Below are 72,089 nucleotides of genomic sequence, written 5' to 3' on the forward strand. Positions count from 1 at the left end.
ACTGACCCGACATTTGTTTTGCTAGTTGTTTTACGTCGCACCGACACAGATAGGTCTTACGGCGACGATAGGACAGGAAAGGGCTAGGAGTGGGAAGGAAGCGGCCGTGGCCTTAATTAAGGTACAGCCCCAGCATTTGCCTGGTGTGAAAATGGGAAACCACGGAAAAGCATTTTCAGGGCTGCCGACAGTGGGGTTCGAACCCGACATTTTCTTGGAGGAAAATAAGGAAACCATTCTCAGTACTGCAGTAAGTAAGATTTGAACGCACCATCTCCCGAATCTACTGCTACCTTTCCAATACCTTCTCAAATAAATACGCACATAAATGCATATAATCCGTTAGTCGTTGACTTTTTGTACCCATGATAACGGATTCGATCCCGGGTGATGATACTGAAAGAGGTTCAGATGCTGAAAATCTGATCGGATTGCTTCCAGCATGTTGAAGAACTTCTGCGTGACTTCATTCCGGCGTTCTGGGCGTTAAACAGATTACATTATTGAAAATGAAAATTCACAGTCTGTTTCCAGTCATTCGACCGGGTCAGGAATGGAATGAATGAAGCCCGCATCCAGCGGCAAGGATAGGGATTGTGCCGGCTGCCGAAGCTTGTCGGACTCCTCTGGGGCAATGATTAATGAATGACAGATGAAATGAAATTGTATTGGAGAGTGTTGTTGGAATGAATTATGACAGGAAAAACCGGAGTACCCGGAGAAAAACCTGTCCCGCCTCCGGTTTGTTCAGCACAAATTTCAGATGGAGTAACCGGGATTTGAACCATGGAACCCAGTGGTGAGAGGCCGGGGCGCGCTGCCTGAGCCACGGAGGTTCTAGATTACATTATTATTATTATTATTATTATTATTATTATTATTATTATTATTATTATTATTATGTCCGCCTCTGTGGTGTAGTGGTTAGCGTGATTAGCTGCCACCCTCGGAGGCCCGGGTTCGATTCCTGGCTCTGCCACGAAATTTGAAAAGTGGTACGAGGACTGGAACGGGGTCCACTCAGCCTCGGGAGGTCAACTGAGTAGAGGTGGGTTCGATTCCCACCTCAGCCATCCTGGAAGTGGTTTTCCGTGGTTTCCCACTTCTCCTCCAGGCGAATGCCGGGATGGTACCTAACTTAAGGCCACGGCCGCTTCCTTCCCTCTTCCTTGCCTATCCCTTCCAATCTTCCCATCCCTCCACAAGGCCCCTGTTCAGCATAGCAGGTGAGGCCGCCTGGGCGAGGTACTGCTCATTCTCCCCAGTTGTATCCCCCGACCAAGAGTCTGAAGCTCCAGGGCACTGCCCTTGAGGCGGTAGAGGTGGGATCCCTCGCTGAGTCCGAGGGAAAAGCCGAACCTGGAGGGTAAACAGATTATTATTATTATTATTATTATTATTATTATTATTATTATTATTATTATTATTATTATTAGAGTGTGATTCTCGAGCAGGACGGTGATATCAGCTGCGACTAACTAATTCCTGTGGCTCGTGGATTGATGCTTATGTCAGTCTTTACAGAACAACCACACTACAAACCACCATAGAAGCATTCAGCAGTGAATAAATCCCTCCACTTGGGGTAGGCTTCGTCCGAATAAAATACCAAACCAAAGTACTTAGGAAACGTTAGAAAACGTACACGGGGCTGTCAACCATGATGCCCTAGTCATGAAGTTCAATAACTCATCGTTAACATTGGACGGTGAAAAGTACAGTGGTGAGACAATCGTAAAGTAAGAGAATCGAACCCGGATATCAGCACAAGGACACACTCTGGAGAGCGTGAAGCAGTTTCCTCTGCTGTACTGTACATTCCATATGGCTGAGAACCTGCCACCTGTACGTGTTGCTCGTCGCAGCTGACAGGTGCTGTTAAATCTGACATTCTGCTTTTTAGAGAGCAAGTTTAAGAAAGACAGTTCTGGAGGCGTGGCCCGCGATATCACACGAACTTCCCGAACATGTCATTATGTTGTCACAGCACTTGTGTCCCCAGCGGTGAACTTGGCTTCTCGTGCTGTCGGTTTACTCAAGATATATCCCTGGAGGCGTAGGCGTTTAACGTTATTTATTGTATTTATATGTATTTATCTGCCTTTGCTGGCGGGACCTAGTGTTTACAGTGCACTATGTCTTCTGGTATGGGCTAGAGCAATTTTGTTACTTTCATTGATCTATCTCTGTCTTACCCTTGACTTTGACAATATGAAAGTGACTGAGGTATCAGCGACGCTAATAATGCCAATCCTTATGCAGCCAGTCCCTGCTGTGAATGGTGTAAAAATGTTGCTCATGGGGTCGGTTGGTGCATGCATTTCAGTGGGCTCGGCAGACTGATATGTAATAGCAAATTCTGGCTCAGTGAGGAAAGCAACGGGAAACTATCTCACTCCACATTTCCCTAGTACGCCTCTTCAGTGATGCCTAGGCCATCTATGACAGCTGATGGCAGAGCTGTTGAGGAGCCAACCAGCCTTAGGGCTGTGGACTGAACATACATATGTATTTATTTGGCCAAACCCGTGGTTTTGCGTTAGCGTTCCTTTATTTATTTATTTTTTTGCCAGTGGCTTTACGTCACACCGACACAGGTCTCATGGCGACGATGCGATAGGAAAGGTCTAGGAGTTGGAAGGAAGCGGCCGTGGCCTTAATTAAGGTAGCGCCCCAGCACTTGCTTGGTGTGAAACTGAAAAACCACGGAAAACCATCTTCAGGGCTGCCGACAGTGGAATTCGAACCACTATCTCCCGGATCCAAGCTACAGCGGTAGCGTTCCTGCCTCGTACCCGGAGGACCTAGTTTCGATTCCCAGCCAGTCCAACGATTTTAATATTGGACTGAGAACTGGAACATGTCCGTCTCCTTGACTGAATAGTCAGCGTCGAGGTCTTTGATTCAGAAGGTCCCACATTTTGTTCCCTGTCGGATCGGGGATTTTAACCACATCTGATTAATTACTCTGACTCGGAGTCCTGGTGTCCGGTTGGCCATTTTTGTTCTGTACTTTACATCTCTTCGACATGTTTTATCTGTACTGAACACAGGTTTATTTAGAGTGCAATGCGCTCGTGGAAATGAAATATTTATTTATTTATTTATTTATTTATTTATTTATTTATTTACAAACTCGGGCCCTTTGTGGTTCATATCGTTAGACGGAGGCCTTTAAATGCTGCGTCCTGTATTTAAATAGCATTGCCTCCATGTGAAATTTATGCTGGTTAAGGCAGAGGTGGACAAAATTCCCCCCGGTTATCCCTTCAGTTCTATTCCAGTAACACAGCCTTAGTCATCCATTTGTTTACCCCTAGAGGTGTATAATAAACCTCGCCAACTGACATGTTCGTGCACGTTTACTGGACACAGCAATAAACCGAAAGAATATTTAGAAAATCATTTGATTGCCAAGAAAATAATGACCTCTTTTGACTGCCCATTCTAACTGCTAATAGTCTTTAACAGACTCGAAAAGTAGTTATTAAACGTTCCAGAAGATGGAGAATTTCAGAGACTCTTGATATGTGTACCAATTGAAAGAGCTTTCACCTGAAATTTGCTTTACGTCGCACCGATACAGAGAGGTCTTATCTCAACGATTTAAAAGGAAAGGACTAGGAGTAGGGAGGAAGTGGCTGCAGCCTTAATTAAGGTACTGCCCCGCACTTGCCTGGTGTGAAAATGGGAAACCACAGAAAACCATCTCCAGGGCTGCCGACAGTGGGGCTCGAACTCACTACCTTCCGAATGCAAGCTCACAGTTGCATGGCCGTAACCGCACGGCTAACTCGCCGGTAGAGCATTAATCACATAGTAATAATTATAATGATAATAATAATAATAATAGTAATAATGATAATAATAATACCACCGTAATGAGCCAGGATATAATATGCCAAGTTGTGCTTAGAAGACCAGCGCTTTACCGTCTGAGCAACTCAGACCGACCTCTTCCTAGTCCTCCTCTGATTAGAGTGAATGTGGGATGGTCATCAAGTTCTACTTCCTCTTAGTAAAATAATAAACGCTACGTTTCCACATGACAGGCTGTGTAGCATAGGTGCATGAGACACTCATTTTCTTTGCTCAAGGTTACGGGTTAGAACCCCAACGGAACCCTTGTGCACATAAGTTTTAAATGTGAGGGGCTTTCGGCTGTAACGAAGGTAATATTCCGGCACACAGGAGAGAGAGCCGTAGAAAGGGCGTTAAGCACATATCATTTAAGATTCCACATATTAATAGATAACTTGAAGTTCTCTAGTGTAGTACTAAGGAGAGGAAAACTAGACAACCATCCATTCTTATACATGACTCCCTCCCATTTATTTCAATTCTTGAAGACAAACTTCTACATACCTAACATAGCAAACTTCGTAGTTCGATTAGAGACGTAAATTCGCTTACAGCTATGTACAGATTAAAACTGCCAGGAATTACAAAATCTCGAAGAGTGGTGACTAGCTGTTCTTCTCAGCTGTTTTCTTCAGCCTGAGTGTACTTCATTCCAAACCCTCAAAACAGTAAAAATTCTGGCAGGACCAGGAATCGAACCAGGTCCAACCAGAAGTCGGAGCGAAGGTTGATTAGATCTTGCGGATAAGATATTACATTTTTCTTCATCATCGTCTGAACATGAACGTGGAAGTCGCTGTGAAAATTACAGGAGAGCTACCTGAGATTACCATGTTAGTAGCAGAGGTATTTGTCGGGTTCCTTCATCAAAGGCCACAACCACCATTTTCCTTTTTCTGTTTCCCACAGGCGCACTTGGAAGCGTCCTGAAATCACTTTGAAATGTATCTCACGTCCTGTCCCTGTGTATTTGTCACTGAGCGACTTCCTATTTGTTTATAGTTCGCTGGCAGCCATCATTGGCTGCACGCACGGCCCACCTACTGGAACCAGTCTTTACGCCCAAATAATGGCTGTCAAGTCACTAAAAACAAGCTTCGATTCGGTTATATATTTTAGATAGGTCGGCTTGGCGATGACTCAATACTAATCTAAATAAAACAACCATTTATAATCTACACGTATGAATACCATCACATAAACACCGTAACAGTGGTGGTCCGCGTCACGGGAGCTCCTCGCTGTCATACGCCAGATCGGCAGCAGCGGTCGTAAAATAAGACACTACAGCCACCGGCTTCTTCTTCAACTAACATGTTCTCTGGTAAGTGATGCCCTTTCTGAATTCTAGAATTACATGTACATCGCTCAGATATCAGACCGACCCTTCTGTGTGAATAAGATGCATGAATGAGAGTGAAAAATTGTTGTTTATTGTCATAATTATGGTATAGAACGTAGTCGCGGTAACTTATAGCCTACTTCAGGTTCTTAGACGTTTAACCATTGACATATGAGGTGATTTTCTGTGACTTGTATGGTGTAGGCCTACTGGTCTTAATGGGAAAACTCGTCCTAATTCCTCTAACCGCCAAGTCTATCCACATAATTCGCACCGGGCGAGTTGGCTGTGCTTGTCAGGGGCACGCGGCTGTGACATTGCATCCGGAAGATAGTCGGTTCGAATCCCGCTGGCGGCAGCCTTGAAGATGGTTTCCGTGGTTTCCCATTTTCACACCAGGCAAATGCTGGGGCTGTACCTTAATTAAGGACACGGCCACTTTCTTCCAACTCCTAGGCCTTTCCTATCCCATCGTCGCCATAAGACCTATCTGTTTCGGTGCGACGTAAATCAACTAGCAACAAACACATCATTCGCTCATTTACGTGCCTAGCAGAAACTATGTTGAGTGCTATGGTGTTTGTGCTGAACAGTCCTGCCCCACACCCTGTTCCGCTTATAATATATTATAAGGTCACCTTATAACCTCCTATCTATTCCTCGTTACATCCCCTTACCCGAACACCATTAACTTCCAACACATCCAGATGCATCCTCTTTGCTGGCTCATCCAGTTCTACTTCCATAAGTCCCATTAATATTAACAGCAGCACTCGAATGCTATTTTGATCGCCAAGTTGTTTTCAAGGAGTCCATGGCCTGGCAAATGGAAATGGGACTCCGCCGCTCCCACAGGTCCGGCGCCCTTAATTGCACGGCCAACTCGCCCGGTCATTCCATAATTTGGTCCACTGCATTAGGTATAATACTCCATCTAATGGTCGGCTTTTTTCGCACGAAATTTCCATTCCTCAATTCAAACTTCGGTTGTGCGCCAGAATAGTACAAGTAACTACTAATTATTCACATTTAACGTCAATACCCTCAAAAGAGTCATGGAACAGCATCTCATGAGTTGTTCCAAGGTAGTTTTCAACCCCCAATCCTGATACTTCCAATAATAATAATAATAATAATAATAATAATAATAATAATAATAATAATAATAATAATAATAATAATAATAATAATAATAATGAAAGTAAATAAATAATAGCGAGCGAGTGCCTATACGGTTTGGGTCACCGTCGTAGCTGTCAGCTTACATTGGGTCCGAGCTGGGGTTTAGTGAACCCCAGATGCACAGCAAATGAAATTAATATCACATCCACTCACCTAGGTAACTGCCAATAGACTGACTAGAAGCCACCTGGGCTATCATAGCCGCCACCACATTACTCATCAAATATTGAGAGCTTGCATTTTGGGGTGGGTGGGCCCAACAAACTCCCCTCACCAGTTAAGGCTTAAATGAGTTTAGTTCAGCTTGGCTTAGTTTCACATTCATAGTGTTAGTGCATTTCATATTTTACCGAGTGGAGCGTGTCAACGCGCTGTGGCTATGCAGACAAACGTGAGTTCGAACCCCACTGTCGGTTGTCCTGAGAATAGTTTCCAATTTTAACCCCACCCTCCCCCTCCCCATGGCACTATAGCCCTTGAAGGGCGTTAGTCTACCAAGCGACTGCTACTCAGCCCGAAGGCCTGCAGATTATGAGGTGTCGTGTGGTCAGCACAACGAAACTCTCGGCCGTTATTCTTGGCTTTCTAGACCGGGGCCGCTATCTCGCCGTCAGGTAGCTCCTCAATTCTAATCACTTAGGCTGAGTGGACCTCGAACCAGTCCTCAGGTCCAGGTAAAAATCCCTGACCTGGTCGGGAATCGAGCCCGGGGCCTCCGGGTAAGAGGCAACCACGCTACCCCTACAGTATACCACGGGGCCGGATTTCCCATTTTCACTTCCATCCAAATTACAGGAAACTTCCTATTCATAGGCCACAGCTGATTCCTTTAATCTCCTTACCCAATCTCATTCAACATCATTACATCTCCATTATCTCCTCAACTGAGATTGGCGACAGGAGGGGCAACCGGCCGTAAAACATGCCTTATAATTTCATATCGTCCCATCCCGAACTCGTATCAGGAAGGGCGACCGAGAGAGTGAACGTAGTGTAATTCATATTTTACTTTTTCAGCACTGAGATCTTTATTTAGGTCTTTTTGCATACAGGTTAGTGCATCTGTGAAGGATGCTACTCATAGGGAAAGTCGTGCTGCAATCACACTTTATGGCTCAGTGAGGAAAGCAATGGCAAACTACCTCGCTCCTCATCATGTCCAGTACTTCTTATTATTCAGGTGTGCTTTACTCCGGCGCGCGGTGTTCTACTCGTTTGCCGCATGCCGGCTGAGGTCAGTAACGAAAATGTCAACCATACAACAGTAACACAGACGAATTTAACAAGTTCATTATTTACAAAATTACGAAAGGAGAAGCCTCCGTGGCTCAGACGGCAGCGCGTCGTCATCTCACCGCTGGATACCGTGGTTCAAATCCCGTTCACTCCATATGAGATTTGTGCTGGACAAAGCGGAGGCGGGACAGGTTTTTCTCTGGGTACTCCGGTTTTCCCTGTCATCTTTCATTCCATCAACACTCTCTATTCTCATTTCATAGCATCTACCCTTTTTTTTTTTACAATTGGCTCCACGTCGCGCCGACACAGAGAGGTCTTATGGCGACGATGGGATATGAAAGGCCTAGGAGTGGGAAGGTAGCGACCGTGGCGTTAATTAAGGTACATCCCCAGCATTTTCCTGGTGTGAAAATGGGGAAACTACGGAAAACCATCTTCAGGGCTGCCGACAGTGGGGTTCGAACCCTCTATCTCCCGGATGCAAGCACACAGCTGCGCGGCCCTAACCGCACGGCCGACTCGTCCGGTCATAGCATCTATCAGTCACTGACTGGAAAACAGGCAGTAGGTTTTCTTATGAAAGGAGACGTTAAAACTGTCCGCCTTCATTCTCCACACACATTTTTGTCACTTCCTTAGGAAATTATTCATCATTTGCTGTAGTTCATGTTGATGGATTCTATCAATTCACTCACAAATGTTATGTTTCAGTTCTTGTATGGTGTTCGGATTCGCCTTGTACACGCAAGTTTTTAATTTACTTCAGACATTGAAGACCTCCCCGGAATAAGGATGTAACCAACAAATGTTTGAAAAGTGAGATTTCGTGGAAATGGGGTGTATTATCGCGCCTCTATGCTGTGGTGTCATCTTGTCTTACCTTCGACTTTCAAAGTAGATTATTATATATACATTGTATGGAATGAGTTCTGAAATAGTTTTAATTTATACATATTTTTTGCAAGTTGTTTTACGTCGCACCGACACAGATAGGTCTTACGGCGAGGATGGGATAGGAAAAGGCTAGGAGTGGGAAGGAAGCGAGCGTGGCCTTTATTAAGGTACAGCCTAGTGTGAAATTAGGAAACTACGGAAAACCATCTTCAGTGCTGCCAACAGTAGGGATCGAGCTGATTATCCCCCGAATGCAAGTTGATAGCTACGTGATCCAAACCACTTACTCGGTTTATTTTTTACAAAACTTGAAAATTGAATTTACTCTAACGACGCCATAATTCTTTAACCGGTCAAGTATGCAATCTGCATGACACAAACTCTGTGCATATTGCCTACAGCACACAGCGTATATAGGGGTTGGCAATTACTAGAACTTTCTCAAACGATTAGGTCAGAACTCTTATTACCGATATCTGCAACTGGGAAGATGCGGTGTCCAATTTGCCGATATTGCGACGTATTCTCAATGAGAGACAACATTAAGAATGTAGACACGAGTCAATAAAAGAGGTCGTACAAATGAAAGAGAAAATTATTGTTTAAATAATCTCCATTTTTTCCTAGAATACAAATATGCTGCGTGCTGGTGATATCAGAGGTCCGAAATCAGTCACGAAGTGTATTTTAAGCGAACACTGAATTATAAAGGTTAAGAGTGCTTATAGTTGCATATATTATATGCGGGTTCGTTTCCAATTGTCACTTGCCACCTGTCACCTTGTAATGTGTACCGTATTTAAACAGGCTATCTGAAAATACGTTGAAAAAAATTACTTTAGCGATTAGATGTTATCGAAATTGTAGTACACTGAACTGATGGAGTACAGTAACTCCATCAGCCTTTCAAGGAAAAAGTAATGCTGGAATACAGCACGTAGCACTTTAGAGAATGCGTTAATTAGTGATTTTCTAGGAGGTCTCGCAGTTAATCATCAACTGAGTAACTCTTGAAGCAACTGTGGAATTTTATGGTGGAAATAGAATAAGAACCTTTCTTAAGTTTCTTAGAATCTTCTATGTGTTAAAACAAGAAATATATCAAACGCCTTATTACATTTCAAAAATCAGATTAAAAGCTGTATGTTTAGGCCTATACATACCAACGAACTAAAGTAGAAGATAATTTTGAATAAACGTAAGCTCACAAGTAGCGTTACATAGTCTATTAGTAGCCTATTATAGAAGTCGCCGCTTAAGTGCGGCCAGCATCCAGTATTCGGGAAATAGTGGGTTCGAACCCCACTGTCGGCCGCCCTGAAGATGGTTTTCCGTGATTTCCCATTTTCACATCAGGCAAATGCTGGTGCTGTACCTTCATTAAGGCCACGGCAGCTTCCTTTCCAGTCCTAGCCCTTTCCTGTCCCATCGTCGCCATAAGACCTATCCGCGTCGGTGCGACGTAAAGCCAAAAAAAGTATTGTAGAAATAACATTTTTACAGTGAGTAAATTACAAGTTCACTAAGATACTTTCGGGCTACCGGTTTAACGTCACACTGATATAAGTATGCGAAAAGGCTACGATTGGGAAGGTGTGAAAATGTGAAACTACAGAAAACTTTCGTCAGGGCTGACAACGCTGTGGCTGGAAGCCAACACCCCTCGAATACAATCTATGTGTAAATATTGATATCGTGATCATAGCTACAGAGCCTCTAGATTTTCGTCGATACGGAATCAGAGTGAGGGAGTATCCATTTCAAAAATTTCACATGCATTGCCAGGGATTCAATTCGTGACCACCTTTATCTGAAGAAATAACGCAACTCGGTACTCACGCCCCCAACAGTGTTGTTATGATGTTGTTGGGTCCACGAGAATCAATAATATATTTGTAATTATTGTATTTTAAAATAATAATAATGTTATTGTCTTTACGTCCATTAACTACTTTTACGGTTTTTGGAGACGACAACGTGCCGGAATTTAGTCCCTCAGGAGTTCTTTTACGTACCAGTAAATCTACCTACACGAGGCTGACGTCCTTGAGTACCTTCAAATAACACCGAACTGAACCAGGATCGAACCTGCCAAATTGGGGTCAGAAGGCTAGCACCTCGACCGTCTGAGCCACTCAGCCCGGCCTTAAATTAAGACAAATTAAAAATAGTCCTCAGCTGAGTGGGGAATAAAACCATTAAAAATATTTTTAAACAGTTTTCTTGAAAAAATTAAGCGTTTATTGAGATCTACTGCGGTTTCTGAAAAGAATGCAACGACATAAACATAGGAATGAAATTGTTTACTATCCGACCACACTCACTCCTTTATAGATGAATTTTCACTTATTCCAAGTATCAGTTACCAAGGGACGTTATTATTTTATTAGGATTGTTAGCTATTTACAGTGTTATTAGTAGACTTCGGATTTTTAGGCGGTAATAGGTTAGAATGCAAACTGATTTGGTTAATAGGAAGTGTCGCACAACCCGCTCTTCCATACTGTACCAAGAGTAACATAAATTCTAGGAGTTCTATAGGCCGTACTCCTAATGTCTATGCAAGCCTTATAGCATAACTGTTGTACACGGTAGGGTACACTTCTTAAAAAAAACCTACAACCTGTTTTCCAGTCATTGACCGGGTTAGGTATGGAATGAATGAAGCAGATATAGGCTATTAGTACGATGGGGTCGCCACTCCCAAAGTGATTTAGTAATGACTGATAGATGCTATGAAATGAGAATGGAGGGTGTTGCTGGAATGAAAGATGACAGGGAAAATCGGAGTACCCGGAGAAAAACCTGTCCCACCTCCGCTTTGTCCAGCACAAATCTCACATGGAGTGACCGGGATTTGAACCACGGTATTCAGCGGTGAGAGGCCGACGCGCTGCCGTCTGAGCCACGGAGGCTCTTATTCGCTTATTCGCTTAAATAAGTTTGCAGTCTAACCTATCAGCACCTAAAAATCCGGGCTCTTAGTGTACTGTATATTATACTATTATAACTCCATTTCAATATTCAATTATTATTTACCCTAACAGCCTAATTTGCAGATGGATAAATGAAACATGTAATATATAAATAAGCTTATATTTCACATTCTGAAGTTCTGCTTGACAATGGTTCATAGTAACTTTGATCACGGCAGAATACGCGGCATGCGCTGTACGCCTGTCTGTGTGTCACTTTTGACCAAGTATGTCTTCCGAGAAAACCATTCTAAATTTAAAACTTCTCTAACAAGTTGTTTTATTTCCCTCTGACTCAGGTAAGATTTCGGAGACGCTGATAAAAGAAACTGCTAGGGCTAGGAAAGTATCAATAATGGCCTTGTTTAAGATAATGCCCTACCATTTACCTATAAGTTTACCACTTATCAAACTCTCTCGATCTATTGTAAATCTCTGCTTTTCCAGCTTGGATCTTTGAAGAATACTAATTCCCAGGTCTACTGCCGAGTGTTACTCCAATGAAGGAGAGTTGTGAGGTCTCTATTTATCACAAGTTGTGTAGTAATCTTACTGTCTTTCAATGTGTTGAGGAGTAGAAATGTCGGCCGGCTCATTAAGGTTCTTCATGTTGACGATGCGTACGCTACATTGAGCACGCAACACGCACATTAGCAGTAAACTAGTTCGCTTTATGTTAATTATTAACGAAGGAACAAGGAGTGTGATCTAGTGGCCAGTCAGTTTCATACCGGTTCCAGTCACGTAAAGAGGTTTTGTTTGTCCTGGGCGTGTGTCCTATGACATGTTAACATAATTAAACCAAGTTCTTGAGTGGTTTACTTGCGGCAGCACGCATCTAGTGTCAACTCGTGCCCATGACATGCAACTGTGTCAACTTGAACAGCACGCGAATACCTAAGTCAGTGTTCAATTACTGTAGATTGCAAGAAGACTCACGGAGCCCTCAGGCAAATAGTGAAAAAAGTAACCTCTGGTACGCTGTTTAAAATAGAGTACCTGGTAACTTATCCTGTATTGGAGGTAATTGGAGGAACCGCTGGAGCTCTCAAATTGGCGAGCGACAAGGTGACCGAGGGGAATCCAGCTGAGTGTGGCATTGCTTCCACTATCAGGACCATTACGTTCGTCTTTTCTTTCTTGGTCACTTCTTCCGCACAGTATGAGGTTTGATAGGTCTAGAAGGTCTTCCATTTTCACACCTTCCCCTCCGTTCGTTGATACCTTCATATCTGGATGGTTTCAACCTCTTTCTCTTATGATTAGAGTCAATAGGGGATGGTTATCGCGGTGCCCTTCCCCTTAAGACAACAATAGCCCGGCTCAGATGATTTAAAAACGTATTTATTTTACTTTAGGCCCTGTTAGCAATACAGTCAACAACATATCGAGCATTGTGCAAAATAAATATGGTACATAAACGTATACATGTAACGTATACCTAAAAGGAAAGTTTGAGTACAGTAATTGTTGAAGAAATTAGTAAATAAACGGGATAGGGGGGCAATTGTAGAAATATTTTAAAACTAAATTATTTCACTAGATCTGATTTTCACAGTTCTTAATTTTTACTTGTATTTTTTCGTATCAGAAAATCATGGCTGAATTTCGGAACGAGTAACGTAATATTATCAATCAGTGGGTGTTGCGTACAATAGACTAGTTTATTTCATACTATGGTGAACGTACTCATTTTAAATTAAATGCATTTAATTATGAATATTTTGACTAGTCGTGTTGCAAATCGTCCACTTTTTGATCCATGCTCTGACTTCTCTTGTTAGAAGTGTATATTGTAATAAAATATAAAGCATATTATTTGAAGCAGTGAACAGTCCCCTAAGCTATCAGAGTCGTAAACATAATCCTCTGGTCCTGGATTAATGAAGATAATACGAGATTTATGATATACTGTGATATATGTGATATTTTATCTTTTGGAAATAGAATAACCTATTATATTAGTCAACATGATGATGGCAGCAGCTTACTTGAGCTGGGAATGCCAAGACGCCATTTTTAGTGTAGATGAGTAGGAAATCACAGTGCTGCAATTAGGCGGAGAAACTACTCAACAATATTAATTTTGGGGTTCTTTGATTCATGGTCTCTCTTAATATCCGTATTTACATTACTGTGAAGCGGAATTCAGCCAATCAGAGACGATTTCTGACGAAACAATGCGGAAACTAATGACGGTATGGTAAAGTGAGATTTTCCTCACTTCTTTGAGTACGGGAAGACAATTACGTCATAATCCTCCTCCCATGGCACCACAGCCCTGAAGGGCCTTGGCCTACCAAGCGACCGCTGCTCAGCCCGAAGACCTGTAGTTACGAGGTGTCTTGTGGTCAGCACAACGAATCCTTTTGGCCATTATTCTTGGCTTTCTAGACCGGAGCCACTATCTCACCGTCAGATAGCTTCTCAATTTTATTCACATAGGCTGAGTTGACCTCGAACCAGCTCTCAGATCTAGGTAAAAATCTCTGAGTCGGCCGGGAATTGATCCCGGGGCCTCCGCGTATGAGGCAGGCACGCTACCCCTACACCAAGAGGCCGGCACACAGTTACGTTATAGTATGGAATAAATTACATTTCTTATCACTGTTACTGACAATTCAGCTAAAATGTTATATAGGCATAGGCTAGAAAATAAAAACAGGCAGGCTTTTAGGAAGTGGAGTTCCGATTTGCATCAGTTTTGTGAACAACGCTGATCGTGGTACGAATCCCGCTGCATCGGGGATTATAACCTTAAATGATGTCCGGTTCCATGGCTAAATGGTTAGTGTACTAGCTTTTGGTCACAGGGGTCCCGGGTTCGATTCCCGGCAAGGTTGGGAATTTTAACCATCATTGGTTAATTTCGCTAGCACGGGGACTGGGTGTATGTGTCGTCTTCATCATCATTTGATCCTCATCATGACGCGCAGGTCCCCTACAGGTGTCAAATCAAAAGATCTGTGCCTGGCGCGCCGAACTTATCCTCGGACACTACCGCCACTAAAAGCCATACGCCATTTCATTTCATTTTTACCTGAAATGATTAATTCCCCTGACTCGGGGCTGGGTTTACGTGTTGTCCTTAACATTATAATTGTGTCTATTTATATATGTTTCATTTCATCATGTTGTTTCACATATGTACCTACAAAAACAAATAATGACTCATCAAATATATGCTGGATAAATGGTGAAAGCCATTAAAAATCAACAAAGAGAAGTGGCTTTCTGAGCTCAAGTCCACAAGTTCGATCCCTACTCACTCCAATGGTATTTTAGGTACACAAATACACCAGTCTTGTGTCGGTACATTTACCAACATATAGAAGTATTTCTCCTGGATAAAATATCCAAAATATTCCACTGCATCTACAAAAATCATTAGCGTTTGTCGATGGGACGAAAACCAGTAACATTATTATTATTATTATTATTATTATTATTATTATTATTATTATTATTATTATTATTATTATTATTATTATTATTATTATTATTATTATTATTATTATATCTTCATCGTCTTGAAATACGTGGTGAGACTCCGGTTACGAGCATCGTATGCTTGATTATGGCTCTATAAGAGATTTAAAATCTTCTGTGAGAGCTTCTACTGCATGAACTAAGCCGCCTGAGAACGATTTGAATGGAGAAACGTTGGAATCCTAATCCTAATCCTTGATCGCCTTGAGAAGTATTTTCTGTGCTTTTCTATTTCAACTTCAGGCAAATTCCTGGCACGTAACTAAAGACAACGGGAGCACACTTTTTAAATCGCAGCCTAACCTTTCCTGAATCCTGCACCTGAACTCCTCCCCTCTTCTATCAATCTAGCGGACGCTGCCGTCTGGGGTAAGAGCCAGTACCTCTCCCCTGTCGTAGCCGAAATGAGTGTCTTCGGCTTCGGGACGGTAGTGTTGAAAGATCCCCCACTAACTCCAAGAGGGTCAGCCAAATACGAGGGATAATAATAATAATAATAATAATAATAATAATAATAATAATAATAATAATAATAATAATAATAATAATAATAATAATAATAATACCGAGCTCAATAGCTGCAGTCACTTAAGTGCGGCCAGTATCCAGTATTCGGGAGATAGTAGGTTCGAACCCCACTGTCGGCAGCCCTGAAAATGGTTTTCCGTGGTTTCCCATTTTCATACCAGGCAAATGCTGGGGCTGTACCTTAATTAAGGCCACGGCCGCTTCCTTCCCACTCCTAGCCCTTCCCTGCCCCATCGTCGCCATAAGACGTATCTGTGTCGGTGCGACGTAAAGCAACTATCAAAATAATAATAATAATAATAATAATAATAATAATAATAATAATAATAATAACCAGGGCTAGGATTTTGATGACATGGCATCTTTTAATTGGTTCACAAAAGACAGTGCTCACTTGTACAGAAATCCTGTTCATAGTTCCCACATTGTAGAAATACTAATTTGTTGGGTCATGTATATATATATATATATATATTGTAATTTTTTGCCATTTTGTATTTTTAGGTCATTTTTTAAAATTGTACGTCATATTTGGACATTGTATGGAATTTACATTTATACTTTTGACTCATTTTCGTGTATGTTTGAGGATTCTGAAGCACTTACGCGTGTGGTATTGGATATTATCGCAAGTTTAAGTGAGGGTGAATACGGCGACTTGAGCATATTCACAATGTTTTGTCAATCTGAGGACTAAGGAAACTTTGTTCACCACTTATTTCTTGGAAATGACCACATTCCAGGAGAGACACTTCCAATTGGAGAAGTCTTCCTTGTGAACACTCAAGATTTCCTTCTGGAGACTCGGAACAAAGTTATCTGCGAATGGTAAAGAATTTTACCGTTTTCTTGATATGGCAAAAGCCCAAACGCTTATTAAAATGTCTATAACATAAATATAGGCTATACCAACTCGAATAGTAAACTGATTGTAACATTTCATTTAAAAATTATGGCATTTTTTTTAAGTTTTCGGATCATTTTATTGGATTGTTGCCGTCATTTTATAGATCATTTTTAAACATTCTTAGGTCGTCAAAATCCTGGCCCTAATATAAATAATAATAATAATAATAATAATAATAATAATAATAATAATAATAATAATAATAACATTACAACACAGTAGTGAGGCCAGAATACCTATATGCAAGCGAATGTCTGGCATTAAACTATAATTTAGATAAACTAGAAATACTGGAAAGGCGAATCATGAGGAAAATATTAGGCCCACAAAACACAGCAGAAGGTTGGAAATTACGAAGTAATGCTGAAATATATCAAAAAATAGAAAATATATCATATGTAATGAGGAAAAGGAGACTTATGTTTTTTGGACATTTATATCGAATGCAAGATAGTAGATTAACCAGTAAGATTTTCAGATATTTGTGGGGTAAGAAATCAACGACAAGCTGGGTCAATGAAGTAAGAAAGGATTTAGAAAAACCAATATAACAACAAAAGAAATAAATAATAGAGAAGGCTTTCGGGAAAAAGTATTGAAAATAGAAGGATTCCAAGGTAGGAAAGTAAAAAAAGACTGGTTCAAAGTGGTCTGAAGACAGAAAGAAGAAACATAGTGAACATATGAAAGCGTACTGGAAGAAAAGGAAAGAACAAAGAAGAAGAAACTGAAATTGGCACGTGGTCCTCTGGTGGCCCATTCGAAAGAATAATAATAATAATAATAATAATAATAATAATAATAATAATAATAATAATAATAATAATAATAATGCATGTTGTCTTACATAGTAGTATTTTATATTAAATTATTCTAAAATATAGCACACGGTATCGTAAGACGAAAACGCTCCCTACACCTTAGGAGTTGCCACTGTTTGTAACGTTGTAATTGCCATCACGTACTCCATGTCAAACCCGTCTTAAGGTAAAGACAAGCCGTTCATTCTGAAGTACCGTCCACGTCTTCATTACCCTGTGCTTCCTTCTGCTCAATATACAGTGTAGTCATCTGATAATAAACTAATCGATATGATTGAATAACTTTCTAAGGGTCTCGACACAATCCAGTTTGAAGGATATTAATATCTTTTTATGAATTTTTAAATTAGGGCTGACTAGACCAGCTCACTTGTAAGGAAGTAGGTTCGATTGTCAATCCGCGAGTCGAAACATGTAGAAAACAGATTTCCACTTATGGGAACAAAGGTAAAAGCTTAGAGAGCTGCGCACTCTATCCTACTTAGTGCCGAGATTACGATAATGAAAACCGTCACTCTAAACTCCTCTATGGGCTTTGATGGACTGTGCGGAAATGGCTTTGTTTTGGCTTTTAGACTAAATTATCTCATGCATAGTCCTAATTTTGGAAGCTCTGTAACATCAAATACGCTCGATAGCTGCAGTCGCTTAAGTGCGGCCAGTATCCAGTAATCGGGAGATAGTGGGTTCGAGCCCCACTGTTGGCAGCCGTGAAGATGGTTTTCCGTGGTTTCGCATTTTCAGACCAGGCAAGAAAGGCTGTACCTTAATTGAGGCCACGGCCGCTTCCTTCAACTTCCTAGCCATTTCCTTTCCCATTGTCGCCATAAGACCTATCTGTGTCAGTGCGACGTAAAGCAAATAGCAAAAAAAAAAAAAATCAAATACAGTTGAACCTGCCCTAACGGGCATCCTTCTTCAGCGGACACCTCCCTATACGGACAATTTCTTTACATAAGACAAGTGTTAAATTGGCCTCATTTAAGCGGCCACCTCGAACTCCGGACAGCGGACATCGCCATTTGTCCCGTCCACTTGACTTAAGCGGACACTTTACACGTTGCAGGACAATTTATTACGCCGGACCACATGTCATCCTTTCTTTTAAAACCAGTCTTCAGACATAAGCAAATCCCTTTTGAATATTTGTACTATTTCGAGTGCAAAGGGAGAGAAGGTACATCGGAATGCAGTTCTACCTATACTGAGAGTCAACTCAAGACCTTAGCGGATCCTTTGATGTTAGTCAGACTTCTGGTAGGTGAAAAGGCTTCCGCAGCGCCAAATAGTTCCCTAGGTTTGTTGCTTGTTCCTGAAGTCAGGAGCTTCCTTCAGTTTGGTTAGATATTCTGGTGAACTGACTTGACGAATTAAACATTTTTGCCCTGTATAAATATGGAAAATATATCACAGATTGTATGTCATTCGGGCTCGTTACCAACTCTTATATTTCATACATAGATAGCTATGAATAGTTACTGTTCTAAGTGGTGTATGTAGCAAAATAATAATTATTTAACATGAGATTGATATCTTATTGCACTGTGCACTTAGTAAGCTTTGTTCGAGTTCATTTCATTGCTGATAAGTTCGCATACTATTTGCGACGTTGAAGATGGATCCAAGAAAACAGTTGACAATACTGGCTGCAATGCAACAGTATGTTCAGTATTCATAATGGCTGCCAGCTGTGAGCAAGACGTGTGTGATGCAGTGACGCTTGAGTCCCCTGTGAAATACTTTAAGGCAAATAAAAGTGGAGAAAAATTAAGCAGGAAATCTAAACAAATTGTTTTAAATGTATACAGTAGCCTACGAGATGAGAATCCGCTCTGGACTGTGGAAGACATGGTGAAAAAGACCGCGCAGCTGACTGGTGTTTCTGTGTACAGTGTTTACGCCGCTCGCGCGGAATTTAAACTCCACGGAAAATCCAAGTCTCCAGCGAAAGATCGACCGGCGTCCAAAGGGAAGAAAGTTCGTGTCACAATATTCTGATTTTGTTTTAAGTGGCGTTCGGAGAAAAGTGCACAGTTTTTTTTTTTTTTTTTTTTTTTTAAGAACGAAATTCCGACCGTTAAGAAAGTGACAACTGCAGTAAATAGGGATGCCGAGTTACCTAATTTCAGTGAGAGTACAATTCTGAGGTTGATGACGGATTTAAGATTTGTCTTTAAGAGGCGGAATAGAGCTTCAGCTTTACTGGAACGAGCGGATTTAATTCAGTGGCGTCACAAGTACCTAAGGTCAATAAAGGATTATCGTAAACAGAAGCGCATGGTTTATTACCTTGACGAAACTTGGTGTAACGCTGGACATACACCATCTAAGGTATGGCAGGACAGTACTATTAAAAGCAAACGCCAGGCTTTCATTAGTGGTGTAAGTACCGGGTTGAAAGCCCCAAGTGGAAAAGGGGGTCGTGTGATCATAGTACATTGTGGGAACGAAAACGGTTTCGTTGATGGTGCGGGACTTGTATTTAGAGCCAGAAAGTCCACTGGCGATTATCACCAGGAAATGGACGGTCCCAGGTTCGAAGCTTGGTTTAAGGAACTACTGCCGAAACTTCAGCCGAATAGTGTGATTGTGATGGACAATGCCAGTTATCACTGCCAAGCGTGAAAGGATCCCTACATTGTCTTCCAAGAAAATTGACATGCAGAAGTTCCTAAGGGAGAAGGGAGTGTACTTCGAGGATAGCTGGATAAAAGCAGAACTCATGGGTTTAATTCAAACTGTGAAACATAAGTATGAAGGTCACCGTATTGACAGCATTGCTGAACTGGCTTACCTCGTTTACCTCCATATCACTGTGAACTGAACCCGATAGAGCTAACATGGAGGCAGGTCAAGGGTTACGTTGCTCTGAACAACACCACTTTTAAACCTGATGATGTCGAAAGGTTACTACAGGAAGGAATCGCCGAAGTTACACCCGAAAAGTGGGCGAACTGCGTCCGTCACATTATGGGAGAAGATACGAAATTGTGGAACCTGGACTTCCTAATGGATGCAGAGGAAGATAGGTTTGTGATCAGCGTTGATAGTGACAATGAATCGTCGAGCGGTAGTATCAGCGGAATAGAAGAAATGGATGGAGATTAGCTACGTCACTCGTAAGTTATACTGTTTTCAATACAAATCATATATTGTCTTAAGGGAATTCTTGTTTTCTTGTGGTGCTATATCGTATGCTCTCCTGTGGCTGTTTATATATGTCGTGAGTGTTTCTGATGACACGTTTCCCTAAAGTCGCTGAATTTTAGTTTTAAGAAAGTGTCTCAGTATGTAAACAAGCAATCAAGGTGAAGGAAAAAAAAATGTCACTCAAATAAGCTGCATGCCACATGTGTTTGGCTGCTCGTCAGTAGGCTCAGTTCGAACTATGCACTCACCGTAAATAAAACAGAAAGGGCCTTAACACGGTATAATAATAATAATAATAATAATAATAATAATAATAATAATAATAATAATAATAATAATAATAATAATAATAATAATAATAATAATAATAATAATTTTTACTTTACTTTATATTCGTAACCGCCTTCTACCTGCAGAAATGTTGTCATGAGGGGATCGTGAGTTCGTTTTTACCTTCCGAATGACGAGACTGCAATATTTACAACATTCCTGGAAACATTGTATTTTGCAAGCCCACTCACAGGTGGGTTTTTCAGCTTGTTGAACTGTGAGAAACTGCCACTGACAGTCGTTTCACGAGAGTGGAATCGTATACTTACAGTATGTTGTAAGTCCCCATGTGCCTCACACAAATTGCATTATGAAATAAATATAAACCTTGCTTCTCTTGCCTCGGTATTCGTCAGTAATCTGTAGGTTTTACATGGTCAATAAAGGAATAAATTGGTATGGTACGTTATCAAAATACAGCTTTGTGAAAGGAAGTGATTTCTTTTGATGCTTTTCTATTTGAGAATGAAGTACTTGTGAGATAGACGCACGACGTTAATAATAAGCTGATGTGGCGGTGACGGCGACGGGAAGGGAAGGGGGAAGGGACGTGCTCACGTGCGGAAGGATACTTTTCCTAAGCTCTTAACCTGAATTATAGTATAGTGGTGTATAGGCCTATTCCGAGAATTCTAATTGCCCAGAAATTCTGCTAGAGACTGTTGACTCACAACTTACCTGGGGATTTTCTTACCTTCTTACATCATTCTATTCATAACTCGGATTTGTGTGTCACGCCGGACCACAAGTACGGCGAGAACACTGTGGAACCATTTAACAGACTTTATTCCGTTTTCGAGAACATCGCAGTTAAGAAAACGTGTGCTAAATTTACACAGACGAAGCTTCACGATTACTTCACGAAGCTGTAATGTTTGTAAACGATGTAAGATCACTTATAATAACTCTATGAAATACTAACACATAAATGACTTAGAATAATGAAAATAAAGATATGTAACTTATATTTAAGGTGGATGTTCTTCGCCATTAAAATTTTCGCTTAGTTTTACAAACTTGTTTTAGTGGACACCTCTCATAATGGACATTTTTCCTCGGAACCGACGGTGCCCACAGAAGGGAGGTTCGACTGTATTTCAGTAAGAAGCTCTTATTATTATTATTATTATTATTATTATTATTATTATTATTATTATTATTATTATTATTATTATTATCGGCTCCATGGCTAAATTGTTAGCGTGCTGGCCTTTGGACCAGAGCGTCCCGTGTACGAATCCCGGCCAGGTCGGTGATTTTAACCTTAATAGCTTAATTTCAATGGCTGGGAGCTGTGTGCGTGTGCCATCTTAAACATCAGAATTCATCATAGGTAGAGCCGCATCCTCATAGACGCGCAAGTCACCCATACGGCGTCAACTCGTAAGACCTGCACCAGACCTCTCCGGAGGCCACACGTCATTATTATTATTATTACGATTATTATCCTACCTTCCCTATACCCTGGTGAGATCGCGGGTGTGGAGTGTTAAGGAAAGAAATACGAAAGTGAGTTGACAACACGAACGTCAATTATTCTAAACGCCAACTATCCGAACAAGCTACTCTTTCACTTTTTATCCAGGCTGAGTGTTGGCTTTCTAAGTAAAAGATAGCGAGTTATGTATAAGTCCGATGGTATTTGAAGCAATTCGCATGGGCCTAGACCAAATTCGTGCCGATAGATTTATCGACACAAAAAATAACTCCTTTGCCACAACAATCAGGGCACCTCGGCGTCTCCAAAAATTGTAAAAAAATACTTACTGGAACATAAAAGATTATTATTATTATTATTATTATTATTATTATTATTATTATTATTATTATTATTATTCATAAGTTCACGTCTCTGCAACCATGTTTCTCTTCTTTCTGCTTTTTTACTTCAGTTCCTGATAGTTATTAGAGCTTATTATGCTTCCACTCCTGGAGGCACTCTGATCCCCCCCCCCCCAATCAAGATTTTGCCTTCCAATAACTTTGTGATAAATGATTTTACTTCGGAACAAGTGGCTGCGCGGTTTGGGTCACGTAGCTATCAGCTCGCCATCGGGAGATAGTGGGTTCGAACCGTACTGTCGGCAGCCCTGAAGATGGGTTTTCCATAGTTTTCCATTTTCGCATCTGCCAAATGCTTGGACTGTATGCCTATTTTTATTAAAGTCACGGTCGCTTAGGCCTACTTCCCACATCTAGCCTTTTCCTCTCTCATCTTCGCTATAATACCTACCTGTGGCGGTGCGACGTAAAACAAATTGAAAAAGAAAAGGCTTTTACTAACGACGAAAACGTTATATATCTTCCTGAAAAAGTGACTACGTTTAGGATGTGTTCATTAGTTTTCCTACCTGTCCAACAAGATAAGGTCCTTTTTAACTTTATCATTATTATTATTTTTATTATTTTTAAATAATCATTTAATATTTATTTGTATACTTTACAGCTACGACTGTTCATTTGCAAGCTACTTGTTGAGAAACATATTTTGTTGGGAAGATTTAATAATCTTTAAAATATAAAAAGTGCGAACTAGAGTTGAGCTCTTCTGTTTCCATTTGTATCATATGCATCGTATTACATTTATTATTCCTTTCTTATTCAAATGTTTATTCAGACGAAATTCCTACTTAATAGGATAACGCTTATAGCGTTAGGAGGTCTGCATGCGTATTGGTCTCGAGTGAAGTTGGAAGTCAGCGAGCGAGGCTTCTATTATACCTCGGAATGATTCTCTTGCTGCTTATACCACAGATGTGTTAATAGCCATGCTTTAAGTGGAACTAAAAGGATACAGCATGTTCCGAAATTGCATGACTAAACCACAGCTTCTACATAACTCTGATGCTTGAGCACGAAATCTTCTACAGGCATACAAATGATGAAAGTAGGACGACACGTGAATGAAAACACTAAATAGAGTATAAATACAGCCATTCTAGGGTTTTGATTGCAGTTTTAAGATTTTAATTGTTCAGATCAAAGTTTAACAGCACAAATTCTATGGCAGATTCTTTTTTTGCCTGCGAGTTCATAATAAACGAGTAATTTATCCTTTAGTATTGTAAAGAAGTGTTTCTTTTTGTACTTAAAAAGTTTATCTGCAATTGGATTAATAAAATTAATCTATAATTGTCTTTTTTAAAATTTGGTCCGGAGCTGCCAACAGTGCGACTCGAACCCACTATTTTCCGAATGCAAACTGACAGCTACGTGGCCCCAACAACGCAGCCAGTCGCGCGGTAATAAAGACCAATACAGTTTTACGTTAGAATCATGTGATCACCATCATTTCTCTCTGTGAATACCATATAATAATAATAATAATAATAATAATAATAATAATAATAATAATAATAATAATAATAATGGCGTGTAGCCTCCGGAGAGGCCTGGTGCAGGTCTTTCGAGTTGACACCCTATATGAGAATACTATGAAGAGCAATGGATATCCACCTTGTGTCGATTTGAGGTAATGGAGAACCGGGTGGACATCAGGCTCCTCGGGAAGCCTTAATTGTCTTACTTAAAAAAAAATAGAAAAACTAAATATATTTTCAAAGCTCTACATAAGCATATTAAAATATTACACGACTATCATTTTCTAAAACGAAATTACTAAACATGAATTAAAAAACAGTATAGTACAGTCAACAATTAAACCACTTAAGTTTACTGAGCGCTGAATGTGAGATTATATAAATATTAACTCTTATCACCTACTATATGCTTTTACAGCGTCCAAATACAGAAATGTTATCAGTTTTGCTAGGGGAAAATTTATGGATGGGAAGGAGTGAATTGTTGTGTTACTTCTGTTTTGTTTTGAACATCACCCTGTAATTCATCATCATCATCTGTTTACCCTCCAGGTTCGGTTTTTCCCTCGGACTTAGCGAGGGATCCCACCTCTACCGCCTCAAGGGCAGTGTCCTGGAGCTTCAGACTCTTGGTCGGGGATACAACTGGGGAGTATGACCAGTACCTCGCCCAGGCGGCCTCACCTGCTATGCTGAACAGGGGCCTTGTGGAGGGATGGGAAGATTGGATGGGACAGGCAAGGAAGAACGAAGGAAGCGGCCGTGGCCTTAAGTTAGGTACCATCCCGGCATTCGCCTGGAGGAGAAGTGGGAAACCACGGAAAACCACTTCCAGGATGGCTGAGGTGGGAATCGAACCCACCTCTACTCAGTTGACCTCCCGAGGCTGAGTGGACCCCGTTCTAGCCCTCGTACCACTTTTCAAATTTCGTGGCAGAGCCGGGAATCGAACCCGGACCTCCGGGGGTGGCAGCTAATCACGCTAACCACTACACCACAGAGGCGGTCATCACCCTGTAATTAATAAACAAAATTACTGGGAGATCAAAATCAGTAATTATTATTATTATTATTATTATTATTATTATTATTATTATTATTATTATTATTATTATCATTTAAATCGTTCAAAGGCCCACTTTTACTTCAGATTAACAACAAATCAAAAAATAAGTAAGAATTACAGAAAGTACAGACTTTTCTGGACGGCATCTCGCTGCAAGGTAATTTTGCCGGCGCCAATGGCCGCAGATTTCTTATTTAAAAATACTGTCATTACTGCGTGACATCGGCCGACTGGTTTTGAGAAAGTTAAGTGAAATACTGTACCTAAATTTAAGGCCTGCAGGAAGTCTGTAGTATGAGTCGTTCGAAAGGAATCACTGCAATGAGATAGTGAAGTCCTTTTCAAACTGCACGGCGTGATACGTTGTAACAAACATATAGATTTTCTACTTCTGTGTGCCTACTCCCAGATATAAGCAAAGTACGGGACCAATATAACGTTAACCATCAAAATATTTCGGGATTTTGATGGTGAAGATTATTTATACAGCTCATTTTACCTCATGTCATATGTAGTGAGTGAGTACGCGGAGAATGCAGTTGTCGATATACAGTAATTAGACCGAACGAGTTGGCCGCGCGGTTAGGGGCGCGCAGTTATGAGCTTGCATTCGGGAGATAGTGGGTTCGAACCCCCAATGTCGGCAGCCCTGAAGATGGTTTTCCGTGTTTTCCCATGTTCACACGAGGCAAATGCTCGGGTTGTTCCTTAATTAAGGCCATGACCGCTTTATCCCACTCCTAGCTCTTTCCTATCCCATCGTCACCATACGATCTGTCTGTGTCAGTGCGACGTATAGCCAAATGTACAGTACTTGGTTTTGTTATAAGGAAAATAGAATTTCATTGTGACACATGTAAAGAAGCACTGAATGTAAACCATTGGTGGTTAAAAATAATGAGAGCAGTGCCGTTTTTGAGAATTCAGTAGAACTGTTGTTAAGACAATTACTGTATCAAACAAGAAAATGGCACTTCAACAACTTAACTCAGAAATTATATTATCTAAATCGGATGGCCATGTCCTAGAAAATTAATTCCCAGAAAATCACACGCTAAGGATTGTGCATTAGCTGTTGAATTGTACATAAAGATCAGGTGCCATCACACCAACAAATTCTACAGTATAGCCTTGAATAAGAAGATGATAAGGTAACATTTGAGCAGGTATGGCATCTTTATGAATCAGTAGATTAGTCACTATTTCTGCAATATACGTTGCTTTACTACCGTGTACAATGTGTGCGATTTGTGAAGTTATATTTCAGCATGTTGTAATTAGTTTTTCTCCTTGTTTTGCGTTAAACACACACAGGTCTTATAGCGACGGTGGGACAGGACAGAACTTGGACTGGGAAATAAGCGACTGTGACCTTAAATTAAGTACAGCTCCAATATTTGCCTGGTATGAAAGTGAGAAATCACGGAGAACCACAGTGGAGTTCGAACCCACTATCTCCCGAATGCCAGTTCACAGCTGTGTGACCTAAACCGCGTAGCCCACTCATTCGTTGTGTTGTAAATTCAACACCATGCATGCAGCCGCATGTACTAGATTTTAAAATATATTTACTTAGGAACTTTAGTAAGCCGTATATTTTACTATATCTTCAATATATATGACGCAGTTGTATAGTATTTCAGGATGTCTTAAAGAAATACTACCTTTCTTTTTCAGTCAATTTTCAATTTTGCGTTCTTCAGCGATTTAGCGTTGCTATCGGGAGCCCACAATATGACGGCGCGCGCGTGTTTCAATTTGTGACACTTCTCACTTCTGCGTAGCCAGTAGTGTAGGAGACTGATCGCTCCTACGTGCACTTGTTTTTACACACATTCATTATAATAGCGCACTCAAGCATCGTTATAGCTTCCTTGCTCTAATATCACGCTTCAGTTGTCCTCACTAACACAATTTCGTAATTGGTTTATTCTGATGAAGCCGAAAAAAGGACATACGGTAGTTGTATACTGAGATCCGAAGAGTTTAAATTTAAAATATAAACCATCGGACGAGTTGGCTGTGCGATTAGGGGCACACGGCTGTGAGCTTGCATCTGGGAGATAGTTAGTTCGAATCCCACTGTCGGCAGCCCTGAAGATGGTTTTCTGTGGTTTCCCATTTTCATACCAGGCAAATGCTGGGGCTGTATCTTAATTAAGGCCACGGCCGCTTCCCTCCAACTCCTAGGCCTTTCCTATCCCATCGTCGCCATAAAACCTATCTGTGTTGGTGCGACGTAAAAATACTAGCAAAATATATACTGTATATAAACAGCATTTCCGTGCTGAAAATCTTTTTCTGTGTATGTGCTGTACTTCTTAGCTCTGGCCTTCGGTTCAGAGGGCACCGGGTTCGATTCCTAGCCGAGTCAGAGATGTTAACCTTGAATTGCTAATTCCCTTGGTGGACACTGGTTGTTAGTGCTGTCCCCAACATCTTTGCAACTCACACACCACGCACAACACTACCCTCCACCACAATAACATACAGTTTCCTATACACAGCAGATATCACCCACCCTCGTCGGAGTGTCTGCCGTAAAATGACTACACCAGACTAACAATAGCCACAGGAAATTGATATTAGTCTACTACAGAGCATGTCTCCCTACAAAAGGACTCTTCGTCGCCATAAGACCTATCTGTGTCGATGCGACGTAAAGCCAATAGCAAAAAAAAAAAAAAAAAAAAAAAAAAAAAAAAAAAAAAAAAAAAGGACTCTACCTCGAGTACGCCTGTCCTGTCAAATGCGGAGGAAAGTGGTTGTTTCCCAACTGGAAGGACCTCAGGTTAGAACACCGGTATAAAGCTACAGGAATTTGCAACTGACTCCTATCTTGGAAGTGATTCCCGTCAGTTTAGCTAGACGCCCAAGCGATTAAGGGAGGTAAGCCATCCAAAGCCGTACTTACAAGATACGTACTACATCAAAATATCAAATAAGAATTATTGATGTTGGCTCCAGTCTGCTCTAAAGTTGTGGTTTCTAGGATTTTATCAACGGTAATCATAATCTCCCTCTGCGAATAAGTGGTAGAGTGTCGGCCTCCAGATCCCAAGTTCTCGGGTTCAAACCCGGCACAGTTAGACGGATTTTTTAGGGTAGAAAGATGTCAATTCGAGAAATCGTAAGATCTTGGCATGCAAATGTTTTCTGGTGACACATTTGGTGTTTGCTCGACAAAATGAATTAAAACCCAGCTATAGATCACCCAGGAGCTGCCTAGTCGAGGCGGTAAAAGCGTGCACGCTTCACCTGGAAGGACTTGGGATCGATTCCCCCATTAGTAGGTCTAAAAAACCGGGCCAGTTGGCCGTGCAGTTAGGGGCGCGCAGCAGTGAGCTTGCATCCGGGAGATAGTGGGTTCGAACGCCATTGTCGGCAGCCCTGAAGATGGTTTTCCGTGGTTTCCCATTTTCACACCAGTCAAATGCTGACTCTGTACCTTAATTAAGGCCACAGCCACTTCCTTCCTATTCCTAGGCCTTTCCTATCCCATAGTTGCCATGAAATCTCTCTGTGTCGGTGCCACGTAAAGCAAATTGAAAAAAAAAAAACCTCGAAACATTTAAAAATTGAGGTCTCCACTTGTGGATCGGTACATGGCCCTGAGGTTCACTCAGCCTGTGCACCGAAATTCAGTACCAGGTTTAATTCCTGGGAACAAAGGCGACCGCGCGTAGGGCTAACCACTCTAACCTACTTAGTGCCGAGGTTACGGAAAGTGGAGGCCTTTACCTTCGACTCCACCAAGGGCCTTCGTGGCCTGTACGGAGATGACATTGCGTTTTGCATAGATCACCCTACAGGATTTCGATTTACTCTGCTATCTGGTAGAATAAAAGGGAATGTCGAAACTGACGTACAGGCAACCAAAATAACGTCAAACTAAAATGCCTCTACACGGTGGCTGAGCCCATGCCATTATTATTATTATTATTATTATTATTATTATTATTATTATTATTATTATTATTATTACTGGTAGTTACTGTGTTGGTGCAATATACAAAAGTTTCTTTCACATGTTATCGTGCTCTGTATGTTTGCTCTTCGAGATGACAGCCTGGCCGTAAAGCACAGCCAAATAGTTCGGACCAGCTGTAGACAGATGAAAATAAATACATTATTCAAGCTTGTGCCTCATTAAAGTTAATGGATTAGGAGGCCGGCAGCTGGTTGATGGCTTGCGATCTATCGCTGTCCTCATTACTCAGTTCGGCAGCTGATTGACTGATGGTCGCCATTACTAGTAGTTCTTCCGAATGACACCTCTATGTCCTTGACATATAGCCTCAGAAGATTACAACTAATAAAGAAATATTCTAGATAAATCATAAATCCTTTCTCTCTCTCTCTCTTCTCTCAATGCTAAATATCGTGATCTTCGAGGATATTCCTTTGCGTCCGTCATCATCCTTCGTGGTTTTCTTCCAGACGGGTTCCTTGGTCGTGCGTGTTATGCAGTCTGTCCTATATGCAGGGGCTCTTCCCTCTTTCCCTGCACATTTCCTAATAGTATGTGTCTTTGAAGCCTCCCTTCGCTACGTCACATGATGTGAGTAAAGAAGTGGAGCATCCTTGGCTCACACACTGCCGATAACCTCGTGCTGATGTACTCGTTGGCGCGAAATGCTGTCCGTGGTATGCGATGCTTTCTTTTCCAGCATCATATTTTAAAGCAGTCGATATTTCTTGAATAGAATAGAATTAAAGTTTAAAGACTCCTCAAGACTCCCTTAATCCGTTTATTCCCAAGAGTTGCTTTGGAACTGGGATAAATATCCTACAGTATTTTTCATAACTCTACAATAAAACGAAACAGCAAGCCAGGGTATGGTTTTGTGTGACTTGATATCATAGTCACAGTCACAGGACATGGAATACAGATGATGAGGATGTGAATTTTTATTTAAAAACCTCACATACCCTGCCTGGGATTCGAACAACGGCCAGCTTGGTGAGATAACATACAGATCGCACACTCCCACAATAAAAACGATAGTAAACAAGATATTGTTCGTATTATGTCAATTTGCCGCTAAATGACGGGTAAATTGTGAGTTTATTAGAATCTTAAACGTTGTTTCCTTTCCTTTATTTTCTTTCCGTATTGTAGCCTACTTCAGGGCTTAGCTCTCTTGACCTCCTCTGACTTCAGAGGATGTTATCTTTCCATCTATTTAGTGGGCTTATTTCGTCTCTCTTTCCTATCATTTGGGTACACAATTATCTGTAATTAATACAGCTATCAATAGAAGAGTCCCAGGAATTTCACTCCACCAAACACCTTAATTTGTCTGAGCACTGCAGATAGCAGTTGACTGGATAATAAGATATGGAAGTTGAAACTGTACCAATTCTTTTGGCGTTGTTCTATCTTATTATTCACAAAGCGAAAAAGAGTTCTTACATCTCTACTTTTCACTTGGTCACTGAAAGAATAACTAGCCGTCAACAGACAGTCTATCAACAGTGCCACATCACCATAGGAGAAATAAGTCTGTAACTATAATTATTATAATTTCGTGTGGCTATTTCTAGCCGAGTGCAGCCCTTATAAGGCAGACCCTCCGATGAGGGTGGGCGGCATCGGCCATGTGTAGGGAACTGCGTGTTTTTTTGGTGGAAGATGGTGTTATGTGTGGTGTGTGGTTGCAGGGATGTTGGGGACAACACAAACAACCAACTCCCGAGCTAATGGAATTAACCAATTAAGGTTAAAATCCCTGACCCGGCCGAGAATCGAACACATGACCCTCTGAACCGAAGGCCAGTACGCTGACCATTCAACCAACGAGTCGGACAGTTTGTAACTGCTACTGCTGCTAATAAAGAACAACCTTGCCTGATATATTGATCTATATTATGAGTTTCTCACCAAATTTGTTATACTTTCCCAATAATGGTTATGGTTATGTGGGTATTTAGAGGTTGTAGTAAGGATGTAAAGGAGAGAGTATATAAGTCTCTGGTAAGACCCCCAACTAGAGTATGGTTCCAGTTTATGGGACCTTCACCAGGATTACTTGATTCAAGAACTGCAAAAATCCAAAGAAAATCAGCTCGATTTGTTCTGGGTCATTTCCGACAAAAGAGTAGCGTTACAAAAATGTTGCAAAGTTTGGACTGGGAAGACTTGGGAGAAAGGAGACGAGATGCTCGACTAAGTGGTATGTTCCGAGCTGTCAGTGGAGAGATGGCGTGGGTGGACATCAGTAGACGAATAAATTTGAGTGGTGTCTTTAAAAGTAGGAATTCAAGAGGACACATTGGGGCAAATATTCGTTTACAGGAAGGGGAGTTAGTGATTGGGATAACATAACCATGGGCGATGTTCAATAAATTTCCAATTTCTTTGCAATCATTTAAGAAAAGGCTAGGAAAGCAACAGATAGGGAATCTGCCACCTGGGCGACTGCCCTAAATGCAGATCAGTAATGATTGATTGATTGATTGATTGATTGATTGATTGATTGATTGATTGATTGATTGATTGATTGATTGATTGATTGATTGATTAATAATGACTTAAGTAATTTGATTCCAGATCAAGCGAGTTGCCTACACAATACGGTATGCGTATCTTATACGCTTGTCGTGGAGAGAGCATGGTTTCGAACTCCATCGTGGGCATTCCTTAAGATTATTTCACGCAGGTTCTATTTTATCATCAGACAAATGGCGGGGCTGTATCTTTATTAAAGTCTACTACCTGCCTTGCGTCCTGATTCTCCCCTAAAACACACGTGAAATTTCAGTGCGACGTTAAATAGCTACATACTACTTCTGCTACTATTAACTAACCCCATGGCACTAGAGCCCTAAAGGCCTACCAAGCGACCGCAGCTGAACCCGAAGGTCTGCAGATTATGAGGTGTCGTATGGTCAGCACGACGAATCTTCTGGGCCGTTATTCTTGGTTTTATATACCGGGGCCGCTATCTCACCGTCAGATAGCTCCTCAGTTCTAATCACGTAGGCTGAGTGGACCTCGAACCATACTACTACTACTACTACTACTAATAATAATAATAATATTATTATTATTAATAATAATAATAATAATAATCATATGGCCTCAGCTACCGTGTGCAGATATTTCAATATGACGCCATCTGGCTGTCTGCTCGTCAATTTCGACGTTCCGTTTTACTCTAGACCTACTAGATGGCAAACCGAGTAAACCGAAACTCTCTTGGGCGTTTATGGCTGAGATTTAATTAATTTTGTCGGGTAAACAGCAAATGTCTCACCAGAGATCTTTTACATGCCGACATCGTAGACATGGAGTGTCGAATGGGCTTTTCTCCGCCCTTTAAAAATCCGGCTACCTCTGCCGGATTCGAACCCGCTATCTTGGTATCCAGAGGCCGACACTCTGCCTCAGCTGACGTGTTGCATACATTTAGATTTAAAGCCATTCAGGCTACCTGCGTGTCAGTTTCTGCGTTCCATCTCACTCTACCAAATAGCAGGATATAGGCTAGGTGATCTATGTCTGAGTTTTAATTCATTTTGCCTGTTAAACACCAAATGTGTCACCCCTCAGAGATGTTTTACATGCCAATACTATACGGCATGAAGTATCGAAAGGACGTCTTTCCACCATTAAAAATACTGACTACCTCTGCCGGGTTTGAACCCGCAATCTTGCAGAGACCGACACTGCCATTTATCCACAAAGTGAAAATAACAGCTAACGACAGATACATTGAAATTACAGGAATAACAGCAGTAGTGCGAAAGTCACCGCTGAATAAGATGCTCGGCCATGGAGGTAGATTTCCGGACCAGAGAGGTGGGACGACTATTTCTTGAGTGACGGATATATAGACGGCCGAAAGCCCGAATTAACCGCAAAGTGTGTGTTGGACACGCGCTGTGCTCGTTACCGCACCAGCACGTTGTAACTGTAAAAAGAGCGACTTCTTTATTCTTTATAAACAGGAGCAGACAAATGTAACAGTAAATTGGATGTAAATAGATAGCTCCACAGCTAATGAAGGGTAGGAGTGGACGGAGCGAACAATGCGGTCGGCGAAAAAAGTAGCGCCCATTGGACCGTGAACTACAAGTGATCGGCGGAAGGCTGCTGAGATCTTGGTGGTTAGCGAGGATTGTGGCCATCAACGTCATTACCATCCTCCAGCTGCTGCTTCTTCGTCTAGGGGGCTGGGTTCGATTTCCACCTCTAGCTCAGATTTAGGACTGGTTCGAGGTGTTCTCTCAGTCTGGAGTACCTGTATTTAGAAGAGAAGAGAAGAGAAGAGAAGAGAAGAGAAGAGAAGAGAAGAGAAGAGAAGACATTCTCTTTCTGCCATCCTAGAAATGGTTTTAGTTTGTATCTCACCACTTTAACTCCATGCGAATTCCCGAATTCCCGAACTTGTCCGGCTCCATGGTTAGCGTGCTGGCGTTTGGTTCAAGGAGCCCCGGGTTCGATTCCCGGCCGGGTCGGGGATTTTAACCTTAATTGGTTATTTCCGCTAGCTCGGGGACTGGGTGTGTGTGTCGTCCTTAAGCAGAAAACAAGGAAAAGAAGAAAAAAGGAAATACTGCATCGGTAAAAATAAAAATAATAAAAACGTCTAAAATATATATTAAAAAAAACAGATCTAGCTTACACTTCCTCCTCAGACCTAGTTCCAAATAGTGTTACCAACTTGGCTATTGTTGGGGCTAAACGTAGCTTTTTGAATTCCTAGAGTTGTATTCACGCCTATTCATGAAATGTGTGATCAAATATAAGATTTATCTAAACATTATTTTTCGGCTCCATTGGAGCTTCGGAAGGTAAAATCTTCTACTATTCGTAACTTCGATATCAAGTGGGTATCTGTAGTGGTTAGCTGTATTTTCCTGGCCGCCTTTGTCCCTGGAAATGAATTTGCTACTCATTTTTGGTGTAGGCTGAGTGAAACTCAGGGCCATGTGTCTCTCAAGAGGTGAATCAATCAATCAATCAATCACCACTAATCTGCATTTAGGGGAGTCGCCCAGGTAGTGGAATGCCTATCAGTTCTTTGCCTAGTCTTCTCTTAAATAATTTCAAAGAATTTGGAAATTTATCAAAATTGGTAAATTATTCCAATCCCTAACTCCTCTTTCGATAAAAAAGGGCCTATTTACCCAAATTTGGAAATTCTTTTACTGAATTTTTTGACTTTTTGAATGGGGATTCGAACCCCGGTTGCCACCTCGGCTAGGTATCCACTTTGTTGTATTTAAACATCTTCAAATAACACCGATCTCAGCCTTATCTTGCGAACAGAAGTATATCGACTAAAATTCTGATAGTTTTGATGATGTCACTTAGTTAAAATGTTAAAAAATAACATTAGTGCAGAATATGTTTTTCGGAAAGTTTACTTTATCAAAAGCGACATACGGACAGCGATATCAACAGAATGTAGCGCATGCGCGTATTTCGGCGTTGTCATAGTGACCATGAAGCAGCCCAGCAGAAACTATGGTCGTACGCCCAGTCACTCTTCTCCAAGATTACGCAGCGTGCGATAGCGGACCCGAAACTAAAGTGGCGGTTTAACCAATAGCAGCTTGTCAAATATAAATGGTCATGAGGTCAACTGCTGTCCAGAGGTAGAGGTTGAAGGGCTTAAGAATGAGTAAAATGTAATCTCGAGCTATGGCTGCCATAATCCATTCTTAAGTATAACTTCGCAGTGTGAAAGGTAAGTCCATTTATATTTTACATATTTCGTTTATCTAGTTGTGTATTTTAAGGGAGGCTGGGACTGAGTTTTTGGTGAAAAAAGTAAAAATTATCGATTTTTCAATTTGTGCATATTATTGTACGCCGGACTCCTGCGGATCATTTGGCGGTGGTATTTTTCGGGTTCCGCCATTTTTAAAGTACTAGCGTGACATTTAAATGTCCGGTTGAGTCCCCATCCACTAGCTTTTACTTTCGAAAATCTGGTTTTTTTATTTTTATTTATATATATACATTTTCAGGTATTTAAAATGTTCCATCTGAACCAATTTGGTTTCAAATTCCATGAGAATTTCATGGGTTGTTAACACCTATATTGTCTTGATTTTAACAGAAGGAATTTTTTTATAATGTTGATACTTTAAAAGATAGGAGCCTTCAAAGGGGTATTTTTTAGCATAATTTGAGAAAAACACAAAAAGCACATTTTTTCCTCACATTCATGGACTTTCTCTCTGTTAAAATTCTTTCCATACCTTCAAGTGCCTGTCCACCAGTTTTCAATGCGATATTTGAAGTAACTGTTCAGCTGGAGCATTTTTTATGCTTATCGATTTAAAAAAAATAAATTGTAAGTGTTAATTTCTCAGAAAGTTCTGTTGCTATTTTCCTGAAAATTGGTATTTGGCCTTCTTTCACCATTAGGAGACCAAAAAACCAAATTTCATTCAATTCTATCAATAATTACTCTTTTTTATAAATTCAGTCCTAACTTCCCTTAAGCACTATTAGGGCAAAAAATAATTGTATGTTAGAATAAAATAGCGATATTCTATACACATTGTAAATAGTTATGTAACAGTAATAAAACAGTAACGTCCGAGCTTTAACCCCTTGCTAGTTGATAGTTGAGCTAAGTGGAAATGTCAAAAAGAGGAATGCGTAAAGTCTGATGATTAAATATTATAAACAAAATTTATCAATGTCATAGTTTTTAAAAAACGCATTCTATGGATTTTCTTCGCCGAGGTCGGATTTTCATCTCCAGGAATAACTAGTAATAATTTCTGGCGTAGAGGAAATGAACCCCAAAGCCAGATGTGAAAGTTTTATTTCAACAATTTTCCATCTTTTGGAGGGGAATCGAACGCACGTCCTTTCGGGTGAACTAGGTCAGGCTACCCAATTCTCTTCTCCACCTACCCTATGATATTTGGTTAGTAATTCTTCGCTCTCATCTCCCTCTTTCCGAAAGCGTGCAGATCCTGAGCGTGTCAGTTATTTTCGTTGCATCCTGTGTGCTCTCAAGCTAGCCACGTAGCACATTGTGTTGCAGACAACGCTCGCTGTTCCGCTACGCTAACTGCTCGCATTACAAGAAGGCGGCTTTACCATCGCTAAACGCTACTTCCCCACAGTCATCATGTTCATTCATCAATATCCAAGGTGTTCGAATAAAAAAGAAGATATTCTATTAGACAGATGCAATGAAAGTTCAGTTCTGTGAAGATGATATACAGTATACATAAATGTATGTATACCGAGAAAACAAATACAGTAGAGAGCGTATAATTAATATATAACAAAAAAATCCTTTTTAAGCTACTTCATAAAAAGTACTGATGGAAAACTCTTGTTATATACCTACATGATCAATAAAACTGTCAGTACCGAAAAATATTGACAGTAATACTGATCGCGTGTGGACTGGAATGATGGAATGAAGGCCAGTACTGAAGCAGATCCGGATTTCCTGATCTGCGAGCGTCAGTACTGTAGAGTGGTGGGGATACTGACAGTTATACTGACCGTGTGAGTGCGCTTGTCATTATTTCTGTCAGTATCAACGGAGCAGCGGTGGACGACAAATGCGTTTCTCACCAAGGCCAAGTAGAGGTGCTTGTGGAACCGTCAAGTAGGCCTATTGCAAAAGTTTATCGAGCTATATGAAACGCTGCCAGAAAAAACGTACTTAACACAATACTTTACATGTTTCCACAACTGCTGTCCTGATGGAAACTGGTGACATTATAGCGGAAAACTTTAAATCTTCAAAATTTATACCAGTTGTAAGATACCTCACTGTCACCGCTAATCTCTCTGCCACCGATAAACAGCACCGCATGTTTGTATTTTGCCTTATTACAAAACGCTCTATCAATCTTAAAAATTTATACCAGTTGCAAGATACCTCACTGTCACCGCTAATCTCTCTGCCACCGATAAACAGCACCGCATGTTTGTATTTTGCCTTATAATAAAAGGCTCTACCATTCGTAGTAATTTCGCAAAAGTACCGTCACGCATTCGGAGATACCGTAGTTCTGATAATCTTCTGCTTCGGTATATTGTGTTTCCCTCAACACTTCATATGAGAATACTCTTCTCTTTTCCTAAGCCAATCTTTAACCCATCGTTTACGTTTAAAACTGCGTTTCGTACGGCACTAATATAATAGCTACAAAATGCCCGTCTTTTACGATCCATTTTGATAGAATACCGCAATTGCATGTTATAAATCTCATTTCGTAGTGACGGTTATTGGCTTTATTTTAAAGTGAGAATGCCGCAATGGTAAGCTAGTGCACTGGTACTGACCAAAATATTGACAGTAATAATGATCGTGTAAGGTCGCTACAATATTGATGCGTACTGTCAGTATTATTGACTCAGTATTACTGATCAGTATTACTGACCGTGTAGGGTCTGCTTTATATAACTACAGATACTGAAGGAGGAGCAAAGACAAACATAAGAGTAAACTATGTTTTAAAAATTGTCTTGTTCAAATAGGCCTACTTCAGTGAATCTAAAAATAACATTTTAAAAATTCTTATTCTTATTCCTCTTCTGCAGCTTTCCCCATACTCCCATGAGGTCGAGGGTACGAACTGTGTCGTATATATAAATTTGGCCCTGTTTCACGACCGGATGGCCTTCCTCACGCCAACCCTATATGGAAGGATGTATTCACTGTTGCATGTTTCTGTGATGGTTGTAGCAAGGTGCGTAGAGTGCATGGGCGTCTATATGAAGAGGAGGACACTGGGAGAGAAACAAACACACCCAGTCCCCGAGTCAGAGAAATTAGCCAGATGCAGTTAAAATACCCGACACGATCGGGAATTGAGCCCGGTATCCTCTGAACTTGAAGCCGGGATGTAGACCATTCAGCCAAGAAATCGGAGAAGCTAAAAATAACGTCATACTTATATGTGCCTTCGATTTATATTATAAATTTCCCCTCTGCTCTAGTGCAATTTCATGCCAATATTGCATAATATAAAAGTAAACCACGACGTAATATTAAGTGAATCTACTCCACTTCTGCTGTATTTGTAGCAGGGCTGAAAACTGGTAGTATGTTTATTTCCCCACCCTAGCCAGTACCATTTCTCAATTTTCCACTGAAATGACCTATTCAGCCACTTAATATTTAATGTGTCAATCAAGTATTCTCTTTACCTTATGGAAAAAAAGCTTTAGATCTGAGCAATTCACAAAGTAAATATACGTAGGTAACACGTAATATTGGCGGTCCTAATATCGACTGGTTGGTCCAATTAAAGTTTTAAATTCATTATGAAGGGTATTTGTAATTGAAAGCCAAATAATGGTAAGACGTGAGGGAATTAATCAGTAGATGAAGGGTAATATTAAAAGCCCAAGGAATGTTCTTAACCAATTGAGGGATAAATTTATAATACTAGATGTAGGGTCAAAAATTGAGAAGAGGTTATTTATCATTTTCAGTTTATGGTATTTGAAGTTAATGAAGGTTTACTTGTTGGTGAGGGAATATTATATAAAAAAATATCATAATTTATAATGGCGAATAAAATAAGAGTTGATGAAAATATAAAAAATAAAATCAATCAATTTATAGGTATTATTTGAGGAATAAAGAAATATTAAAGTATTTAATTATTTTAGTATGACATACTAATGTTATGAATTAACTAATTTCTTCATCAGAAGTAGGTGTTAATTACTATAAAATGGTTTAAGAGACCAGTACTTACTTTCAGTCATCTGATGATGAATTTATTATATTATTAATTCACTTAATAAATGAGTTAATATTAATTCTTTCAATTACAATGGGCATAAAGCTATGATTAGCCCCGCAGATTTCTGAACATTGACCATAAAATAATCCAGGTCGATTTATAAAAAAACTTGTTTGGTTTAATCGGCCTGGGGTAGCATCAACCTTTACTCCTAAGGCTGGAACTGTTCAAGAATGGAGAACGTCAGCGGCAGTAACTAGAACTCGAACAGGGGTATTTATAGGGAGTACAGTTCGGTTATCTACATCTAGTAACCGAAAACCATTTGTGGGTATTTCGTTGTAAGGAAGTATGTATGAGTCAAATTCATAGGGAGTGGTAAAGTCTGTGTATTCATAACTTCAATATCATTGATGACCCACAGTTTTTACTGTAATAAGAGGGTCTATTGATTCATCAAGTAAATAGAGAAGTCGAAGAGATGGAAGGGCAATGAAAATGAGTGTAATTGCAGGGAGAATTGTTCAAATTACTTCAATTGTCTGTCCTTCAAGTAGATAACGATGTGTAAATTTATTGAATAATAAACTTCCTATAGCATGCCTCCCTCTTACTCAGATGTTCTGGGTTCGATTTCCGGCTAGGTCAGGGATTTTATCAGGGTCTGAGGGCTAGTCTGAAGTTGACTCAGCTTGTGTGAGAACAGTGAGGAGCCATTTGACAGTCAGATAGTCGCCTCGGTCTAGAAATTCAAGAATAATCGCCGACAGGATTCGTCCAGGCGTCACCTCAAAATCTGCGTGCCTGCAGGCTGCGCTGCGGTTTCGATTCGAGTAAGGGATAGGGACGATACCCCTAAACCAACGTACGTTCATTACTTTGTGATTTACCCAGATTTAATTAATTCTTATATTAGTGATAGGAAAAGCAGCCATCAAGGCTGTAGCAAGCTAAAAAAAGTGAATATCCAATTGATAAATGTATAGGTCCGCTGTCTGCAATTTCGTTTCTTTTGCCAATTCTTCAGATATGTAACCGTTTTAGGTCAACTCAAGACCGTACCAGTGGTTTTTAGCTTTCGTGTCTGTTCGTCTGTCCATTTGTTCCACCATTACGACGAAACGGCTAGATAAATCTCGACTAAACTTCATATTTAGAGTATACTCATCCAGGAGCAGGTTTAGATATGCATATGATTTAAATACCTGAGTAGACTAGGGGTTTATAGGAAGAGCAGAACAGGTTTTTCCTCAATTTTCTCTTATACTTTTTATTTTCTGTAAAATCCGTAGACTATGTGTGAAATGGTACCCTCATGTTAAACGACTTTTGTTATGTACATCATTTCGCTTACTCTTCAAATGACGAAGAAAATTATTTTTTGCGGGTTTCATGCTCTGCATTGAGTGACCGACGACGATCCTACCGGTTACCATGGCAACGTCTCTGGCTGCTAGCCAGTAGGGAAGTAATATAATGCCGTTTTGTCGTAATTCCTGTAAACTCGTGGTTGTTCGTTGGGTAGAAGGCAAGAGAGACGGCAAGCTGCCATTCTGCGGTGTATTTCTCTCTTTACAATGAACACTCCCCATCTCCACTGTGAATGGCATTAGGCAAGTGAGCCTGCCCTTACAGTAGACATACCTGGACTCGATTGTGAATAGCAGTAGGAAACGTGGCCTGTCACTCTCATCAAAACTTCCCAACATCGGAAGCAACGTATGCGGTCCTCCCCGTGGTGTTTCTCCGATAACGCTACGAGATATACAATTTAATATAATCTTTCTCACTGCGTTACAGTAATTTACATATAAATCCGTACACTATAGAATACCGTAGCAAAGCACGGGTACATATGCTAGTTAATTATAAATTTGATTTTTTCTGTGTTATGTATGTGTTATGAATGTACAATTTTAATACACTTTATTAATTCTTATTTTACTGTTAGCTCTATGCAAATGCTTTTTTTAGCTTCACATTAATATTATACCTCTTGATTAAGGGACTCACATTTTCTGTCTCTCATCAGTTCAAAACGCAAAAATATTACCAACGCTATATATAATCTTTCCTGTAGATCTTGAATAGTTGAAGGTCTACCAGCAAAAGAATGGAACAAAACAAGTTACGATGTTAATTACTTTCATGTTCATGTGGTGATGACTATTGTTTTAAGGGGAATTATAATTAGGCAACCCTCCTCCGTATAACACTAATCAGAGAGAAAAATGGAAGGGATCCGATGCGTCGAAAAATGAAGGTATCAGCCAAAGAAAGACAAGGGCCGCGCAGGGCGTGAAAATGAAAGACTCTATAGGCCTTGGGAACCTAATACCGCCGGGATCGGAAGTGACCAAGAGTTGACCAAAGGAGGTCGGATAGGATAGATGAAAGTGAGGAGCCTGGCACAAGTAAGTGGAAACAATGCCAGGACCCAAAAGATCCCCGAGGTCGCCAACCCATGCTCCCAAGTTAAGAGCCCCTGGAGCTTTCATGTTATTGTATAACAATAAGATTCACGGGTTCTTACCGAAAGGAATGGATTAATTTGCGGCTACTGAATGATTAATGAAATTAAACATAATAAGCGAGAACTCAAGCCTGTACATATTATGTTAAAATTACTTTAAACTGAACATGTTATTTATGATTGCTTCTGATATAAGGTGGGGGGAGGAACATTTTATGTAGCTATTTAAGGGCGTATTTAGATTTTATGAGACATGCATGTGGACTCTCGGGTCGATGAAAGCCTTGATACGGCCTATATAACACGAAAGAAATGCTCTGAATAACAGGAAATAATATTGCGGTTTAATTTTGGTAGCTTGATATGTCGGACGTGTTTCTAAGGAAACGTACAAACGTATTATTGCCACAGAAAGGTATTAAATGTATGAGGAAATGGCGCTTGTAATTCATGCGATACACAGTAATTACTGTTCATTGAGCGTGATGCACTCTCTTCAGGATTCAGGTTGTAACACTACTACAGTATTTGATATCCTTAAAGGAATATGTGTCCAGAATAGAATGCGAGAGCAGGAGTTTCACAGCCCAATTCAACAATCCTCCGGTGGGAAACAATTTAATATAGGAGAGAAACTCAGTTCTTTTTTTATTACGACCTTATTCCTTAGTGTAACATAATTTTAAGATGTGGTGAGAGATAATGGCATTGGAGAAGCCTTCATTCTGCTCTATATTTACAACACATTCAGTGCACAGTCAACACCAAGACACGACAGAAACGTACTATTGTTGAACAGGTCGCTTACTGTGCAGTCCGCATTCAGTTAATATAAGAAGGGTAAGAGAGGTTTTCGCTATTCCCCGTTCACCCAGCACGCGTCCGTAAGGATTCCGGGGGCGATCAAGCGTGCTGACTCTCTGGATGGTTGCCACGGGTGATGGCGGGGAGGGGCCGTCACTACGGGGAAGCCTGCTGCGATCGTAGCTGGTACTCCCCCGCTGTACTTGTTAATATCGTCGGGGTGACAGCCGAACTCGACACGAGGTCACTGCTCCTCAGAACAGGGTTTTCCTCTGTTTGGGGATTCAGTTCCGAGTGTCGGAAACGACTGAAACTTCGGGGATATTAGCAAATATGCGGGATGAGGTGCGCGTCCGAAAGGATTCCGGGGGCGACAAAGCGCATCGACTTACTGGATGGTCGCCACGGGTGATGGCGGGGAGGGGCCATCACCTCTACGAAAGCTTTCTGCGTTAGATCAAGGAAGCAAGACACTCTCATCGTATTTGGTGATGTCCTTGGGGAGATAGCCGAATTCCAGTCGAGGTCAAGGAGTGTTGATCTGTTTTGAGGATCAGTCTGCGACCGAGTCGAGGGGACGACTGAAGCCTTGGAGGCATCAGCAAGCAAGTGATGGCTAAGGTGCGCGTCCGAAAGGAGACAAAGCGCACCCCTCAACTCTCTGAATGGTAGCCATCATTGCAACATGCTGCATTAGTCAGTTAGGTCAAGACTGAACGAATTCTCCTTGGTTGATTTCTTGTGTAAGCCATGTTAGCGGAGTGGCTGCGAGACCGCTGATGTCTTCCAGCTCCCTCCAGACTTCCAAATTGGCATCCGAAAACATTCTGGGGGCAAATATATAAATACATTTAAAATTCTCTGAATCTCTAGATCATCTTCACAATGAAGACAGATATCAGAGTACCTTTCTTTGATAGCTTCCAGGTTATAACTGCTGAAAGGTGTTGTGTAAAATGTTTCTTCAGTGCTTTTCTCTGTTCTAGTTGCTGCTGCTGCTGCTGCTGCTGATGCTGCTGCTCTTCGTAGGTTTATCAGATATTACAGATGCGACAGCTGGACCTAGGATAAGTTCTTCCCACTATCTGACAAGAGAGAAGAAAAGTGCGGTGAATCGACAAAATGATGCATGTTCAGTTGCTGTGAAGAGCTTCAATTGAAAATTTTGGTACCGATGGATGGTCACAAAATCTAAGTATGGATAATTTTTCCTATCCCTATGATATTCGCTGAATAAAATTCAACATCACTGTTCTTAACTGCAGTATTCTTTAATATTCAATCAAATATAGAAGGCTAAATATATTTACACTATTTGTACTACCCGTAGCTTATGGGTTATAGGAAAACTCACAACCATAGGGTTACCAGGGGATTATACACCCATTATTTTAATCTTAATTTTCGATACATGCAGAGTTCAAGAAATTGAATATAGCACAACTGAAAATCATGAAGTAAAGCACAAAAATAAAGAATAAGGTGTCCGGAAAATATCACGAATCAAAATTTAACATTATTCATAAGTGATTTAGAAAATGAACAGAGAAATAATGGCCTGAAAAGTGTGTTAGAAACATTATTGTAAGAAATGGAACTTTTCGGACTTGCTATCGAGGATCGTCAGATACCCAGAAAACATGATCCCCCCACCCAAGAGGTCACCACAGTAGTCATCCTCAATATCATGCCCGACTCCTTAAACGAATATTAATATTGACTATCGAAATAAAAACAAAGAACATGTAGACTAATAGAACTACGACGATAAGTTAATTGAATGCTATAACTCTAATCTACGTACCTAACGGCTCTAGACTTCAACGGAGTTATATTTTATAGGTTGCCTTAGACACAATTCTGTTACTAACTAGCATGTATCACTTCTTTTCCTTACACAAATTTACTACTCCACTTTCCCATAATAATGATGAAAAATTTTGCAATTCTTCCCGGATGCATCCACTCTCTGTTTAATAAATTTATAACCGTATTCAGCTGATTTTGCTATCAATTTTTCTCATATCTTCATCTATAAATTTCTCTTTTATTTCCAGTCTCTAATATTTTTTTATAAGGTGTGCCCAACTCATTTCTTCAGAACATAGTAAACATTTATTTTCATTTCTATTTTGTCTGTATGCTTCATTTTGTGCACCCCAATTAACCACATTATTATGCCCCACATTTCCTTATTTGTTACATTATCTATATTTAACCTCATTCTCCGAATTACATTACGAAATTCCTCTATTTACCTCATACTTTTACACTGTGAAACAATTTGTTACTCCCTGCGTGTACAGTAATTTATGCAGAAATCCATATAAATTGTAGAATACCGCAGCGAAGCACAGGTGCATTTTATAATACATTCTAAAAGTCTAGATTAAATAAATAATAACAATAATAAATAATCCTAAACGTAATCCCAATTTTTTGAGTCGGCATTTGGTATGCGTTTTGCTCAGTTGTACAGGCGGATGCTCTTTCTGACGCCAACCCCAGGTGGAGGGATGCATTCACTATTGTGTGCTTCTGTGGTGGTTAGTAGTGTGATGTGTTGTGTGAATATGAGAGAGAAGTGCTCTGGAACGAATTCAAACACTCAGTCCCCGTACCAGAGAAATTAACCATACGCAAATAAAATTATCGACCCGCCCGGGAATCGAATCCAAGTTACTCTGAACCGATGGTTGATACTGACCATTCATCCAAGTATATGGATGATGATGATAATAATAATAATAATAATAATAATAATAATAATAATAATAATAATAATAATAAATTGTAGGCGGAGCCTCCGACGAGGGTGAGTGTCGTCTGCCGTGAGTAGGAAACGGCGTGTTAATGTGGTGAAGGAGTGTTGTATACGTGTTGTACGGATGTTGGAGACAGTACAAACACCCAGTCTACGAACCAAGAGAATTAACATTTCACGACCTGGCCGAGTATCGACCTAAGGTTGCGAGGACCGAAAAACCAATGCAGTCGAACTCCAAAGCGAATCATGATCGCAATGATCACTGAAGTGCTGCCTAGGTGAGGCGGTAATTTAATTTCGTGTGGCTATTTCTAGCCGGGTGCAACCCTTGTAAGTCAGACCCTCCGATGAGGGTGGGTGACATCTGCCATGTGTAGGTAATTGCGTGTTATTGTGGTGGAGGTTGTGTTATATGTGGTGTGTGAGTTGCAGGGATGTTGGGGACAGCACAAACACCCAGCCCTCGGGCCACTGGAATTAACCAATGAAGGTTAAAATCCCCGACCCGGCCGGAAATCGAACCCGGGACCCTCTCAACCGAAGGCCAGTACGCTGACCATTCAGCCAACGAGTCGGACGGTGAGGCGGTAATTTGTGATTAATAAACCGGAATTACATTGGTTCGACTCCCGTCAGGAAGTCGCTCCTAGTCCTTCTGTCACTCTGTTCCCAAGATAGTCGGTAGGTATGGATATCTAGTTATACTTTCCCTTAAAATAATAATTTACCAAGCATGTGACTGCGTGGTTTGGGTTACGTAACTAACAGCTTTTATTTGGGAGGTAGTGGGTTCGAACCTCACTGTCGTCAGTCCTGAACATAGTTTTCCGTGGTTCCCCATTTTCACACTAGGCACCTTAGGTACCTTAATAAAGGCTACGGTCGGTTTCTTCCCACTTATAACCCTTTCCTATCCTATTGTCGCCATAATACCTATTTGTGTTGATACGTCGTAAAGCTAATTGTAAAACTGAACGCATAGAAAAACTAACTTGGGCGTTAATGGATTCAGGTAGACATCAAACAAAAAACAAACAAACAAGCAAACACAACCCTCGCGCAACAGCCCATTGAGGTCATTAGCTTGTCAAGCTGACCGCTACTCATCCAGATGGCCTGCAGATATTGCAGTGTCACGTGAACTGCGTGAAGACTGTGTTAAGGTACAGACCAGATTAAATCATGGAAGGGAAAGGTCCTGGCATAGAACAAAACGTTGTATTGATAACGTGAATACAGATAGCAGAAATAATTTCTTTTCGCCCCTGAAGAGGAAATATGCTTTAATAATAATACCCCACACCACCTCTTTTCCAGGCCCGTGGTGAAGGGGAAGCGTGCCTGCCTTTTACCCAAAAGCTCTGGGTTCGATTCGCGGCCGGTTCAAGGATTTTAATTCTGGAATGAGAGATGAACGAGGTTCACTCAATCTTGTGCGCCCGAGTGAGGAGGTGAAAGCCAACCCATACGGCTGAGAATGTCGTCAGGTTGACCCTGTGGAACTGGTTAGGCAGCAGTCGTCTTGGCAGGCTATAGACCTTAATGGACTAGTGCACCACGGGTCTGTTATTTTGTTGTTGTTTGTACCATCTCTTTAAGCAACAAGCTCTAATTCCCTGTTATGTAAAGCTTCGCAGATTGGGGTCAAAAGGACGGCGGACATAGGGTACAGTAGGTTGTGTAATTGTCCGTCAATCAGATACAAGTGAAAAAGTGATTGAGCCCTGTGTCTCCCATTCCCATGAGCAATTCTGCTTGTTAAACATACTCCACCTTGTACGGTGTTTATGGTAATGCAGGATCCTATCTGAGCAGACTTTATTTCTGCCACATTGTGTGGAATACGCTTAAGATAACAGAGCAGATAAACAAAGATTTACATTATATTCATGCGCTGCATTCCTACAGAGTAGCTCGCACTTCCGTGAAGTACGACTGTTGCTCCTTGGAATTGCGTTCCAGATCGAAATGAATGCTATGATCACTTGTGTGCGTGTTCTTATTCGCCGAAAGGAAATTATTCTTAGTTACAGTGAAAACAATTGCTTTTCACAGTCTTCCACCCTGCCTTTATGAAGAATATGTTTTATGTTGTCCTCCTTATATTGGAAGAATATGGAGTATGTGCTGTTATATTTGTCTTAAAAATCATACTATGTACAAGAACTGGCCATGCGAGTAAGTTGCGCTACGCGGTGTAAGCCATTTGCCCGGAAGCTTGCATTCAGATGGAGGTTTCCAAACGTAGCGTCAGTAGCCTTGAAGATGGTTTTCGTTGCTTCCCATTTTCATACCTGGTAGATAAAAGGGCTTCCACTCCTAATCCTTCCCTGTTTAATCGTCACCGAAAATCTATATGTACTAGTGCGACGTTAATAATAATAATAATAATAATACAATTAAATCAGAATGTATTTATTGATCAGAAACGCCAATTTTGAACAGGAAAGCAGACAATAAAAACATTTGTAAAAGGACTAAAAATCATAAGAACAATTGAATGGATGAAAACCATAACGGTATAAGTGACATTTAAAAAAAAATGAGTTAAGTGCAGGATGTAACTCCGAGAGGATGTATCCTTTCACCAGCAAAGAGGTACAAGTGATAGCGGTAACATTCTGCACTCTAGTGATGGGTGGTATAATTACAAATAGCATGCTTTATATGAGTGGTGACGATGTTTAAATGCCTTTTTCTCAGAATGACCAAAATGCTACTTATACCGTTATGGTTTTCATCCATTCAATTTTAGTTCCAAAACTCGCCGTCGGACAATATCGACTCAGAGGCAGACAGGAAATCAAACAATACACAAATATTCATAGTGACATTAGAAAACGTTGTTTAAAATTCTATGGACATATGAAAAATGTACACCCGAACAGACTTACAAAATAAATAGTCGAATTCTACGAAAACAAGAGAAAAAGCCAAAACAGACACAGTGAAATAGATTAGTAAAATCAAAACCGATTTGAAACAGGCAGGAATTACACCCGGATAATCTTCAAATCCAAAATTCACAAATGGCAAGTTGACCAAGAGGAACGTCTAAAGAATAAGACTAGAACATACTCATCTGAAGACAGAAAACAAGCCCACAGTAAAAGAATGAAAGAAATATGGGAATAAATGAAGACGTATAAGTATTTTGCGTAGTCTTAATGGACTTCTTCGCATATACATAAAATAATAATAATAGACTAATAACAACAATAATACCATATCCAACTATAGTGTTAATTCCATACTACGACTAATTTGACTTCTTTCCCACTCAAAAGTGTACGTGAAATTTAAATTTTATTCATGAATGAATGATACTCATCATCTTCTGCATTCATTCACAGATTTTGAGATGTTATTCCAAATTTTGTTAATTATATTTGGCTGATGATAACCACAATACGTCTAAACATGTACCAAAGAAAATATGACTAAATTTATCTCTTAAATTGTTAGTTTATTAAGTATTGAAATGTGGACACGAAAATTAAAATTCTTAAGAATTAAAAACATAATTAACTATTCCAGTGCACTGTATCTTCTGATCAGTACTAGAACACGTTTCTTACATTCATCTGTGTTAGTCTCATTCAAAATATGAAAATATCAAAATATGAAAGTGACTAAGTTATAATCTGTACTAGTAATCACCATCATAAGTATTCACTCGCTGGTGAACAGGGGCGGATTCATGGGCTAGTGCAAGTCGTAACCGGGAACAATCATAGGGATAAAAGAAGTAAAGAGTGAGTCTTATGGAGCAAGATCAGTCCATGTTTCACTCAAGACTGCTATAAACTATTTGTGGAAAGAGATGGGTTTGAAAGAAACATTTCTAAACGTGGAAACCGTTCTCAGCTTTTTTACGTTACCTATTTCTAATTCAAGTGGTGAAAGATCATTTAGTACTGTTAAAAAAGTTAAAAGAATTTTCTGCAGACAAAACACTTTCTCAACAGCACTTGAATTGCTTTTCAGTATGATACATCGAGACTAATGAGTTGAAGATGAAGCCATAGACACTTTTACTACAGTTAAAATTAGGTAGGAAGTCCTTGTAAACAAGATGCTGGGTTTGTAAATTCATGAAACCATGCATAAACTTTATAAGATACAGAGAAATAATAAAATGGTTTGATATTGATGAAAATAATTGTTTGTTTGTCCAACCCTTGTCCCGTTTCCCTACGGAGTCGGGTATGAGGTGAGATGAATCTGTCGTGGTGGGTTTTTATGACCCTTCCTGACGTCAACCTCATCAGAGGAGTTAATGAGATTAAATGAATGACGTGATATATGATAGTAGAGAGGTGCCGGCACATAGCCTACGCCTGTAAAATAGCACCAAGGGGTCTGCTCAAGGCTTAACGTCCCCATCCGACGGACGAATCACCATCAACAGCGTCATTTATGCCCTCACTCCATATGAGCACTGCGGAGAGGTTTGGAATTTAACCCATGTTTTTAGCACGCAATCTAGTGATTAGAAATTGTATACCACCACCTCCCCTACCCTGCCGGCCAACATTCTGATGGTGAAATTTTTTCGACCAACGGGACTCGAACCGGCTAACCTCGGTGTCAGCCCGTTTAGACTTCAGCGCCTTAACTATCATGGCTACCAGGCAGGCATTGATGAAAATAATTACAGTTCATTTAAAAGTTGTTACTCATTATTATTATTATTATTATTATTATTATTATTATTATTATTATTATTATTATTATTATTATTATTATTATTATAAATAATTTAATATAATTTTTTTCAACCACCCAGAAAATAGTGTTGTGCTTTAAACAAGTCAAGTTAAATAAACCCCGCCATCGTAGTACCTCCAATTCCCGATCGCTCCTGCTTCTTTTCCAGATATTACATGAATTCAATCTTGAAATCAGTTACACAGAAGGAGTATTTGCCACTCGGTATGTTCGTAAGTTTTGCATCCCTAAGCAATTTATAGTGCGTACTATTTGCTTATGAAGTGAATTTAAATATAGCGTAAGCTGATTCATGACACCAATTCGTTCTCACTCTAGAGTTATTTCTCCCTCTTTTATGCACCCTATGGTCGTCTATTAATTCACTACATAAAAAACATTTGGGCTAGACCAAATTCTTAGTCTGGTGGAATAAGAGATTTAATTCTTCTTAGATCTAATCTGTCATCGACGGCTACATCTAGCAGAAGATCAAATATAAACTTCTTACGAATACGTGAAATCCTTTCGATGGAAGCATTTTAATGTTGAAAAATAATTGTGTAACAATGTGCTGTAGAATGGACTGATCAAAATATTAAAGAAGCAGCGTTACTGAGTTTTGGACGGCTCCTAGTTATAGCAGTTGCCATCAGGCAGCTGAAGAGGCATAAGGTAACAAAACAAAAGAGTGACGATGCAGTTCTCGTGGCTGCAGAGTAACAAAGCAACAATGAAGTGCGTTATATGATACGGTAGCCGCACATATTCCCTTGTTTCCCTCAGTGCTCTTCAATATCTCACTTCCATTATGTTACGCCTCTCCGTTCTTCTGACTCACACATTGTCAGACACTTGTTTTATTTTGAAATTCCATTCTGTTCCTTTTTTTCTTCCTCCTTTCTTTATTTCGCTTCGCTATTCTTTCCAGTACTGGCTGTATCTACTTATTCATAGCACGTTCGTTCCGAAATAAAGTTGTTTTTTTCAATTATACATATTCTAGACGTCCTCTAGACAGTTACAAAAAGGGTGCACTTGATCTGTAGCATACGGTGTTCCATTTCATTCAGTGCAATGGAAATACAGCCTTTTGGTAAATACTACTGTCTTAGTCGCATATTCTGCATGAATTACCTAAATTATAATAATACGCAGTTTTTTTTTTCTAGGGACTTTACGTCGCACCGACACAGATAGGTCTTATGGCGACGATGGGATAGGAAAGGCCTAGGAGTTGGAAGGAAGCGGCCGTGGCCTTAATTAAGGTACAGCCCCAGCATTTGCCTAGTGTGAAAACTGGAAACCACGGAAAACCATCTTCAGGGCTGCCGATAGTGGGATTCGAACCTACTATCTCCCGGATGCAAGCTCACGGCCGCGCGCCTCTACGCGCACGGCCAACTCGCCCGGTGCGCAGTTATTTAATAACTAATTTTATGATTATAGTAATGAATAATGGACATATTTAAAATCTCTATATCTGTCTGTCTTTCGCAGTGATATTGAGAAAGCAATAACGTTTCAACAGATAAAATTGACACCAGATATAGTTTGTTATGTCACCTTATACAATGTATCTCTCATGAGCAAGAGTTTTTTTAAAATTTACTTTTATAGCAAATAATGTTTATTTCATTGACGTGATTGTGCCATATTCATCGGTTATAGTCCAAATTTCAACATTCACTGAGTTCTGTCGAGAACGTTTAGAAGACTGGAACTAGAACCAGATAAGAGCAATCCAATAACGATTATCACATCTGAACAAGTTAGTGGAAAATATCTTCTTTCACTGAAATGAATGAATCCACCTTTATGTTTCTTTTCTTTCCTTCTTTTTTTTGCTATTTTGCTTTACGTCGCACCAACACAGACAGGTCTTATGGCGAGGATGGGATAGGAAAGGCCTGGAAGTGGGAAGGAAGCAGCGTCCATGGCCTTCATTTACCTGGTGTGAAAATGGGAAACCACGGAAAACTATCTTCATGACTGCCGACAGTGAGGTTCGAACCCACTATCTCCCGGATGCAAGTTCACAGCCGCACGCACTTAATCGGACGGCCGACTCGCCCGGTACCTTTATATTTCTGACGTATTCATTGACACTACCTCCTTGTATAAGCATGAGATAGAACTCTTACTGCTGAGATTGGGGTATGACATCTTATAAACTTTGATCGCGGACGCTTGATTGTAGGTATATACATGGTTGAGATATCATTCAGGCGTGGTGAAATTTCTCATGCCTAGATCTTTCTCGAGTAAATGCCTCGCGAACATTTTGTTACGCGTTAACACATTAACATTATCTACTGACGTAAGATTGAATTGAGTTCTACTGCCTGCTTTGAAGTTTACTTGTATAGAGAGTGTTATCTAAGAAATGAGTAGGACCGAGCTCGATAGCTGCAGTCGCTTAAGTGCGGCCAGTATCCAGTATTCGGGATTGGGTTCGAACCCCACTGTCGGCAGCCCTGAAAATGGTTTTCCGTGGTTTCCCATTTTCACACCAGGCAAATGCTGGGGCTGTACCTTAATTGAGGTCACGACCGCTTCCTTCCCAGTCCTAGCCCTTTCCTGTCCCATCGTCGCCATAAGACCTATCTGTGTCGGTGCGACGTAAAGCCAATAGCAAAAAAGAAAAATGAAATGAGTAGGTGGTTGCAAATGAGCTCAGAATGATGGCGACGCATACTGTAATGCAAGAAGCTGACTTATGTGCCCATTGCTAAAACCATCAGTCTCAATCAGCGAGCAAAGAATAAGATAGAACATATCTTGCCATAGTTGAAGCCAACGGATACGCATGGCCACCATATTGCTTGGGTCAAAACATCAGATATCGATTCCTGTCTGTGTAATTGATCAGTGTTGACGTTTGAAGTAAATAAAAGAATTCCACATCATAATATTAGTTTATTGAGATGTTAAAAAATGAGTTGCAACAAAACGGAAGGGATTCACTCAGGAAACAAAATCAGAAATGTACACATAAGTGAAAGAAAATTGAAAATGGAACTCAAATTAGCTGCATAAGTTTTGATGCACTTCAAACGACTTCAAACGCCAGTGCCATCAGGATTTTATATCTAGGTTATTTCTGAATCCTAAAAATTCTCAAATCTAAAATTCTAAAAGTCTGAAATTATTGTACTCTATGATTTAAAATGATTTTAAACTACGAAGAGATTGTACGAGCTGTAGATCTCAACTGCAGTGAATGGCTTCTGAATCTCGGCAGTGGAGAATTAGACCAAAAAATATATTATCGAGATTTCATAAAACCAGATTTCAAACAATAGCGTACAAGAATTATTATATTTCAAATTCAAATGAGAATTCATTTTTTAAATCGAAAAGTAGCAACTTTATTTCCAATAAACGAACAAGTTAACGCCATCAAACAACAGATTATGAACAATTTCAAAGAGTACATTAGCATGGACTTCGTAGAATGCGGCGATGTTAATGTTATCCTGTTGAATTTCTCAACTCTCTTTATGCTTCAGACATGCCACCTCACAAGTTAGACTTAAAAGATGGATACGTCGTAATTCTTCTTCGTAATCTAAATACTAAAGCTGGTTTGTTGAACGGGAACCAGCCTGACCGTGGTGCAGCAGACAACTTTATTGGTCATGTAGAAATTCTTACAAGTTCAACTTCAGGAAGGAAGTGTTTTATTCCAAGAACTGATACGGCACCTATTAATTCTGACTTACCATTCATTCTTAAACGGAGGCAATTTTCAGCCTTCTCAATCACAATCAACAAATTACAGCGTATAAATCTGTCCACGCTGGTATATAGGCACGGACAGATCAATGTAGCCTTCTTAAAGAGTAAACAGATCCATAGATGTCAATGTACCACTCTCATATACAATTACACTCAATACGCTTTGTAATAAAATTTTGTATTGCCCGTTCTGATTCTGTACAATTGATATAACTGTAACATGGGAAGTGTAAAGGTACATTAACATGTTCATTGCAAATTTCATTTTAAATAGCAAATACGACTGTAGATCCTATGCAAGGTTTATTCATACGATACATTAACATGTCCATTACAATTTTAAATTACTTTCCACACATTAATTTTGACTGTGGAAGACACGCTTACATACTAGTTCAAGGATAAATCGTCAAGACTAAAATATCATAATAGTTAAACTATTTCTCTGACAGAGATTTCAGTTAAAAATTATAAGACTTGTTTTTATCTTTGGACGAAAATTGGCGCGTATCTGTAACATGGAACAAATGAAGAACAAGGCTGTACTTTCTCTAGTAGTTGTGTAATGGGATTATTGTAAGGACCTTCCAAGGTTTTCTGTTCCGAAGGATCTGTCCGAAAGAAGACCTAGAATACATATTATATTTACTGGGTAACACACCCATAAACTTCCCATTGATATTCATTATATATTTTTTTAATCTTACCTTTCATGAAATTCGAGCTCTAATTATTACACCGAGATGGACGCCACCCCCTCCTCTTCCTGCACCGAACGATGTTCTGCTTGAGCAGCAAAGACCACAAAAAAGAGCGATCATCTTCCCCAACACAGCAGTGTCATTCTGAATACGATTACACCTCGCTTCCGGGCGGATAATGAGCCAGCCTCTTGTCTTATCCGTTAGAAACCTAATTATATTTTCAATTAAACTAATAACAAGCCGCTCCTTACAATTCTGTACTTGAAATAGTTTTTATTCCAGCCGTATTTGTTGTTGTACAGGAATAATCGTTACTGGTAATGGAAGCTCGTACGAGTTAATTCCTCAATTAAGTGTTTTATGCACGGAAGTGTAATAAGAGAACGTCTATTGTTCGAGAGCTGTACCTCTTGCGACATACTGAGGGTGCGGTCGACTATTATTTAACTCAAAAGAAATCAGAAGTGGTAATTGGCACTAAAATAACGAAAAGTATAAAAACCAGGCAAGTGGCTGCGCGATTTGGGGTAGTAGGTTCGAACCCCACTGTCGGCAGCACTAAATATGCTTTTCCGTAGTTTCCCATCTTCAAACCAGGAAACCTTAATTAAGGCCACTGTCTCTTCCTCCCAACTCCTAGCCCTTTCCTGTCACATCGTCGTCCTAAGACCTAACTGTGTCGGTAAGAAGTAAAGAAAATTGTAAAAGTAAAATATTAAAAAAAGGATAGTAAGCTAATAATTGTAGAATGTTTGCTATTTAAGGAGAGGGAAGAAGAATGAAGGTTGAATTAAAGGGTACGTGAAAAATCAGAATTTCACATTTTGTTTTTTCATTTTTGAATAGAGTAAGCATTCCTGAATCCAGTTTAAAAAATAATAAGTGATATTTCCTGAAACAAAAAAAATATTTTAAATAGCTATTTAAATGTGATGGCAGCAGTACCACCCCGCTCAGCTGTCACCTAACATTACGTTTCCGAAAGTGCTTTAACCTTTAGGTCATTTTTTAAATCAAGAATCGTAAGAATTGCTATCAAACTCCGCACGCTTCTTTAATTGGGTAAAAGGTACAAAGAATACCTATAAAAGTATTTTGACAGGAGAAAAAAAATATGAGAGCCTGTTTTAATAGGGTGAAATACAGTTTAGATACACACATGGCAGTATTGTAGATACTAGAGCTCTTAACTTGCACACGAGGAATTGTGACTCATAAACCTTCCGTTAAAATCGTACATGAAGTTGAAGAAGAAATGCCAATTTTAAAATATGATGTTGCCATTTGCATCCCTGGTGGTGAACTAAGGGAGAAAGCTAGATGACATTGACAACACATTTTCCCTAGTTTATGTTAAAAGGTGAGCGAAATTTGGTGGTCTTAAAATAAATCCAGTAGTTTCTTAGATATGCACTTACAAAACGGGACTTAAAACATGCAGATTTCACGTTCATGTGCCCTAAAAGCGAACAGATATGAGGAACTCTAGTATCAAAAACCCATATACTGAACTGTCCGGACAATTTTGAGAGCTTTTGACATGTGTGGACTGTGTTTTGTACACAATAGTACTGTTAAAATGATTATACCTTGTCGTTTAGCTTTCACGATAACATTGCACTTGAAATAGACTTCTTATAACTTGAGCCCGGATTTTTAGGTGCTGATAGGTTAGACTGCAAACTTATTTAAGCCAATAGGAAGTGTGCCCTACCGTGTACAACAGTTATGCTATAAGGTTTGCATAGACATTAGGAGTACGGCCTATAGAACTCCTAGAACTTATGTTACTCTTGCTACAGTATGGAAGAGCGGGTTGTGCGACACTTCCTATTAACCAAATCAGTTTGCATTCTAACCTATTACCACCTAAAAATCCGAAGTCTACTTATAACCATTCATAAGGGTGACATTTTTCTGCATCTCTCGGCAAATTCCAGTTACGAAACGTGGTAGTTATATTTTGATTTTGATTTTCGAGTGTTCGTTGTGCAAAAAATGCCTCCTTTTTGAAAACAAGTATATGCTGACGTGTGCCAAGATTTCAAAGTTATTCCCTACTAGAGCGTACTTCCACACAATCAATTCGGATGTATACTACTGTCAACAGCAGACATTGCACCTATAAAATAGTGTTCTACAGATGAGGCTTGAAGTAGAGAATAAAACAACGATGCCTAATACAGTACATGGGAAGTTCAACAAGATTTGCAGGGGTATCTTAATACTACCACCATAATCACCGTGCATTGTACCATCTAAGAACCATATTTTAATGTCAATTTCCTTTTCCAGGTTGGACAGAGTTGCTGCTTTATGTACGTTATATACATAATGCCGACTTTTAGAATACATTACTGTATTATATATCAAATTGACTAACGTACCTCCTACTCGATCTGAGGTAATTATCCCTAAGCAGCTAAAGAGTCCAGTAGGGATACATCAGTCACTTTGGTAAAAAACATAGCAATGTATTCGAAGCGCCGGCAACATACACGTAAGGTGCATAAAACAATAATACATTTCCACCCTGAAAAATAACTTGATAGTAGTTTAACAGACCGTACAAGCTTCATCAAGTTGCTGCCTAGCGAGGCATTAAAGGTATGTTCGGTCACCCCGACAGACGAGGGTCTAATTCCCCGTCAGGAAATCGAAAAATTTAAGGAACGAGATTTCCTTCTGGAGAGGCACATAACGCTGAGGTTGACTCAACCTACACCAAAAGTGAATACAAGGTTAATTCGTGGGGAATTCATGGCCTGTAGGGAAATGGCTTTGCATACTTTTTTTTAATTTGGAAGTTGTGAAATATTTGGGTGAATTTAATGTTGTCAAAAGTACTTAAATTATTATTTTCAACTCTAAGTTAACCAAATTCTAACTGGATTGAATATTATAGTTTTTCTTTCGTCCAAAAAGTACACATGTCTGGGAAATCATGTGGAATATTTTCATGAATAATTTTATTTTCCTAAAATGTATACAACTTCGTTTCTAGCTAAGAATGCATCCAACATTTTCCAGTCAACTTAAACAATAAAGAAAGTTTGTTTGACTTGGCAATGTAAACGTCAGTACATACAATTTTACCTGATATCCGACTAACAAGGAAGCCCTTTAATCTGTAAGTCTCCGATCTGATTGAAATTCGGTACACCGACTTCAGTTGGAACACTTTATTCAGCCATATCAAAATTAGATGCCCAATTGTATATTTAGCTTGCTCATATATATATATATATATATATATATATATAGTTTATATAGTTTGCTCATGTGAGCATCGCATAGACAAGGGTGAGCTGCGGGAAGCCGAGGCTGGGGAAGCATTGTTTGTGTGCGAGAGAAAGAGTGAGATCGTGGCAGATGAACTGGCCAGCCTCGTCGCCTTTACCTGCTTCCCACCGCTCACTCCGGTCTCGACGGTGCTTAAACGAGCGAACTTGGACACCCCAAAACCTGTACTAAATATATGCTTGGGAATCTAATTTTGATATAGCTGAATAAAATATTCCTACCGAAGTCGTTGCACCAAATCTCAATCAGATCGGAGATTTATAGATGAAAGGGTTTCCTTGTGAGTGTGACATGACTTGACCAATTAAAAACATATCTCCTGCTTTACTTTATCTACGGAAGAAGCTGCCATAATGCGAATCTTGTGACATTATTGAGCTAACACTGTTGTATAGACACATTTCTAAAAAGTATTAGACATTCCTCTCTTAATGGCTTCATCTGAAGAATGCTATGGAAGCGAACCATGGTTGTAACAGTTAGAGCGATCAAGGATAGAACTTCAGTCTATAAAATCTACAATGGCTAGTGAGGCGAGTGCTGAGAATATTATGAGATCCTCAGCTGTTAGGAAAGCTTCCGTTACGGGAACTGCACTAATTAAATTGTCGAAGTACGGCGAAAGTTGTCGGCTCCAACCTTCACACAACAATTAGCACCTGTCCTATGCTAAGTAGTGAGCGGGCATTGTTCTGGTACACATACACTTGACTCTGCCATCTCCTTGCTATATTCACATCACTTAACGATAGTGACCAAAAGGTGCTCACCCGTGTGCTAGTCGACCTACTCTTGATGTTTCTATATAAATGAAATAATTTGGTCAGTACAGCTCAAATCTATGCCTCATGCTTCGCTTTATCTCGCATTAGCCATACAAAAGTTGAAAAAAGGTTCAGTTTAATTTTTGTCTGCCTGTCCGTCGACAACACGGGAAAAACACTGAAGAGAATTTCTCACAGCTCGCTATTTAAGTTCAGGGACAGTCGAGGTGTGCACTAGGCTATTTGACTAGTGTACTGTGTTAGAGTAACATTAAGGAGACCACAGCAAGATATTTCAAATTTCTCCATGAATATTATCTTTATTGAAAATCAGTATACATTTGAAAAATATAATTTACAAACGTTATGTTTCATGCGCGTCTACAAAATGAGGAATAATAACGGAGATATTCGATTTTACACTTTCATATAAATTTCCAATAATATACACTGAAATGTTAGTTCTCTTTAAGGGAGTAAAAGGAATGATGCCCGCCTCTGTGGTGTATTGGTTAGTGTGATTAGCTGCCACCCCCGGAGGCTCCGGTTCGATTCCCGGCTCTGCCATGAAATTTGAAAAGTGGTATGAGGGCTGGAATGGGGTCCACTCAGCCTCGGGAGGTCACCTGAGTAGAGGGGGTTCGATTCCCACCTCAACAGCCATCCTCGAAGTGGTTTTTACATGGTTTCCCACTTCTCCACCAGGCAAATGCCGGGATGGTACCTAACATAAAGCCATGGCCACTTCCTTCCCTCTGTTTTGTCTATCCTTTCCAATCTTCCCATCACCCCCACAATGCCCTTGTTCAGCATAGCAGGTGAGGCTGCCTGTGTGAGTATTGGTCCTCCTTCACAGTTGTATTGCCGACCCAAAGTCTCACGCTCCAGGACACTGCCTTGAGGCTGTAGAGATGAGATTTTTCGCTGAGTCCGAGGGAGAAACCAACCCTGGAGGGCAAACGGATTAAGAAAGAAAGAAAGAAAGAAAGAAAGAAAGAAAGAAAGAAAGAAAGAAAGAAAAAGAAAAATGATATAAAATATTCCATCTGTTATTTTCGATATATCTTTAGCATATGAACTGTAATAAAACAGGTATTAGGAATTAAATTGTAGTGCCAAATCCATCAACGGCAAGCATAGCTGATGTGAAAATCTCATTCATTCGTCAAGGATACAAACTAACTAGCAATGGTGGTGATTGTGATTTTTTATACACTACAAAGCGACGTGCTTATTAGATCTTATTGATCAGGAAAATAATAGATATGGAAATTATAAGAAAAACGTGAAGAATGATCCTTCGAAGAATTAGGGGGAAATGAAACGTAAAGGGAAGGTAGGGGGACCCGAGGTATTGAATGCCTTAATTTCACTGAAGTGAAAGAAAACGGAATGTGATGACGTGCTACGTTCTGAACCCCTAAAACATATCACCAATAACTGACGGATTAGGCGTGCTCTTGTCTCTTTCAGTGCCACCCTACTTCGCTAAATGACGTCACTGCAGCAGTTACAAAACTAACCCGTCAACGTCAGCCTCGTGGTTGCCAACCCGCACTCCAAAGTTGAGAGCCCCTGAGGCCCCTATTAGTCTCCTCTGACGACTGGCAGGGGTTACCATGCGTGTTATTCTACCACCCCCACTCACAGTGGGATGGGCATTAGAGTTAAAGTACTTAGCCGATTCAAGTCCCGTGGGAAAAAAAAATCACCATCAGAATGTTGGCCCGCGGTATAAGAGAGGTGGTGGTATGCAATTTATAATCACTAGATTCAGTTGCAAATCTGTTCGCAGTGTTGCTACGAAATGAGGGCATTTGACGCTGTTGATGGTCATTTGACCGTCAGAGGGGGCGTTAGGCCTCGAGCAGATCTCTTGATGTTATTCCATAGTAGTAGGCTATGGACCAACACCGGGTTTCACCCTCTGGCTACCTCACTGTCACCATCATCACCGTCATCATCATCATAACCATGGACCCACACAGATCGTCCATGGCTGTCAACTAGAAAGACTTGCATCAGGTCTCTCCGGAGGCCACTAGACATCACAGTATCATATGAAATACATTATTCCAGAATTTCATTTCAAAGGTGAAACTACAAAACTTCTGTAGGATAGGCTGCGACAGAATTTGAGCCTACTAGCCTCCTGAATTATTGGATATTGCCACAACAGTGACATTGTTAACCTGAATAGTTACTTTTTTGGCTCACGTCGTGGAAAATACATTTTACATGATATGTCCCTGATTGTCCACATCTGAACTTCTGATGAATACTTTTTCAACTTGCTATCTCCATAAGGATTTCTAGTGGTTGCCACTGAGGAAGAACAAGAATTTCAGCTAACATTTACCAACATTGGAGGCGTATTTTACGTCCACGTATTCTTCTCAAAAGTTACTATTCACAGCAGTGCCGACCCCCCGGTGCTCAGCCAGCTACGAGCCGCACAGTAGTCCATCGAGGCGCCATCTGTACTATCATCTTCAACACGTCTCGCGTGCGACAGGAATAATTCTAAAGCTCTATTCATATCAGCGGCGGAGGTTCGCCTGACATATTAAGAGTCGTACGTGGAAAACAACATGTATTTTAGAGCAATTCAGTTCTGTGATACTTTACAATGCACATTTTAATTCCTCGATTATTTATATATGCTCACTTTTTCGAGGCTTGCTATCCGAGGCGATAATGATGTGCTCGTTTTCACCCTCTTTCGATACCCTAATAGGAAATCGAAAATTATCGAATTGAGACAACCACTTCTAAGAAGACACGTGGCTTTAAGATTCACTCAGAAATAGGTACCAGGTTAATTCTCGGAGATAAGGGAGGCAACATTTCCCCAATTTATTACTGACGAGGTTACGGATAGTGGGAGGCTTTATATTTCCCTCCTCTAGCAGCCCTCATCGTCCGTACGGAGAGAAGTTTTGCTTTTTCCACTTTATGAAGGATTAAACTGATAAAAATTATGTTTACTGTGCGACCAGCAACACACACATGTTACTTCTCAAGGGTCCGTAAGAGTGAAGTTTTATGTCAAATAACATTGGATATATAGTGTGAGTTGAGAATTGTAGAGTTTTTCTTGAAAGCTGAAGATAGCAGACATATAAGCTCGCTCTGCGGATCAGTGGTACAGTTTCGGCTTCAGGTTCCCAAAATTACGGATTCAAAACCGGAAATCGTACTTTTCAAGAGTGGAGAAAGGTCCATCCGATACTCCATGTTTTACGTTGTCGACATATAAAATATATCTGATGAAACATTTTTTGTTTACCAGACAAAATTCATTAAAATTCAGTCATAGGTTGTCCATATAGAATTTTGGATTATCTGCCATCTGGTGGTAAAATACATTAAAACTGACAAAGATATATACCTTCACACAACTTCACAATTTCACGGCGCCAAGAATCACAAAGACTGCTCTCGTGGTGAATTGGAATCGAGTCTGGAGGAATATTAATCATAAAGTTCTTTCGGAGAAACTGAGAAAAGCCATTATGGTCTCAATTTCAATGATGGTGAAATTCTGACATTCACCTCCCAGCGGCAGAAAGGGGGCAACGACTGTTTATGAAGGGACCGAGTATCTTCCGGTATAAGAAGATCCCCTCTACCAAGTGCCAACAGTCTCCTTGAGGGTGGATGAGCGGGTAGAGGTTAGGGCACTCTATTGTCCTTGGTACAGGAAATGGTCCCAAAAGGCGGAAGAACTTACAACTGGTCAACGGAATTAGTATGCGGAAGGCAACGAGAAACCACTGCATTAATGATCCTGAAGGATACCCCTTTAAGTTCATATGGTATGGCTCTGTTTAAAGTAAAATTATTATCCGAATTTTCTGTTCTGGCATTCGGATCACCGGGGGAGGGGGGGGGATGCTTTGAACGCTGCTATGACTAGAAAGCCCGGCAGTTTTGGAAAGATCGAAGTGTACAACAACAAAGTTCGAATTGAAGGACATCCGAAGATGGCACAACTGCACTTCAGAAGATGTTTTCCATGCTGCAACATCACGTTCGGAGCTGACTATGTGGACCGCCAACCTCCGCTAGGAGAAGGCACCTAAAGAAGAAGAAACATAGTACGCGAACACTGGTTCATGGTAGTGCATGGACTAATTCAACTAACAACAGGTTATCATATTCGTATGGTAGACAATCCAAGCTGCACTGTATGCAAGAAAGAAGAGGACACCATAAAGCACCGCTTAACACGCTGCACACAAGTTCAAGCAGTGTGAAGGATGGCGAGAACCTTACTAAGGGCCGGTATTATAGTAGAGGTTTAAACTGTTGGTTCAGTTTAAACTTCGGTTTATCTGTTAGTCATGTATTATAAAATTTAATCTTAAGTTTAACTAGAGATTAATTTTACTGCCACTCATCTACTGTCTAAACTGAAGTTTAAGAATACATAACCTTACAACATGGCAGAACGAATGGATCTTGAAGATATTTTTGAGGTGTTTGAAGAAATACTAAGCGATGATGAAGGAGTGGTTCAAATTATTGAACGACCACGGGCACCACGAGTTTTTCAAGCAAGGGCACGTCACTTTCATATATGGAATGAAATGTGGTTTTATGCCTCCCGTGGTATGTTTATTACAATGGAAAGTTTCGAAGGAATTCATTAGGCCACTGTTTCACGGACTATATAAATATTTCTCTACTAATTGCACAAGCAATTCTATTTCCTTACAAGTAAAATTAGGACAACGTTTATTGCTTTTATCCGCCATTTTACCTACAAGAAGTAAACAAGACATTATCGATTTATTGCTTTTATCCTCAATTTTAACTACAAGAAGTAAACAAAACATTATCGATAGTAATCTTTTTCTTGCAAATCACTGCAAAACATTATCGACAGTCATCTTTTTTCTCACAAGTCACTGCTACCAAGATTGTATATTTCCTTCTTCACCTCATTTTAACTTAGGCCAGCCATTATAAGACTCAACATCGGATTAAACTCAAGTTACAGTTTAACTCAATCTTCAGTTTAAACCCTCATTATAATACCGGCCCTAAGACAACTAATGGGCCAACATATTAGTCGAATAGTTCCCGAATGGATCATAAGATCCAATTTCAGCCTCCAGCCAGCACAACTCCGGGCTGCAGTAGTATGATGTATTGGTTTATGCGTGTATTGTGTCTGGCTCCATGGCTTAATGGTTAACGTGCTGGCCTTTGGTCACTAGGGTCCGGGGTTCGTCTGGTTAATTTCTCCGGCTCGGGGGCTGTGTTCGTCTTAAATGCATAAGTTCAATTCATCAAGTAAATTCATAATTAATAATTAATAATTAATAATGTGTATTGTGTTTCAAGTGTAACCCGATCCACATAGTGCCAACATGGTAAGCCTCCATATAGATGTGTACGACTATCTGGTTAAATGCACAAGAAATCCAAATAAGAAACAAATTTTAGGTATTTATTGTGACAATCTTGCGAAAGAACAGCTAAAAACAGTGACATAAATCCATAGGGATTCCTCAAGTTTTCATTGTAATTATTTGCATCATACCATCCTTTGTTTTGATAATTGTCAATATTGTCTTTGCTACTATTAATCTTCATATTATACTTTTGTTATTACTGTAACATGAATTGATGTAAACAGAGATAATAAAAGAAAATATTTTTTTTTTAAAGAGGCAGTCTTAATGTCGTCTATTAAGAGACATTTAGTACAAGCGTTAATATTATTATTATTATTATTATTATTATTATTATTAGATATGAGAGCCTCCGTGGCTAAGGCGGCAGCGCGCCAGCCTCTCACCGCTGAGTTCCGTGGTTCAAATCCCGGTCAATCCATGTGAGATTTGTACTGGACAAAGCGGAGGCGGGACAGGTTTTTCTTCGGGTACTCTGGTTTTCCCTGTCATATTCCATTCAAGTAACACCAATATCATTTCATTTCATCTGTTATTCATTAATCATTGCCTCAGGGGAGTGTGACAGACTTCGACAGCCGGCACAATTCCTATTCTCCGGTCGAATGACTGGAAACATGTTGTGGATTTTCATTGTCATTATTATATATAACGTATACACAGCTTGTTTATAACTAGAAGTAGTATGTACAAAACACTAGGTAAGATACCGAGCGAGTGGTTGTGCGCTTTGTGCCACTTAGCTGTCAGCTTGCATTCTGGAGATAGTGCGTTCGAACCCCCCCCCCCCTCCCCCTCGTCAGTCGGCAACCCTAAGGATGGTTTTTCGTGGTTTACCATTTTCAGACCAGGAAAATGCTGGATATGTACCTTAATTAAGGCCACGATCGCTTCCTTCGCACTCCTAGCCCTTTCCTATCCCATCATCGCCATAAGACCTGTCTGTGCAGGTGCGACCTAAAGGAAATTGTAAGTATGTATATAAACAGGTAAGATGTGTCCATATCTGGAATACTGAAATCGAACGAATCTAAAACACCCTATATTGTTATTATTATTATTATTATTATTATTATTATTATTATTATTATTATTATTATTATTATTATTGCCCGACTCGTTGGCTGAATTGTCAGCGTACTGGCCTTCGGTTCAGCGGGTCCCGGGTTCGATTCCCGGCCGGGTCGGGGATTTTAACCTTAATTGGTTAATTCCACTGGCCCGGAGACTGGGTGTTTGTGCTGTCCCCAACATCGCTGCAACTCACACACCACACATAACACTATCCTCCACCACAATAACACGCAGTTACCTACAAATGGCAGATGCCGCCCACCCTCATCGGAGGGTCTGCCTTACAAGGGCTGCACTCGGCTAGAAATAGCCACACGAAATTATTATTATTATATCTTTGTGTCTCATACCAGACGTTTCTGGATATTGTGACAGTGCCGGAAATACACTAATACATTGTTTAAATTTATAGTTATGTATTATGTCACTAAACATTCATTAAATTAAAACATAAACAATAATTGTCTCTTTGTTGTTTTACTGGAATGTAACAGTGGTCTGGTAAGTTTCCACAGATTAATTCGTTGTTATCTTCGCTCTCCTCTTAAAATTCAGACTCATCATCATTACCTAAGATATCTAAAACAGCCGGGCTGAGTGGCTCAGACACCGACTTGACAGGTTCGATCCTGGCTCAGTCCGGTGGTATTTGAAGGTGCTCACATACGTCAGTCTCATGTCGGTAGATTTACTGGCACGTAAAAGAACTGCTGAGGGAAAACCTTCGGGCACTTCGGCGTCTCCGAAAACCGTAAAAGTAGTTAGTGGAACGTAAAAGCCAATAACATAACGTTAAAACTATAATCTTTTATCACGTGTTCTCCACACGTGGCTTCAGCAAAACACAGGGCACAGAATTATTGTAAAATTCCCATGAAGAAATATATCGAATCGCTTGTCGTCTTTAAATGGCACTGTCAAATTATTCTATCAGAACTGCAACGTCAGTCTAAGCTTGAGAGTGGAAGAGAGCACGACATTTGAAATCCGTGAAATCTGAGTTAAAACTCGTAAATGGAATAGTAATTCATGTGTATTGATTACCAAGTTAATTTGAGCGTACAATGGAAGCAGTTAATAAAGAGTAATTGTTTATGTGAGCAATTTACCAGAGTGACTATCAGCAATATCGTAAGTCAAGTCTGTAATTTCAACAATATTCATATTTTACATAGAATGTGTTTTAAAATAAATTGAAATAAGGGCTACATGAAAATAGATTACTATTTTTACACCCGGTTTTCATGCTGTTCCTTATACCGGGTCCACCAGCCTCTTATATTTCATGAATATACGAATCCGATCTAACATTGATAGTTCCTACGGTCGATATTACTCTGCTTACTACTAGTATATCAGCAAAGTAAACCGGAGCAGACAGGAAAAAAAGACTGCGTGCTATCTTCACCTCAAGATAAAGAAGACCATTCCACAATCATGCTTTTTTTTTGCATTACGTCGCACCGACACAGATACGTCCTATGGCGACGATGGGACAGGAAAGGTCTAGGAGTGGGAAGGAAGCGACCGTGGCCTTAATTAAGGTACAGCCCCAGCATTTGCCTGGTGTGAAAATGGGAAACCACGGAAAACCATCTTCAGGGCTGCCGACAGTGGGGTTCGAACCTACTATATCCCGAATACTGGATACTGGCCGTACTTAAGCGACTGCAGCTATCGAGCTCGGTAATCATGCTCTTGTCGGACTGAGAAGCTCAGACGGTAGAGAGCTGGTCTGAGCCCAACTCAGTTCGGTCGTATTTGAAAGTGCTCAAATACGTCAGTCTCGTGTCAATAGATTTACTTGCACGTAAAGGAACTGTTGAGGGGGGAAAATCCGGCACATCGCTGTTTCCAAAAAGAAGTTCATGAAAAGTAAAATCAGTAACATTGTTAACATTTATTGCGTGCCATTATAATACATGCGAACTGGTTAATAGATTAATAGGTTGTGCGAAGCGATGATTGGCAGAATGCAAAATGAACGCTGAAAATCATGAATAAGAGATGTGTAAAGGATAGTACGTAGCTAGGCGGATTGGCTGCCCTTCAAGTAAGCTACGTCTTCTAAGAGCTAAGTGCTGTGCGGGAAATGTGGCTGAAGCGGCAAGGTGCCGGTCACCCATCAGGACTGACAGCGGATGGACGGTACGCGAATACCTCTGTGAACAGGAGTCGTTAGCGCCAATGTTAATCCATTCTTTCTTTCTTAATCCGTTTACCCTCCAGGGTTCTACCGCCCCAAGGGCAGTAATCTGGAGCGTGAGACTTTTGGGTAGGGGATACAACTGTGGAGGGCGACCAGTACCTCGCCCGGTGGCCTCACCTGCTATGCTGAATAGGGGCCTTGTGGGGGGATATTTTAAAGACTAGGCAGAGAGGAGGGAAGGAAGAGGCCGTGGCCGTAAGTTAGGTACCACCCTGGCATTTACCTGGAAGAAAAGTGGGAAACCACAGAAAACCACTTCGAGGACAGCTGAGATGGGAATCGACCCCCTCCCCCCCCCCCACTTTTACTCAGTTGACCTTCGGAGGCTGAGTGAAACCACGTTTCAAATTTCCTGGCATAGCCGGGAATCGAACCCAGTTCTCAGGGGGAGTGCCAGCTAATCACACTAACCACTACACCACATAGGCGGACGCCAATGTTAATTCAAGATTTGAAACTTGAGGGAACTTAAAATGATAACAGATGCGAATATCACTTTCGTTACAAAAGGAAGTATTCATGAAGATCATGAATAGATAGATACATTTTGTTCCAACCCATCTCAGTAAAGTACGATATAAACGGCCTTTTTCAAGGCCAAATAAACAAATCATTCTTCGGAAACGAATAGGCATTAGACCTTGCCACATTCAATGTAATGGGCGGTAACAAAAGAAAGTAAGTACTGGATCACGATTCGAACCTACCTTTCACACGTCATGTCCTGGCTTTCAGTCATCATGGAAGGCGCTCTTACCAATGTGTCTATTGCGATGCTCCGCACATGAACAGCAGTTCACTGCCTAATCGGTACCCCTTTATAGTCCTTCTGTAACGCGTTATTCGCATCTGTGATCGTGTTAAGAGTTCATTAGAATTTAAAATATTGAATTAACACTGGCGATAACGATTCCTGATGCCGTCCTTGTATTGGAAAGTTGTTAACACTTACAGGAATATGTACAAACGCCTGGATTTGAACCGTCCATCCACTGCAAGCCCTGACGGGCGACCATCATCTTGTCACTTCACCCACACTTGCCATGCAGCCTTTGGTTCTTAGAAGATATATTTAGATTGCATGGCATTCCAAATCGCCATGTAATATACCTTTCATATCTCTGATTCATATTCTAGAGCAGAGATGGCAAACCTTTACTGACTAGCGTGTCAATTAAGGTCTTGTTTATTTTTTTGCTATTTGCTTTACGTCGCACCGACACAGATATGTCTTATGGCGACGATGGGATAGGAAAGGCCTAGGAATTGGAAGGAAGCTGCCGTAGCCTTAATTAAGGTACAGCACCGGCATTTGCCTGGTGTGAAAATGGGAAACCACGGAAAACCATCTTCAGGGCTGCCGACAGTGGGGCTCGAACCCACTATCTCCTGATTACTGGATACTGGTCGCACTTAAGCGACTGCAGCTATCGACCTCGGTAAGGTCTTGTTTATTACTTTGCTGTCTAGTGTGCCATCGGTTATTTTCCTTTAGTCTAAATCATCATGAAATCCCTCATTTGACTTTATTTGTGTATTAGATAGCATTACATATAAATCCATTAGGCTAAACGTTCCGCGATTCTATTTGACTTTCTTCGTAACCGTGCGATGAAGTCACTACTTTTTTTAAATAGGTAATTTTTAAGAATAAGATACATTTTTGCCTTAACGTAATAATTGAATTAATTGAATTAAAGCGTAATGTTAAAATGTGCTATGTTGCTAGATTTTCGACCAAATTATTACATGTTAAAATATGTGGTATTATGTTTGACGTGCTATAGAAGTCGTGTTCGCGTGTCGCCTAGTAGCACGCGTGTCATAGGCTCGCCATCTCTGTTCTAGAACGTTCAGCGTTTTTTTAAAAATGCTATTTGTTCGGGGCGTCGTCCTATAGAGATCTTTTGCCCCCACTAGTCCCATGTGAGATGAACCTGCGTGTAATTGAAATGGAGGAAGTGTAGAGTGTTGAATGTGAAGAAAGGAACGTTAAGGACAACCCAGTCCCCAGGCCAGGGATATTAATCATTTACAATTAAAAACCCCTGACCCAGCCGGTAATCGAACCCGGGGCCGCCGGGTGACAGGCGGACGCGTTGCCCCCTGTCACAACCTATTAGGTAGTTCGTTTTAGTAGTATATATTATGTGTTATAAAGGCGCGCAATAAACAGTGTGGTCCGCCTTTATGATATAGTGGTTAGTGTGATTAACTGGCACCCCCAGAAGCCCGGGTTCGATTCCCGGCTCTGTCACAAAATTTGTAAAGCGTTAGGAGGACTAGAACAAGGCCCTCTCAGCCTCGGGAGGTCAACTGAGTCGAGGGGTTTCGATTCCCGCCTCAACCATCATCGAAGTGGTTTTCCATGGCCTTAATTAAGGTACAGCCATAGACAGCATTTGCCAAGTGTGAAAATGGGAAACCACGGAAAACCATCTTCATGGCGTGTGAGAGGTGTCAGTGTCAGTCAGTTGAAAGGTACGAGTGGCTCGATACAAAGCGAGTGCGAAAGTTGGTCTCTGTGGAGTGTAGTGCTTTTCCAAGTCATGGCGGATCGTGCGGACCTTGGTAGGCAATGGGGGAAAGCACTTGTCGAATGAAGCTACTTCCGCACTACACTAATTCAAGAAGGCTACTCGCAGAGGTACGTTGTGAGAATGCTAGGGTTGCTCAGAATACGTAGACGCTCATTTGGACGAGTGGGTACATCTGCCTCAACCGAGCGTGCGGCGCTTTGTCAGAAGCACGAGAAGGCGTTGTGAAGCTGTTCTATTATTATTATTATTATTATTATTATTATTATTATTATTATTATTATTATTATTATTATTATTATTATTATTATTATTATAACATACATACATGACTTTCGAATTAAACGTCTGTTCTCAAGAAATCAAGTCCCATGGAACGGCCGTCTGAGATACAACCAGAAAAAGAAGAAGTGATGAGAAACAAAAGCCACAACACAAAACAACGTATTGTGGTTGAAAAACCACTGAAATACTCACTGTGTGACAGGCTCAAATATTCACGGGCTCGCGAGCGTCTAGAAATAAAATTACATCTCATTGAATTCAAAAGATTTCATTCGAAGATGTAAGGTCCGTTAGCCACATCTCATGCAAATGTCTCGCCTTTCACTGGAGTGAAACAATCGCGGGCGGACCACTGATGAAGTCTTGATCATGACGTCAGGTGCACATCCGTGCAGAACAGAACACTTGCTGCTTGGCCACGGATGTTTTATCAAAACATAGGAGTGCGCTGCTGCTCCCTCACGAACGATAGGACAGGCCGTTAGAGTGACCCAGTGGACTGACAATAACACGCGACTGAGTGGTTGATTTGTTATAGCAAAATAATGACGAATGTTGGATGATGAAAGTCTTCGGACAATGCCCATTCTAATTTAAATATATAAGAATTAATTTGTCCTTAACTGGTTTGTTGGAAAAGAAAGAATCATTGGCTTGGTTTTTATTTTGAACTTCAAACAATGAGCAGTGTTTTTATCCATAAGAGTAGTCTACGGTGCATTCACGGATTTGACTACCATATATATATTTAGATATTTGATGTTAGCAGTAGTTTTAAGATTATTATTATTATTAAGCGAATGGCAGTACTATTACAGATTAAATCAAATGAAAATAATTCAAAACTATAACGACACTAATCATATCATTGTTTTCCGGCCTACAAGCCGAATGCAGTCTTCGTCGAAACGTCGGGACCATCACATGCTCCTGAACCATGGCTCGGAAAACTCTGATATGATTTGTAGCGCCAATCGTAAAAGCCTCAATTGCTATATAATGTCACTGTTTACAAATGTACACCTACTCTATTTGTATACCTCTAGTGTATCTACCAAGAAGTCTGTAGGTTTTACAAGACACTCTTCAACAAAATGTCCGGCTCCATGGCTAAATGGTTAGCGTGATGGCCTTTGGTCACAGGGGTCCCGGGTTCGATTCCCGGCAGGGTCGGTAATTTTAACCATAATTGGTTAATTTCGCTGGCACGGGGACTGGGTGTATGTGTCGTCTTCATCATCATTTCATCCTCATCACGACGCGCAGGTCGCCTACAGGGGTCAACTTAAAAGACCTGTATCTGGCGAGCCGAACATGTCCTCGGACACTCCCGGCACTAGAAAAAGCCATACGTTATTTTTTCAACAATATGCTAGGCTGTCTGCCTTGGGACGCTGTAGCTACACTGTGAGGTATGTACCTTTCCCCACTTCTGAAGTGGGTCAACACATCTGCAATGGTTAGTTCGGATTCCATTCAGTGTCAACAGTGTCCTAAGGGGTAGAACATAATGACGAATGTTGGATGATGAAAGTCTTCGGACAATGCCCATTCTAATTTAAATATGTAAGAATGAATTTGTCCTTAACTGGTTTGTTGGAAAGGAAGAATCATTGGCTTGTGTTTTTTTTTTTTTTTTTTTGAACTTCAAAAAATGAACAGTGCTTTTATCCACAAGAGTAGTCTACGGTGCATTCACGGATGTGAGTACCATATCTATATATAGATATTTGGTGTTAGCAGTAGTTTTAAAATTATTATTAAGCGAATGGCAGTACTATTACAGATTAAATCAAATGAAAATAACACTAATCATATCATTGTTTTCCGGCCTACAAGCCGAATGTTATCATCATCATCATCATCATCATCATCTGTTTACCCTCCAAGGTCGGCTTTTCCCTCGGACACAGCGAGGGATCCCACCTCTACCGCCTCAAGGGCAGTGTCCTGGCGCTTCAGACTCTTGGTCGGGGATACAACTGGGGAGAATGACCAGTACCTCGCCCAGGCGGCCGCACCTGCTATGCTGAACAGGGGCTTTGTGGAGGGATGGGAGATTGGAAGGGATAGGCAAGGAAGAGGGAAGGAAGCGGCCGTGGCCTTATGTTAGGTACCATCCGGGCATTCGCCTGAAGGAGAAGTGGGAAACCACGGAAAACCACTTCCAGGATGGCTGAGGTGGGAATCGAACCCACCTCTACTCAGTTGACCTCCCGAGGCAGAGTGGACCCCGTTCCAGCCCTCATACCACTTTTCAAATTTTGTGGCAGAGCCGGGAATCGAACCCGGGCCTCCGGGGGTGGCAGCTAATCACGCTAACCACTACACCACAGAGGCGGACGAATGTTATCAACATAGATGAAACTGTGTTATTGATTTTACGACCCACTAACTACGTTTTGCGGTTTTCGGGGGGTAAACGTATGGAGGTGTGATGTTCTTGCAACCTTACCTGATGAAGGTTGAAATAATACTCTACCAGGATGCCGGCTATTTTCA

The sequence above is a fragment of the Anabrus simplex genome, chromosome 1 (assembly GCF_040414725.1).
Source record: "Anabrus simplex isolate iqAnaSimp1 chromosome 1, ASM4041472v1, whole genome shotgun sequence".
NCBI classification, from domain to species: domain Eukaryota; kingdom Metazoa; phylum Arthropoda; class Insecta; order Orthoptera; family Tettigoniidae; genus Anabrus; species Anabrus simplex.